This window comes from Rosa chinensis, chromosome 1 (assembly GCF_002994745.2).
Source record: "Rosa chinensis cultivar Old Blush chromosome 1, RchiOBHm-V2, whole genome shotgun sequence".
Taxonomy (NCBI): domain Eukaryota; kingdom Viridiplantae; phylum Streptophyta; class Magnoliopsida; order Rosales; family Rosaceae; genus Rosa; species Rosa chinensis.
In genome coordinates, this window is record NC_037088.1 from 53,294,281 (window position 1) to 53,355,228 (window position 60,948).

At 38.5% G+C, this 60,948-nt stretch overlaps 7 protein-coding genes, 1 long non-coding RNA gene and 1 other non-coding gene across 12 annotated transcripts; 6 read left to right on the forward strand and 3 right to left on the reverse strand.

Annotated features, from left to right (window-relative positions):
- The first annotated feature begins 7,558 nt into the window (after nt 1–7,558).
- On the forward strand, nt 7,559–8,092 carry LOC112181684 (cysteine proteinase inhibitor 5). The gene has a single exon (XM_024320075.2). The coding sequence runs from the start codon at nt 7,642–7,644 to the stop codon at nt 7,996–7,998; it is 357 nt and encodes a 118-aa protein (XP_024175843.1). The 5' UTR covers nt 7,559–7,641; the 3' UTR covers nt 7,999–8,092.
- Nucleotides 8,093–9,658: 1,566 nt separating this feature from the next.
- Nucleotides 9,659–18,322, forward strand: LOC112182180 (protein LATE ELONGATED HYPOCOTYL). Of its 3 annotated transcripts, XM_024320630.2 has the most exons (9): nt 9,659–9,955; nt 10,278–10,318; nt 10,540–10,735; nt 10,821–10,932; nt 11,140–11,201; nt 15,354–15,587; nt 15,685–16,941; nt 17,180–17,395; nt 17,483–18,322. In XM_024320630.2, exons 3-9 carry the CDS (start codon nt 10,697–10,699, stop codon nt 17,888–17,890), a joined length of 2,328 nt encoding a protein of 775 aa, XP_024176398.1. In that variant the 5' UTR covers nt 9,659–9,955; nt 10,278–10,318; nt 10,540–10,696; the 3' UTR covers nt 17,891–18,322. The 3 variants fall into 3 exon arrangements, with proteins under 3 accessions (XP_024176398.1, XP_040373725.1, XP_024176399.1); XM_040517791.1 differs by having other exon boundaries at nt 10,278–10,735; XM_024320631.2 differs by lacking the exon at nt 10,278–10,318.
- Nucleotides 18,323–18,471: 149 nt separating this feature from the next.
- On the reverse strand, nt 18,472–23,761 carry LOC112182181 (serine/threonine-protein kinase ATG1a-like). The gene is given in 14 exon segments (XM_024320632.2): nt 18,472–19,130; nt 19,133–19,229; nt 19,341–19,411; nt 19,490–19,778; nt 19,922–20,283; nt 20,357–20,589; nt 20,772–20,826; nt 21,005–21,116; nt 21,270–21,350; nt 21,443–21,536; nt 22,229–22,293; nt 22,588–22,646; nt 22,982–23,099; nt 23,198–23,761. Coding segments are annotated over 14 exon segments (2,031 nt in total). The 5' UTR covers nt 23,456–23,761; the 3' UTR covers nt 18,472–18,993.
- Nucleotides 23,762–28,447: 4,686 nt separating this feature from the next.
- On the forward strand, nt 28,448–31,353 carry LOC112182183 (probably inactive receptor-like protein kinase At2g46850). The gene is made up of 3 exons (XM_024320633.2): nt 28,448–29,256; nt 29,790–29,873; nt 30,016–31,353. The coding sequence occupies exons 1-3, from the start codon at nt 28,485–28,487 to the stop codon at nt 31,065–31,067; spliced, it is 1,908 nt and encodes a 635-aa protein (XP_024176401.1). The 5' UTR covers nt 28,448–28,484; the 3' UTR covers nt 31,068–31,353.
- A 160-nt stretch (nt 31,354–31,513) lies between these two features.
- LOC112182184 (soluble inorganic pyrophosphatase 1-like) lies at nt 31,514–33,719 on the forward strand. Of its 2 annotated transcripts, XM_040514586.1 has the most exons (9): nt 31,514–31,701; nt 32,085–32,187; nt 32,290–32,318; nt 32,465–32,530; nt 32,615–32,722; nt 32,890–32,955; nt 33,071–33,191; nt 33,311–33,392; nt 33,499–33,719. In XM_040514586.1, the coding sequence occupies exons 2-9, from the start codon at nt 32,085–32,087 to the stop codon at nt 33,539–33,541; spliced, it is 618 nt and encodes a 205-aa protein (XP_040370520.1). In that variant the 5' UTR covers nt 31,514–31,701; the 3' UTR covers nt 33,542–33,719. The 2 variants fall into 2 exon arrangements, with proteins under 2 accessions (XP_040370520.1, XP_024176402.1); XM_024320634.2 differs by having other exon boundaries at nt 33,311–33,719.
- A 2,893-nt stretch (nt 33,720–36,612) lies between these two features.
- Nucleotides 36,613–36,710, reverse strand: LOC112183184. Its single transcript, XR_002929775.1, has one exon. It is a non-coding gene; the product is annotated as a small nucleolar RNA Z279/snoR105/snoR108 (small nucleolar RNA).
- LOC121050922 lies at nt 36,635–37,388 on the forward strand. Its single transcript, XR_005804394.1, has 2 exons — nt 36,635–36,901; nt 37,021–37,388. It is a non-coding gene; the product is annotated as an uncharacterized LOC121050922 (long non-coding RNA).
- An 8,236-nt stretch (nt 37,389–45,624) lies between these two features.
- LOC112182202 (soluble inorganic pyrophosphatase 1) lies at nt 45,625–48,139 on the forward strand. Its single transcript, XM_024320657.2, has 9 exons — nt 45,625–45,779; nt 46,389–46,511; nt 46,594–46,622; nt 46,730–46,795; nt 46,911–47,018; nt 47,257–47,322; nt 47,433–47,553; nt 47,658–47,739; nt 47,843–48,139. The coding sequence occupies exons 2-9, from the start codon at nt 46,391–46,393 to the stop codon at nt 47,883–47,885; spliced, it is 636 nt and encodes a 211-aa protein (XP_024176425.1). The 5' UTR covers nt 45,625–45,779; nt 46,389–46,390; the 3' UTR covers nt 47,886–48,139.
- Nucleotides 48,140–48,643: 504 nt separating this feature from the next.
- On the reverse strand, nt 48,644–58,099 carry LOC112182187 (endoribonuclease Dicer homolog 1). The gene is made up of 19 exons (XM_024320638.2): nt 56,496–58,099; nt 56,266–56,379; nt 55,539–55,749; nt 55,019–55,413; nt 54,713–54,929; nt 54,161–54,333; nt 53,960–54,082; nt 53,691–53,851; nt 53,380–53,613; nt 52,959–53,292; nt 52,694–52,855; nt 52,511–52,606; nt 51,774–52,402; nt 51,210–51,310; nt 50,926–51,125; nt 49,937–50,848; nt 49,621–49,785; nt 49,120–49,505; nt 48,644–49,010 (listed from the first exon to the last, which is right to left on the reverse strand). Exons 1-19 carry the CDS (start codon nt 57,561–57,563, stop codon nt 48,833–48,835), a joined length of 5,859 nt encoding a protein of 1,952 aa, XP_024176406.1. The 5' UTR covers nt 57,564–58,099; the 3' UTR covers nt 48,644–48,832.
- Nucleotides 58,100–60,948: the final 2,849 nt, after the last annotated feature.

Sequence of the window (60,948 nt, forward strand, 5' to 3'; positions counted from 1 at the left end):
ATAGTTGGTATTAGTGGTTTTCTGTGTGGATGGATGACTATGTGTGTGTGTATATATATATTATGGGATGTATATATATGCATATATATTCATGTATTAGTGGCTTCGTTGTGAATCTATGTGATGATCGCTATCTATGTGATGACCAGCGAAATCGATGATCGCTATCTATGTGATGACTAGCGAAATCTATGTGATGATCGCTATCTATGTGATGACCAGCGAAATCTATGTGATGATCGCTATCTATGTGATGACCAGCGAAATCTATGTGATGATCGCTATCTATGTGATGACCAGCGAAATCTATGTGATGATCGCTATCTATGTGATGACCGACAGAATCTCTGTGATGATTGCTATCTGTGTGATGATTGGCGATATCTTTGTGAATCTATGTGATGATCCTTGAAATCTATGCGATGATTAGTAGGATGATGCAAATCTAGGTGATGATCGGTGGAAATCTGTGCGATGATCAGCGTGATGACTGCTCGGTAGCGGAGCTGAATTGTTATTAAGTTAACAAAGATCGAGAGGACTGCTGTGATGGTTGGGGCTACCTACAGACGTCAGAGTGTGGGACTTCGATGACTACTTTGTCTTGAGTTGTTTGACTTAGTGTGACCTCCTGAACTAAATTATATGCAGGGGTTACTATGAATTGTTTTGCTTGTTTTGATATGTGATTGCCTTGATTTCTCCTTGATTGTATTGATTGATGGTTTGATTTACATTAAGAGCCATAACGGTTATGAACTGTACTCTGTAGTGAGGATAGGAAGGTGATTCATTGTTCTTCACCTTTGATGTCATGTTGATGACAAAAACTCCTAGGGGGGAAATGAGAAATGAGTGTGATGTTGGAATTCACCGTAGTGCGTTAGGATGGCGTTAAACATTTCTTGAGGAAGTCTTGTTTGACCGAAATTTGTGTAATTGGATGCTAGGATTAAGGTTATGAGCAGAAGGCTTTTGTGAAATTTGTGTAATTGGTTTTGAGTTACTCATACGAGCTTCATAAGCTTACCAGGTTTGTTGTGTGGAACCCGGTGCACTATTCAATGGAATGGTGTAGGGGTTAATCCTGCAGGTCGAGGAGATCGTGGCTGAAGCTGAGGTGACGCCTGTGCAGCTTTATGGTAGGAAGCTATCTTTGTGACTTTACCGTTGATAAGGACTTCCGTTGTATAGTTACTCTGAGTTGCATTTACGTTTTATTTTGTTGTTGACAATTTATTTCGTAAGCATTGTAATATATAACTCTATGGAGCGAGTTTATATTCACTTTGAGGGTTCAGGGCATCAATATCTGTGTAAGTTAAAGGGAAAAAGATTCCAGGTATTTGTATTGATGACTGGACGTTCACGCATATATAATTATGGGGTTATATATATCGATTTTCATGTGTGTAAAATCAGGGGCGTGACAACGCAGCTGGATTAGAGGTGAGTAAACCTCACGTGGTTCATATTACGAACCGAATAAATTTAATTACTTTATTTTTGTCGCAATTGTGTGAAAATATCGCAATTATGTGAAAATATTTATGGAATAAATATTTGTTTTAAATCATATGGACTTGATCAACTACGGTCCATAGGTAAGTAAAATGATTTTATTATACAAATGAATTTCACGGTTTTTATGCTTGAACTATAGTTGGTATTAGTAGTCATTCCTAAGCGGATGATTGCGTATATATATATGGGGGTGAAATTTGCACACCCCTCTTTACATTTGGCACACCCTTCCTAATTTTTTAATATTTTCTAATCTCCTCATATATTTATTTCCCATATTACCCTTCTTCTCCCACCAACTCAAAGCTGCATCTCATCCTCTCAATCAGAGAGAGAACAGACCAGTTGCAGAGCTGAGGCGAGAGCGGCGATGCGGATGTGTGGTAGAGCATCTTGGGCTCTTGTTCCAGAACCTTCTTGACCAAATCATCATCCTTGTCCAATTCACTTGTGATGGGAGCGCCAATGCCGTTGATCTCTTCTCCTTCCTCCTCCTCCTCTTCTTCTTCTTCGTCTTCTTCGCTCTCTTCCACCACTTGCATGGACTGTGTCGAACCCATTGAAGATCCAAAGTACTGATCTGATCTCGTCAAGAGTCACAAGCAAAGCAATGACGCAATCATACCAATCTCAATTAGAAAGGTGAGATCTGTCGTATTACTGCCCAAAATATTTGAAGCTCTGATAAAAAGACAACGTCCGAGTTTGTTTTGCAGTGGGGGTATCGCAAGCGCCTCCGGTGCATGAAGATCCAGGTCAAGGACGACTCCAGTGGTGTCCTAGTGGTCGGAATTCGATGATGACCGCCAGAGCTCCAAAACCTTCTCGTCGTCGATTCTTCCTCCACAGTCAACAATTGAACGAACTACCATAATAAGTGTGACGACGACATCGAGTCGAAGAGAACGGCGCCGATGCGCCGTCGTGGGGTGGCCAGACGCCGGAGTTGCCGGAACTTGCCCAGAAACCGTCAGAGGATCATGAACTCGGGCCTTCGATTCTCTTTCTACAGCTAATGCCTGGATGATCCGAGACCACCAAGAAGTCGACGATGAAGAGACGCTTCGATTGATAGTGGTCCGCTGTCGTGTCGTGGCCGAACGGCGAAGGTGGAATCGGGTCGTCGGTAGGAGCACGAGAGCGAGAGATAAAGAGAGAGAGAGAGAGACTGAAGAAAAATGTTGGAGAAGAAGGGTAATATGGAAAATAAATATAAGAGGAGATTACAAAATATTAAAAAAATTAGGAATGGTGTGCCAAATGTAAAGAGGGGTGTGCAAATTTCACCCCCCATATATATTTACGTGGAATATATATTTTGGTTGATGTGTGATTGGTATGATGAAATGATTGAGAATGGATTGGATATTATTCAAGCTATTAATCTCCCATTTAATTGTTGAATAATGAAATGTTGATCATGTGGTGTGAAAGCTATTTTATATGCCCAATTGTGAATATGTGGAAATTATTTTAAGAAGTAAAGATTTGTCTTGAAATAATATATCTCTCTATATGGGTGTACATATACATATATACGATCTATAATTTATAAAGATTGTATGTTGTGAAATTGATTATGTCTGAAAAGTACAATTATGAAGCAAGGTGATTTCAACAACCCCGTGCTTAAGTGAATTACTGGTAAATGTGCTTCGTGGTGCTTCGTGGTTATGCTTCGTGGTTATGCTTCGTGGTTATGCTTCGTGGTTGTGCTTCGTGGTTGTGCTTCGTGGTTGTTAAGCTGTGGGCTCTAGTCCCTTCAGATAGTGCACTATTATACTCTTAGGAAGGGTGCTTACTTTGAGTATACATGCCTTGGTAGTGGCCTTGGTATGCTGCGGCTTACCCGTGCTTTGGTATTATGGACCCTAGCACGTGGATTTATGATCTGTTACCAGTTAATCTGAAAATTCACTAAAAAAGAGAAGTATACTTATGTTATTTTGATCAAATATCTATCTATGATATATTTTGAATATGTGAAGGTGTTAGTAAAAAGAAAATCAAGCATGTGTTGCTTTATTGTTATTTCACATATTAATGTTACAATATTTGTTGGTTGTGATCAGTATTCTTATGTTATTTTGATCAAATATCTATCTATGATATATTTTGAATATGTGAAGGTGTTAGTAAAAAGAAAATCAAGCATGTGTTGCTTTATTGTTATTTCACATATTAATGTTACAATATTTGTTGGTTGTGATCAGTATTCTTATGTTATTTTGATCAAATATCTATCTATGATATATTTTGAATATGTGAAGGTGTTAGTAAAATGAAAATCAAGCATGTGTTGCAATATTTGTTGGTTGTGATCAAGCATGTATTACTTTAATGTTATTTCACATATTAATGTTTGCAATATTTGTTGATTGTTTACTTGAGTTATAAGAATTGTAATTTGATCAATCAATAGTTCTTTCTTGTTTACTCACGAGCTGTCAAAAGCTTACCGGGTTTTGTGTTGTTGCAATTCCCGGTACACTATTCAAATTGTGTAGCGGGTAATCTCACAGGTCAGGAGAATCAGGGCAGTGATCGTGCGGTTTAGAGTATTAGTATTAGATTTACAGCATTTGTTTTTGTGAGGAGAATTATACTCATTTGAGCTTTACAATTTGATTTGGTGAGTGTGCGCTGTAATAAGTAGCTTGAGGATTTGGTTTATGTAATATCAAGAGGTGTAACTAGTGGTTGTTTCTGAGAGAAAAATTCAGAACGTTATTTGTATTGTTATTAGTCATGTTTCGGATTTGAATCCTTATTTCAAAATTCGGGGCGTGACAAGGTAGAGCCTAAGGGGCTCCTTTACCCGTATGATGATTTCTTCTTCCCCATATCCTATTATTACTTGACTAGCTGGGCTAGTCCGATTTCTCTTAACCAGCGGGCTGGTATGTTTTCATTAGATTTTGAGTTTAAAGAAATATGTTTTATAAACATTGCATGCATCGAGGTTTTATAAATTTAAATAAGTGGGAAAGTATTCTAGTTTACTTCATTTAAATTATCTTGATTGTTTATTTTTGTCCACTCACACTAACGTGTTTTTCAATACTTTTCCCCTGGGCCCTTTGGTTTCAAATGCCCAGTTTGCAAGCTAGATTAGTTGAGGTTGGGCGTACATAGAGTTGAGGCATAGTTGCCACTGCTTCCGCATTGTAGAATTTATCGATCATTTATCCTCTTTACTTTTTATTCTATTACACCTGTTTTAGAATTGCTCTGATAACCGTGGAATTAATGTTTTTAAGTTGAGATTTGTGTAATGTGAATTAGAAGATGTTGTGATTTGGGGAGCAGGGTGGCTCCAGGAGAATAATGATGAATGGTTTAGAAGTTTAAATATCTTTCTACAGGTTTTGGGTAGTCCATTTTTAGGGGAAGTTTCGCCAAATTTTTGGTAGAATTTCTTCTAAGGTGGGCCCTCATGGCCACTTCGGATTTCAGAGTGAAATATGGGGCGGGTCCTGTCAGTTGAACACTTGAAATCCGAGTTTGAGATGAAGAATTTTGGGAGAACACGATTATGTCTCGGTTTGGAACTTGAGCATCGTGTTGATAGATGCTTAGGCATTTTGACAGGGTCAAAGCCTTCAAGCACCCTTATGATCGTCCGAAGTCTTGATCCTGAAAAGAATCCTCTTCGTTCAAAGGTGTTGGTAGCATCGTTTACGGAAGTTATCCGATCTCCCATGACCGTTGTCATCAGAGGGAGATGCAGACATCAGGGGGAGATGTCTACACGTATGGTCTCGAAACATGAAGGGTGTGTTGTGCTCTTTTTCCCCTTCGACCGAGATTATTTTTGTCCCACAGGGTTTTTGTTACTCGGCAAAGTTTTTAACGAGGCAACAAGAGAAGCACTGCATTTGAGTGACACAAGGGGAATGTTTAAGGAAATCTGAATTGTGTCTGGGCCAAACTCTAGGTTACTTGACTTAGTGGTAATAGAGTTTTAATTAGAGATATTCTCAGAGAATCTTAGGAGATATCCAATCAATGTACGATTATGTTTCCATGTACAACTCTGTCTCTATGCTTGTAATCCTCTATATAAATAGACTCTTATTATCAATGAAACAACGACTCAATTCTCTCAAATATTGTTTCCCTAAAACATATATATATATATATATAGGCCCGTTCCAAAGCGGACGGCGACGCAGAGGAGGCGATCCAGGCGGCGACGACGGCACACGGCTTGCAGGAGGGAGGCCGGAGGCATCTCGGACGGTTCTGGGCAGCGTTCGAGGTCGGAGGAGGTCGGGGTTGCAGGTTCTGGGCAGCAACCCGACCTGCAACTGCAGGTTTTCTGGGCAGCGCTGCAACGATGTCGCCGACGACTCCACCGACTGCAGATCTCTCCACTCGACCCCTGGCGTCCTTCCGGCAACCCCCGCCGCTCCGTCGCGCCCCGAGCCGAGTTGCAGCGTAGCCGTCCGCACTTTAGCGAAAGTGCGGACGTCCTCTTTAGAACGGCTCCGTAAATCCACAGATACGAGAAAAAAAAATTGTGGGGAAAATTAGACCTTTAGAGGATTTTCTTTTGATCCGAGTGAAATGAAATATTGAGCTAGTAAAAGATAATCATAATTGGCCGTGGGCAAATTCATAACCCTTGCATTTTCTATAAACTTTATAATTTTTCAAACAAATTAACCGCATTACTTGCAAATTCTTTTCCTTTTGTGTTTTATCAAAAAATTTCACCTTTATTTTATCAGCTATCTTTCAATGAAATTTTTTATGAAACTTCGTTGCATTTCGCCATAGTTCAATTGTTATTTGGAGATTTTACTCTTAAATGTACCGACAATGACCTAATGTCATCCACATTCCACATTTTATGCCTGCCCTCATGCTCAACAAGAAAACCTATTTTTTTATGTAGATAACGTAAATAATTAGACCAACACGAAAAACATCCATACAAATCCACATTCTACATCTAATCTCTAACCTCATGTTCAACACAGTACTCTTCTTTATTGCGAATAATGTACATAAAACAACACAGAAAACATCCATACACTTGGAAAAAAACAACATCAGTGCAAGGAAAGTAGATGTCAGGTTATATGCAATAGCATAATATCATCACGAAATATATGCTTGAAACAGACAATCTAGCGTAAATAAACCAACACGAAAACATCCATATAAAGAATCATCACCATACACATACTTAGATATAAACACATGAAATATTTATAATGATGAAAATAATTTTTTTTATATTATGCAGTCACAATTCACTCTCTTAATTTTCTCTCAAAATGAGTTTAATTAATTAAAATTGTTTAAAATGACATTCCAATCAGATTTGGAAACAGGTACAAACCAAGTATGGTTTGAAATGAAGGTTAAATAAGATGGACTAGAAGGTATACTAAGCCGACAATTATCAGATTACAATAAAACACAACGCTTGAACTTGTCCAAAGCCCTTTGCTTATTAATTAATAGAAAATTTTGTTTATTTTTTGAGTCAATCAAATTTAGCATGGATTAATACATCAAAAAGATTATAAAAAAAAATATAAAAAAACATGTGTATTGAATAAAGGAAAAATAAATAAAATGTGCCGATTTCTGGCATATCGATTTACTACTGAACGACAATCGACGTCGTCTACTTTTCCTACTTTTCGGTATTCAGAGAACCTCAACACGTTTTTCTTCAGGAGCACATATCAGCTAAGCCATATATGGTTGCATTAATTGCATCAGAGTTTTACTAACAAACGAGATAGTACATACTACAACGCTAGCTATTAGCCGCTGCTCGATTCTCTTGCTCAAATGCTCAATATAAGGAGATGATCACTGATTGATCTCATCTGAGGCAGCTTAATTCGCCATATCATTTGGATCCTTGCACCGATCCACCGCGCGCCGCCTCTCGACTCTTCCTGAATGCATGCATCTTAAATATCACATTTAATTTACCGGTCGGTTTAACAGTTTTCCTGTTCTTTGTACCCAAGTAACGCCGAGGAAAGTTAGGAAATAATAAGAAGTATATTTGTACGTTATCGTCATCCAATAACTCTTGTTTTCATGATCTGAGTTGTATTTCTAAGGATATACACTAAATTAACGGCCAGGATGAGTCGGCACCACCTTGTCCTCGCTCTTTTTGCTCTCCTCCTTCCTCTGGTCAAGGCCTTCGCAGACAGCGAGGTCATTGTAGTCGGTGGTTGGAGACCCATTGAGAACATCGGTGATCCCCATGTGAAGGAGATTGCAGAGTTCGCCGTGTCGGAGTACAACCAATCCCAGAAGAAGAACTTGGTGTTTCAGAGCGTGGTCCGGGGAGAGACTCAGGTCGTAGCAGGCGTCAAGTATCGGCTCGTCATATCTGTCAAGGAAGATGATTCCTTCGAGAATTATGAGGCTGTTGTATGGGAGAAGAGATGGATGAAGTTCAGGAAATTGATCTCTTTTGATGAAGTGAATAATTAATAGTGCTGGTGTTTTTTTTCTTTTTTTTCTTTTGTTGTTGTTGTTGTTTACAAAAGGTCAAATTCTATTGCTTTCATTTCGTGTGCATCTTTTATATTCATGGCCGGAGTTGAATGGTTGATATTGAGAGACTGATTATTCATCTTCATTTTAGTTCATTTATTCTGATTATTAATAAAGATTTATACGAATTAGTCAAGCACAATCCATTTTGGACTTGTGTGAGCTACGTTCACTCAAGTCAAAGTAATCCCCTTCTAAGGAGGGAACCCCTTTGTAAAATGAGAGTGACCACCGTCTAGTTGGCCTTGGAAGAAAATGTGGTCTTCTGGTTTACAATGTTCCACTGTGGCCACTGCCCAAGTGCAAAACGAATTAAGGCCTAACCATGATCTAAATTCCAAAACTCGAGTAAGGCCAATTATGACGGCTTGGAATATAGAGCTTGATGTAGGCCTATTTTGATAAGCATAACTGGTGATGCAGATAGATGCAAATGAATAAAAATTCGAGTTATGATGTTCAATTATGATATGACTTAAAATTTATAAAAGATTCTTGTATCTTGCATTTGCATAATTGGTGATGCAGATGGAGGCCAATTATGACCGATTAAAATATGAAGTAATCATGCTCTAACACCAAATTTATAACAAATCATCTGAAAATCAACTATAACCGTTTTGTTACTCAAATAAATTAGTGTTATTAAAGAGCGCCTAAACCTTACATCTAACGTCAAATGTCTAGTTCATACATTGTCTCAAGACAAGTTTTGTTATGATTTGCTTTTGTGTTCGATCAATTCTTGGGATAATATGATCGTATCGACGGATGTAACAAAGTGAAGTGTATTTGGAACAAGCCTACAAGGCAAAAGAGAACTAGGCCAAGTACCAAACTACAGATAATGAAAAAGCCCAAAACTAAAACAATAGAGAGGCCCCAAACCCATACCCAAACGAAAATACCCAACCAAAATGGCAAAACGACATTAGAGCCACCCAGAAGCTTCTGAATCTCTCTCTCTCTTCACAAAGTAGGCGCGTCACATGATTCCCCTATAATCCGCGGCCTAACAAAACGTACGGCACAGATCGCTTCACCTCCGTGACGTGAACGCTTCTGATTTCGCCAAGAAAAGTAGTGGGTTGTTCACACCGCAACACCAACAGTACCGGATCACTGTCACCACCAGTTCGCCACCTCATGTTCCGTCACGTGCACCGCACGAGACCCCTTCGGCAAAATCTTTTGACCGGTCATGCACACCCCCCTTGTCTCTTTGCACGTAGCGGTTTCCACACTATCCACGTCGGCCCAATCCCCTGCCTTTTGTCCCCGCGTCCGTACCATCTGACCGGTAACCGCCGGTGAACTCCACCACCACGTCAGTGGAGGGCCCCACGGCGCACAGCTGGAGACGCTTTTACAGACTTAGCCTTCGAGGGGGGAAGGGAGCTTGTGGACGAGAATCGACGCTGGGAAAAAGAATTTTAAAAAAAAATTGAAAAAGAAAGGAAAAAGCGCTTGTGGGCTAGGACGAACTGAGCCGCTAAATCTGCGACACTTGGCGCGATCTTGAGGCTCTAGAGGGCTCTCAGACTACAGCAGCCATAAGGAAAAAAAAAAACAGAAAATCAAAAATCCACAAGAAAAAATAGTGGCTGAGATTGCTCCTTGCTCACAAGAACTGAGAGAGAGAGAGAGAGAGAGAGCTTCTGGTGGTGTGTGAGGGTGTTATAGTTCGCTTTCTTCTACCAGGTTCCCACTCCCTCTCTTATACTCTTTGCTTTTGCTCTGGAGATTTTCGTGTTTAGTTTCGATTGTGCCGATCAAGTTTTTCGAGGCTATTAGATCTCTCCATTGCCGGAAACTATGCCGTCACCGGCGAGTGTGCGGTGACAATTCCGGCTGGTGTCTCAGTCGCGGAGAGAGCTCTCATCCGCCATGGAAGGTACTCTTTCTCTCTCGTTTCCTTAGGAATTGAGCTTGTCTCTTACTCTCTTTGGTTGCTGATGCGAAATTAAGTTGAAAATATTGATGATGAATTTGAGCTTTGAGCTTTGAGCTATTGAGTTTTGAATTCAATGAGTGAGGCTCAGCTCAGTAAGTGATGAACAAAGCTCAGATTTGAGCAATGAAACTTTGATATTTCGATTTGGTCGGCAACCAAACAGAGGTTAAGATTTTGCAGAGGATATATGGAAATGGTTGCAGGTTTACTGATCGAAATTTCTTTTTCTCTGCGTGTTGCCCTTGTTTTTTTTTTTTCGTAGTTAAAGGTTTTGGCGTCTTCTTCTTCTTCGGGTTCATTTTGGTGAGGATCATGAATAAGGAAATTTATTTTAGTTCATTCGGTGAAGCAACTCTCTGATCCTCTCTCTATGTGGTTTCGGTGGATTCTGAAATTGTTATTGATCAATTTTTGTTATATATGAGTATCTAAATAGCTTCGGTTTCCGTGAGAAATTCGAATGCTCAATTGTGCTGCTATAAATCAGAGACGGATCTCTACCCATTCCTGTGTTTCTTTTGCAGTAGTAGTAGCCCCTTGTAAGCTAAGTTTGAGTAGTAAAACCACGACGGCTTTACTAGTAATAGCGCTCGGTGCTTTCACTAATGAAAGAAGGTTCTTGTTATATACTTTGCTGGTTAGAGAGGATTTGAAGCAGCGCTCAGCTGCCCGGGTCCAGTAATGGACAATTTCTCATCTGGGGAAGATTTGATCGTTAAGGTAACAAAACTGGAACTCTTTTTGGTTTAAAATTTTAATTTTGTAGTAAATGGTAAGTAGCTGAATTGTGGAATCCTAATGGTAGGCAAGAAAGCCATATACTATTACCAAGCAGCGAGAGCGGTGGACTGAGGAGGAGCATAATAGGTTTCTTGAAGCCTTGAAGCTCTACGGGCGAGCATGGCAGCGCATTGAAGGTTAAAATTCGAATGACCTTTAACTTTAGGCTCTTCCTCCTGTTTATTTTCGTACTGAATATCTTGTTAGCATCTACTGCTTCAAGCTGAATCCCTAAATAGCTCATGTTAACAGTTTTGACATGATATATTGCTGTATTGTTTTTCCTAAGTTGGGGTCATCGTCTCAATCTTTTTCCTCATCTGTTGTTACGTTGTGGTTTGCAGAACATATAGGAACAAAGACTGCTGTGCAGATCCGAAGTCATGCACAGAAGTTCTTTTCAAAGGTCCATCCATACCTTTTCATCTTCTTCTTTTGCAAGATGTGTGCTTTGCTTCTTATGGTTTGGTTATACACAACATTGATCCTTTGAATTGCACGTTTAGGATTTTATGAAACATAGTTGATAATTTTGCTCTCCATAGCAGGTTGCATATAATTTCATTGCCATGACTAATAACTACATAACCATGTCATCTTGTCATTTGTCTGTGAGATACTCTGAGGGCCGTTAGAGGTTCTTGTAAATGCTAGTCTGGTAGAAGGTACTTGTTCTCTCATATGCTTGTTAGCTGTATATTGTCTAGTTATTATATATAAAAGACGGCCCAGTACTTGAGGCTCTTGTGAATGTGAGCTGAATCCGCTACTCAAACTGCAACTGGATGGTTGATTGGGGCAAGCAATACATGGAACTGACTGAAACTATTTTGTGCTTAAAATGTTTATTAATGCTTGCACATGCCATATCAGAACCTACATGAATTGACTGAATCATAGAATTCATACTTGGAACAAACACAGTTCCATTCTTTTTATATTGTCAAGTAAACTGTAGCAGTATATGATATGTAGTATAGTCCTTCCAGCCTTAGCGCTCTCCCTTTGGATCCTTTTCGAAGGAAAAAAAAAAGAATGATGCTTATGCCTTTGGGGTTTAGGAATATATCAAATGAAGGGTTTTTTTTTTCCTAGCCCATTATATGAGAGAGATCCAGATCCAGATCCAGATCCAAGATGCTGACTTTGATATATATGCTGATTTAGTCTCTCTGCATATTGGAAATGATGTTTGCAGACTTCTAGTAATTTACTTGTTAGATGATTTAGCTATTGGGTTGTCCACTAGAACTTTAATTTGTGCATGCAAGCTGCTATGGTGTATAAATCAGTATTTGCCTGGTGAGCATCCAAACAAGTTTTTGGTCTAGTGTTTCACGAGTTTCAGGGTCATGGGATCAGATTTCCTTGATTATCCTTCAAAAGAACCTGAAGTTGACTGTAGCCTGTAACAAGTCTCAAGTTTTTTCCCTCAAGTGTATGTGACCTGTATATAGTTTTGCTTATATGGTGAGTAAGGTTAATTAATTCTAAACAGAAGGGAAAGTTAACTGAAATCTACTAGCTTTGGATAAGTTTAACCTGAAAGACATGAAGTGACTCACTTACAGCGGACAACCTTAGGCTTCAAAGATAGAAACTTTACTACAGGTTTAAAGGTGAAATGGAGGCTACAGGTTTGGAAGTGTGCATGGTTTTTGAAATTCTTTCGGAATAACTGTACAGGAAAATAGAAATTTAGGTAGGTGCTATTAAAGTTTGGAACTTGGTGCTATCCTAGGATTTTGATGACCCGATAGCAGTCGAACTTGGTGTCATGCCCAAATAGGTTCTTGAGATTTATTTCATAGATTCTTTTAATTGGCTGATTACTTTTAAAAAAACGATATGAAATATGCTCTGTTCTAATCTTGCTTTTTTAGAACTCACAAGGGTTCAACAGTGGAGACCCACAGATATAAGATTCATTTCAAACATTGTTTCTTTTGTTTATTTTTCGTTCAATGACAAATGCAAGTTATCTCCTTACATTTACTGAACACATACCTCTCTCTCTCTCTCTCTCTCTCTCTCTCTCTCCATGATTACATGCGATAACTTGTTTGTTTTCACCTTTTAATATTCTGTTGCCGATGCATTTTCTTTTGCTTTGGGAAAATAAGAGATCATTGATTTCTGTACACAAACTTTCCGACTTCTGTTTTCTTTTTCAAAATTTGGCATGCATTCAATGAAGGATCAGCTAACATTTCAATAAAACCAGAATCAAGTATTGATTTTTCTTAAACAAATTTTGCATACAAATTTTTTTCTCTCTTGATGAAGGTGCATATCATCCCAAGATGACACTACCTCTCCCTGACATATTGATCCAGAATCCAACATCTGTTGCCCTTTGACCAGCTGACCAACTAATGCGGCTTCAAACTCTACCAAACACATTTGTCCATACTTGAAAGACTTCCCAAGAAGGCTTATAGATCTGAACAGTAATTTTCCTGTTCTTAGTAGACAAAATAATGAAAAGGGCAGTTGAGGTTATCTCAATCTACAGTGCTACTTAATTCAGAAACAGATATCACAAGATCAATCTAGTATTCACAACCCAATATCGACCTAGTAATAATACCACCTGCACCTGGATTAAAGTCATTTGACTCTCCTCACTTAGATTATTACTATTGAAATGTTTTGAAATTTGCAAAAAGAATTGGCTGCCAGTCAGTAAATCCTGGACAACAAGTATGATATAAGTTTTGTGCTGACTTTGTTTAATATTAAGACATGAAATTTCTGAGTTTCCTCTGTTTAGTCTCTGTAAACATCTACTTATAGGATCTTGTTCCCTCACTCTTCCCTCCGATCATCATACCCGGACACACGATTTTTCCTATTCTAGAAGAAAAAGGGGTTTGGTTTGGCCAAATACCCCTCTTCTCATGTAATTATGTCATTGCGATTCAAGTGACCACTGATTCAGTTAAGATTGCATAGAAAATGTTTGATGGGTCACCACTCTAGCTATCTTTTAGGTGAGAGTTTGAGTATTTTTGGTATCTCAGGTATTCATTTGCTTCAAATGCTCCAGATTATGGCAATGCTGAAGTCTTGAGTGTTCAATAATGTTTGATTGCTAAAATTTAATATTTTATATACCATGAGAAGGATAATCAGATTTCTTGTGCATTGAGGCCTTTGTATAGTATCATTATAATTTTTTTAAATTTCTGTTTCCTCGTATCGAACCGTACCCTACCCGTACCTGTACCCGTTTCCATGCTTCTTAGATTATACTGTTCTTTCTGAATAGTATTGTTCTACTGCTTAGTGTGTTTCCTGAGTAACCAAAGTGGTATGGATGTGGCAGACAATTGAGTGATATGGCTTTGAGTCTGAGTGCTAGGCTATCCGGCACTATAATTCCATAATTAAGTTTTGCTAAGGTGAAGATGGTAGTACATTACTAATACCTATATTGGAAACTGGAAGAATTAAGTTGTGAGGAAGTATGATGATCCTAAGAGTTGCAACTAAAGAAAGATATAGGTCCTGTACATTATGTTGATTTTCTGGTAAAAAATTGGTTCAAAATTTGTTGGATAAAATTTATACTAATTGTAGGATAGATCATTAAACCAATGTTTCTTGGTGACCTTGTTACTTAATAGCTAGATTTATAGTGAACTTGGCATTCTAGAAGACTTGGCATTGAATCTTGTCTCCACAAGTAGGTAATGGCTTTCACTCGTTAATTAGCCCAGGTGTCTTATAAAAACACACCTAAGAATGAGATAAATTAATTAATTTAGAAAAAAAAATAGCTCTTGGATCTGGGTGCGAGGCTTCCCCTCCCATCAGGGCATTTGGAGGTCAATGCAGCATGTCTAAATAGCAAAACCTTTACTCTGGTACACCTCCACCCCATGCTGGATTTCAAAGCAAACCCTAATCTGGTTGAAAGATTATAAATAATAAATTAGAATACAAAGAAGGAAACAATTCGTAAACAAAGTTTGTTGGTCAGTCAATTTGAATAGGTTAGTATGTCATCAAGCTCTGCTGGTCATGGATGCAATTGGAAACATCTCTCACTGCCGATATATAGTGAGGCCAACTGTCCGCTGTTCCCTGGGGTTATCAGTAGGCATCCTTGTTTTGACTCATGGTTCCAGAATGGCTCTTCCTCTGAACTTCATACAGAAAGCTTCTGCACTCATCAGGAGTCGTGTATTTTAATGGCATACTCCTGGAAACCAGTACCAGTTTCCAGCCATCATCTTTTCATATCAATACTCTAGACCATATACCAAGGGTTTTTATTATTCTTGTTGTTCTCGTCTCCCTCCGGGATTGCAGATAACATAACCATGGTTACACACTACACTGATATGAACTAGTCTCCCATCTCTAGACATTTGCCGCACTATTTATTAGGTACATGTTTCCAAAAATGTAGGTTAAATTATTGATACTTGAGCTATTTCATTTTCAACAGAGTATTTGAGACATTGAACTCCATTAGACCACTGCTTTTGGTGCCCAGTAAATTTTCTATTTAAATTCATTATCACTGACGAAAAGAATGTTTAACTTCCAGCTGGAGAAGGAGGCAGGCAGTAAAGGTGTTCCTGTAGGACAATCAATTGACATAGATATTCCGCCTCCACGCCCTAAAAGGAAACCAAGCAATCCTTATCCTCGGAAGTCTAGTGAAGCTGCTCCAACATGGTCCACGTCGCATGTCGGAGCAAAGGATGGAAAACTTGTGTCATCAGCTTCTTCTTCACATTGTAAACAAGCAGTGGACTTGGAGAAAGGACCACTCGATGAGGTTATTATTTTTATTCTTTAAGGATAAGGACTTTTAATAGTTCTCATTTTACTCTTTCTTTATGTAACTTTTACTTGACCTGCGACTTGATTAGCAGAGATCCAGTGGAGAAGAAAAGCTAAGTTATGGAAAAGAAAACAAAGATGAAAGTTGCTCAGAAGTCTTCACCTTACTCTCAGAGTCTCACTGCTCCTCTGTGTCTTCTGCAAACAAAAGTTCCAAACCTGCACAGGCGGTACTCAGAAATGCTTGCACTTTTAGAGAGTATGTGCCTTCAGTGAAAAAGGTAATCCCTCGAGATGGCAATGAATCTTATGTCACTATTGAACTTAAAGGAAATGAGAATTTGAAGAAAACTGATGCCAAAAAGATAGTTCAAGATAATGCCACAAGTGAAGCCTCAAAGTTGGAGAACACTAATGCTTTTAAGTTGGTTCAAGGTGAGAAAGCAGATGATTTGAATTGTTCATTGCCAACAGATGGGATGCGAAGTACTCCGACCTGCCCGAGGAACGTTCCTATACACATACTGGATGGGAGCGTAGGAGAATGTAATCAAACTACAACCCCAGATTTGTCATTTTCATTCCAGGATTCTGTATTTCATCCTATGGGAAAGATTCGTGTACAGCCTAACCTGTTTACAAATCCAGCTGCATCTACTACTACTACTGAACATGAAAGTAATGTATCAAGATCTTGTATTGACCAATCATTTCCAGCTATTCCACCTCCATTTACCCCATTCCACCACAATCAAGAGGACTACCACTCATCTCTTTCCTCCACATTTTCAAGTCTTATTGTGTCTTCTCTGCTACAAAACCCTGCAGCCCATGCTGCGGCTAGCTTTGCAGCGACATTCTGGCCTTACACGAATGCAGAGAACAAGGAATGTTCTCCAGCATGCTCTGCCGGAGGTTTTCCATCTAGCCAAATGAACTCCCCTCCAAATATGGCAGCAATTGCTGCTGCGACTGTAGCTGCAGCAACTGCATGGTGGGCAGCCCATGGATTGCTCCCCTTGTGCGCTCCTCTTCAAACTAGCTTTAGCTGTCCTGTGCCCGTGCCCATGACTGGAGTTTCATCAATGGACAATGATCAAGCTCCTGCAGCCGAGACAAAGAAAGGACAGGATTCTCTTCAAGTTCCTTGCTTGCAGGATCAACTGCAGGACCCAGAACAGTCAGAAGCTGTGCAAGAACAACATTCACCTCCAAAATCACCAACCACAACCTCATCAGACTCTGAAAATGGAGGTGCAAAGCCTGATATTGGATCAAAAGCTGATGATAATGAGGACCTAGCAACAACTGAAGTTCAAGATTTGAACAAAGCAAAGAGCAAAAAACAGGTTTTCCTTTAATATTGTCAGAGTGGACTACTAGTCCTGTTTCAGTTATTTTGTACTTTTCCCTAATTTCAATAATAAATTTTTTTTTTCCTGAAAACAAAGCCAAGAGCAGAAAAAAGGTTTTCCATAAAAATTGATCAGCTAACATAACTCACTACTAGTCCTCCTTTCAATACTTTGTACTTTTCCTCTAGTTTCAATAAACCAGTATTTCTTATCTTGCAAAAAAAATACATAGGTGGACCGTTCTTCATGTGGTTCAAACACAACTTCCTGCAGCGAAGTAGAGACGGATGCATTAGAGAAGCAAGAAAAAGGTGAGGAAGAACTAAAAGAACCTGACATAAACCCAGCTTCTGAGTCTAGTTATCGCCGCACTAGAAGTATAAGCAACATGAGTGATTCTTGGAAAGAGAGACACATGAATGATTCATGGAAAGAAGTCTCTGAAGAGGTATTTAAACACATTTGTTTAGTGTATCTATTTGGACAACTGTTTATGATTTAATTGTTCTCTCATCAATTATACTATCTTTTTTAGGGGCGAATGGCTTTTCAAGCATTATTCTCAAGAGAGGTATTGCCCCAGAGTTTTTCACCTCCACCTGACCTGAATGATAAGGGGCATCAGGACACTATAGAAGGACAGCAAAATAGTGGTGAGAAAGACGGAAGATCTCTAATGTTAGACCTGAACAGCAAGGCCTGGGCACCATTTTGTCACCCAGAAGTGGAGAAAATTGCATCACCACCAGGAGGGCTCAACGGTGCAGGGGGGCTGTTGACATTAGGCCTGGGATATGGAAAGCTAAAGGCTCGTCGAACAGGATTCAAGCCTTACAAAAGGTGCTCTGTAGAGGCCAATGAGAACAGGGTGGCAAATGCCAGCAGCCATTGTGAAGAGAAAGGTCCCAAGAGGCTTCGCTTGGAAGGGGAAGCTTCAACTTGACATTCGATATTGCATGCAAAATCAGAGGAAACCTTGCTTTTGCAAGTAATGTTATTGTTTCCCCCTTCAGTATATTATATTCCTTTGCGTTTCATTTGAATTTTCAAGTTAGGGAGATCAGGAACTTGTCTGGGTGTGTGTACCGTATATATGTCTTGCATTTACTCATTCACTACCTTGGACCTTTGCAAATGCACTTGAAGACTTTCTTCATTAGATCGGCCATGATATGGCACTTTTAAAGCTGCTTATCAGATAGAAATTTCGAAGTCTACCCATACTTCTGCTGCTTATAGATTTCCGTCTCATGCAATTGGTTACAGGCCACTTGATTGTGCTTGTAGTTCTTGCAGCTGAACTGTAGACATATTTTCAGATGTGATGAGAAGCTTTTGCATTTACACTGAAAATAAAGAGTGATGCTTTCTTATTGTTCTGGCTGTTGTGAGAATGGTCCTCGTACACCGGAATGCAAGCATCATTATACACTGAAATAGTTCAATGGTGGAATATACCTTGGAAGAGTCGGATGTCTTGGTTTTTTGGTCAAATATGGGGATGATAAGATCCAGTTTCACTAGTGAGAAAAAATGTGTTATTCTTTCCTACGACCAGTTGTGTACAATCATTGTGTCACCTTATGCACAGATGAAAAGAGAGATGACTAAGAGGGATACATACATGAATATACAAAGGCCAATGGGGAAGAAAGATCAGAGTTTTTGCACACCAAGAGCCAATTAGTGAGAACTGATTGCCATAAGTGTAGTTTGGCACTTGCTATAGCCAAGCTTGAGTACAGCCACTACCCATATTTACAATTGTGACCATAGAAAGAATAGAAAAGTTATTTACACAAAACTCGTGCAATGAAGGTAATCTCGCTCGATATTGCCTGTGGTCTACTACACACTTCCCTATAGTAAATATTTGTCACTGTTAATAATCATCATCACCATCAGTCACGTAATAAAGTCGTGTCCATCCCCATCATTCCCCAAAGTTCCAAAAACTGCCTGCTGATCTGACCACAATTTACACCAAACGGGTAATATGCACAAAAAAAAGGTAGTTCGTTGAGAATGGCTGTACACCAGTAATATTTACTTAGTAATGGAGTCTTTAACTTGAACAGGAGTGGGATCTGGTTTGAGAAACTTGATCCGATGGGACTCCAAGTTTACCATGTATTGTTGGACTCGCTTCTTATTAGCCGGAGCCAAGTAAAATGGAGGGCTTAGGGCAGAGAGGTTGCTTCTCCTGCAATAAAAGAGAGCAGAAGCATAGCTTTGGTGTACAATGCTGCTGCACTACCCTTGTTCTCCATATACTCGTCAACCTAGAACATAGACAAAGTCTACACAGTCAAAAGATAGTGTCATCTGCAAACAAGAATGCAAATTTATATGAATAAATAAATAAATAAAATGGCAGCATAAAAGGAACTCACAGCGGCTTTTGTCCCAACGTCTAGAGCTTTTTGGAATATAATTTCCATCGCATCTGGTACTTCAGCAGCACCTACAATATAAATGACACAATGAGCAATATATACATGGTAAAACCAGCAAAATCATTTTTACATATTGAACGTCTAACCATCCATATCTTGGACATGATAGGATAACTTCTCTGCGCGATCAAATGCAACTAGGAAACCTTGCTCGGCCCAAACTGAAACAGATGACGGCCTAGTAAAGTCTACATTTTCTGAATTGTTTAGCGACAAGCCACCCTGAACAACTGAGGATGCATTTGCTGAACTGCTTTCGGGTTCATCCTTTTCAATTGATGCCAGCCAACTGCTGCAAATTTGAAGAGCTTTCTTCCATATGGCCAAAACAACTAGTTCAACTGAAAATGACTCTAGATACAGTCCTGCATTGTACTGCAACCAAAAGTAACCATTACTTCTATACAAGAGAGAGATAGAGAGACTTCTCTGTAAAAAATTGAATTACACCTACTGTAAAAAATATCAATCTCTGCCTATATGTACATGTTCCAAATGAAAACTTGCAAGTGACGTACCTTTTCCTGAGAAAGATCAGCAAGGACCTGAGCATGCTGATGTAACAGATGGAGCCTGGTCGAAGGATGCAATATAGACAGTCCTTGCACTTCCAGTAACAGAGTCGATGCACAAGATGCTGGTTCTATAACTGATCCTTGAGTTTGTGAACTTCCCCCACCAAGAGAACCAGCTGCCAGCTCCTCTGTTTTGATGACACGTGGTATACCATGATCTTTCTGCTTTGAAGCACAGATAGAAGCTCTAGTTGTGGAATCAAGTTGCAGGGAGTGTTCAAGGTAATATGAGAAACTCTCCATCGATGCAAAATGAGAATTAACCATTACGTAATCTTTTTCAATGGACTCCATTGAATCCGAAACTGTAAAAACCAAATTAAAGTAATTAAAATAAAGCACCGGCATACAGAGGGAACTACAAACAGAAATACAAACCTCGGAGCTGATCCTGTAAGTTTGGATCTTGATTAACAGATTTCCTCGGCTTATCACATGAAAAATCTGGCACAAGACCTTTAATATGTGCAGCTGAATCTAAACTCAGATTTCCAATAGAGGAGTTGATGGGATGCCTGGCATGCAATTGCAACATCGTATTGGAGCCAGAAGAACTAGGCTGTTCACCCGTTGATTTAAGTGGTGGAGTGTGTTCAACTTCCACCATCACCCTGCAGATTACGAAAAAAGAAATTATTGCTCCTTCAATTTCAGCTTCACTACGAATATATGTGGACATAATAAACTGCTATTATATGTACATATAAAATTGATACTCAATTTGTACTAATTGCCAAATGCATCCATAACCAATATATAATACAATTATAAGCTATGAAATGAAATGCTTTACCTCACTTCTCTGAGAAACTTGTGATTGAAGAACTCCTGAAACGACAGTCGCTCAACTGCATAGAAGGTTTGATTTTTACACTGTTAGCTATTTTGAAGAGTTTAGTAACTTTGGATATTCATATGACAGTTGGAGTATCTTCTCCCATCCTTGAATTTCTAAATTGATTAATTACACACAACTTGTGTGACACAAGCACAATATCAGAGATGCCTTAAAATAGCAATCATTACCTGGATTTAGACGCAAAAGGCTTCTGCAGAGATCTACACAATCTGGATGCAATTCTTCCAAAGCACCTTGTGGAAACCGCAGCTCAGTAGATGTCAGAACATTATGAAAAAGCTGTATATAGCAGAAAAATGATTAAAAAACAATATAGCTCCTTCAAATATATAACTTTCTTACTAGCCCTTCCAGTGGCTTATTTCTTAAGGATGTGCATGGCAAATCTTAAAATTTTCCTACAAAAGGAAATCTAAGGATTCTTCCAAAAACCTGTAATTGACTATTCCCATCAAACGGTAGCTTCCCAGTCACCAGCTGATATAAAATTGCTCCAACACTCCATAAATCAGCCTGCAAAGACCATAACAATAAGTCAAATATGACATAAGACTGGCAAAGATGCTTAAAATCATGTCAATAATGTCACTTTCACAATCTATCACCTTTGCATCATATTTTTGATTCAGAATAATCTCTGGAGCCATGTATAATGGTGAACCACAAAGTGTGTCAGCCAAGTCTTGGGGTGTGACAGATCTGCAAGACAGGTGAATCAAATATTTAATGACTCCAGAAGGAAAAGGGGGAAGAGAGAAAAAAAAAGACCAAGTACCAGTTACATGTTGAAATATGTGTCAGTGTGTCACCAATATTTACAATTTTATATTGCCAAAAGAATTTACTAAGGTTTTTGAATTATTCTTGACAAAAGAGGCTGCTTCAGAAATACTTTTAGAAAAACGATCTTCTGCATATAGAAGGACTGATCATTTTAATAAACTTCTCCAAGTAACTTCTCTGCTTCAGTTCATGCTGTTTCATTCTCACTAGTATAGTACTTCCATAAGCCACAGATTAAGAACAATAAATTTGGATGACAGAAAGGGAAGAAGCTGAAGTTCAAAAAAGCAGAACTCTTTTTACCACATGGTTATGTTGAAGGCGCAAAATTGTATGAGCTTAAGACTAACCTGACAACTAATAATGTAAATGGACATGAAGTTTATTGGGTCCTCGTCCTTCTAAGCAGGCCAAAATTGGGATAGTGCTAAACCGGTGTTGGTGGAATATATTAGCTATGAACCTTTCTACTGGGAAAATGTTATCATGGCAGGACCAAATACAAGCACCACAAAGCTATATAAGTACCATTTACTGGACAGATAGCGGAGATTTTACTTAGGTTGCAGCAGTAAACTTCACAATAAATAGATTATTTAGGATCCTACCTTGCAAAACCAAAGTCCCCTATCTTCAATAGTGGGGTTTCCTCATTGGCTGACAAGAGCAAGTTCTACAAATTCAACGAGAAACCAAGTAAGTAACAAACAAACCTAAATTTAAGCCAAAATTGTCAACGTCATAGAAGTTTATACAATGACGTGTGGGTGCTACATAGTTATACATTGATTGAGAATATGTCAAAAAAGTTCTCATGAGCCACAAGCACGACCAATCAAAAAAAAAGCAGAATACCCGACAAATTTGGCAATTTGCAATTTTTGGCTGACTGATGTGCTTATTAGAATGACGGTCAGAGTTAAATCACCTAAAATATAACATAATAACCCAACAAGGTACACCTTACCTGTGGTTTTAAATCCCGGTGGATGAGGTGCTTTTCCTGAAGCACTTGCAATCCTGCAGCTGCTCAGGACAACCAAATTAAACATGTCAAAATCCACATAACCACTCACCAGAATAGGTATAAAAATAGCTAATGTGGAAGAGAATCAAAGCCTTATGATCACTAACAAGAGCATTCCCACTCATCCTAATCATAACTCAGAACCTAACCATCCAGAAATCAATTCTCCCCATAAAAGCACACACACCAAACTCCCCAATCATTAAAGAAAGCTTTTAACTTTTATCCAATTCTAGAGCTACAATTCAACTTCGGGCACAAACCCAAATAAGTAAACACCATAAAGATGAACTACACTACCAAAAACAATCAAACCGAGCATAGAACACAATACCCAATTGCCTCATGAAGTGCCTGGCCACAGTTTCCGAAACTTTCCCATGGCGCTGTATATAAGCCGCCAAGTCACCACCATCACAGTACTCCAGCACAAGGTAAATTCTTTCCTTGGTCTACAAAACCCAAAAGAACCCACATTTAAAACCCAAAACAGTTCAATACCCAGAATTCAAACGCTCTCAAAACCCAGAAAGAAAAAGAAAAAAGCTACCTGGATGGCCTCAAAAAGGTGAATAATATTGGGATGGTTTATGGTGCTAAGAATCGAAATTTCCTTAAGTAAACTCTCGCTGACTTTTGGGCTCAAGTGTTTCTTGTCAATCTCCTTCACCGCAACTTCAATACCCAGTTGGCGATGGGTCGAGCGCCACACGACGGCGAACGAGCCCGACCCGACTTTCGGGCCCAGTATGTAGTCTCCGATCAACCGGGACTTGTTGGTGTTCGATGGGCCGCCGAGACTATCCATGACTGTGTGGTATTGGGTTTCAGTAGAAGAAGAAGATCATTGTGGAGGAGTGGAGAAGAGGAAGGGCGGCGACGGAGGTTGCAGGCAGTGCTAATGGTGGCTCCGTGTTTGAGAGGATAAAAGGAGAATTGGTCATATTTGGGAATTGGGAACCAAAAAAAACACAAACCGTCTGGTTTTATTACTTTTTGCGAGGAAACGACGCCGATGTTGCCAATGAGAATTTGCAGAGAGAGAGAGAGGGAGAGGGAGGGAGAGAGAGGAGTCCTAAAGTGACACTTTTTTGCTTTCGGAGAGTGAGGGAAGCTTTATCCTAGAGCCAAAGGATGAGTAGACTATGGGTAAACCTGTTTTTAAACCGTGATAAAAAAACTCCAATCATCTTCTTTTTAAGTGCTGACAAATGGGGTTTTAACTTTTAGAAATGATTTGATGGTCATGATCTTTTAAGGATTAGGCATTAGATTTGCTGGTTGAGATTCATTTATGCCTTGGAATTGATCTGTTAAAATAAAAATAAAATTATAAAATTATGAATTTAAGTTTTATTTTTATAATTTTATTCACTAATTTCTATATGAATCTCAATCATTTAATACTCGATAAATTAATAACCTCAATAAAATAATATTTTTAGCCGGTCCTAATATGGGGATAACATGTTAAATTAATAATTTGATAAATTTATAAGATATTACATTTTAAAAAAAAAAAATTCATATAGACTTCATGCAATATATAAATTAATAATTTCTTGATACTTAGTGTTTATGATTCGACTATGAGGCCTTCATAAAGAATGACTCAATCGTTGTTTATTTCTTCTTGAAATTGATGTTACCTTGAATCTCATCTCTGACTTTTATTCTTTTTTTAAACAGGCCGGTGTAGTTTTCTCAGGCTGCAACAAAAAAATTATTCAATGACTCAATGTCACACTACTTTGAGAGCTTCTTTTCGCGAAACGGGCTTCATAATAGAACTATCGTCTTCAACTTCATCATCTTGATCATTTTCCAATAGTCCATGACACTTTCAATTATCTGCTGGTCAATCAACATAGCATATCAAACAAAATACAACAATATCTAAGAAAATAAAGAATAATTTGATAAATTTATAAGTTATTAATTTATCGATTATTTAGAATTCGCTAAATTAATAGAATTTTCTTGACTGAAGACTATTAATTTACAGAATTTTAACTGTATTAAGTCTTCCCTTTAGTAGACTATCAATAGTTTGTTAAGATTTCTAACTATATAGAATGCAAACAAAAAAATTTAAAAAAAAAAAAACATTTCACATCACTTTGCAACCATTATGATGATTTTTAACTTTTGATGCGCCTTTACTCTTTCTGTCACATACATCAAAATTATGGGCCCTATTTAATTACTGTCCCATAGACTCGGCACGTGCATTATAGTCTCTAACCCTTCTGCATACGGGCTTGAGATCCTAGTCCATATTGCAAGTCCCTTCGCTAATATGGACACCAGATTTCTGGACTTAGTGAAGTCTAGGCAACCCATCAAGTGATTGAGGGTGTTCAAACCCAGCTCAAGATCTCATCAGAAACCATGTACTGATGATGAACCTTTAACATTTTATTTTTTTGTTTTTTTAGAAGAACATGAACCTTTTAACATTGGTTTCCTAATTCCTAGTACAATCTATTGTATAAAATTTAACCCCAACTTTGAAAGTCCAATGTATCTGGACAACAAATGAGTCTCTTACATAATGTTACTTTTAGTCAAATGGAAGGGTATAAGCAGCGTGACTGGTAGGCTATAAGTGAAAATTTTACAATGACGTTGATGTATTAATGAATTGAAGTTCACCACATTATCTTTTTTTGATCAAGATCACACGGTTTCTCAAAGGCTTTTTAGGCCCAGAAACTAATCCGTACCGGTGATCATGTCAGAACGCTTCCTCCCCCTTAATCACTAAAAATATATTGAGATTTAACTCCAATCAACATTGACGGAATTAGAACTCGGGTGTGGGGGTTCCACACCTGGAGGTTCTTACCAACTCGTGGGTATGGTGGTTACATGACATTATCTTAATTATTGATGTCATCGTAAGATTTTAATTCTTTAACTGTTTTTTCTTATCACAATGAATGACTTTTTTTTTAAATTCTTTAACTTGTCACTTGGGTTATGATTAATAATATATAATATTGAATACAAAATAGTTTATTTATTATAAAAATAAGAAAGAGAAAATAAAAAGTTAAAAATCATAAACTAACTACTATTGTCCCAACTCTGTGAAAACTGTACCCTATAACTTTCTTTAAAAAAAAATAAAAAATAAAAAAGAGTTTAGGTTTAGGGTGTTATCGTTGTTTTGTTTTGTGTAATTCTTTTTCTTTCATAGAAAAAAAAAACTTTCTTAAATAAAAAACCGTTATTTATCTAAAATTATAGACTATAGCACATGATTTTTTGTCAAAATTGCATGTTCATATTCTCTCACCAAAATTTTTTCATTCACAAAAAATAATTTTTAAACACTTCCCGAACTAACAAAACTAAAAAATTATAATGCAAATTTTCTTTATGGTTTTTCAACGCAAAAAATAATAAAATTCTTTCGCAGTTTCGGTGTTCCTCAATTGGAACATGTTCTAAAAACCATGTTGTACAAATTGTGAGCTTATGGTACAGAAGTTTCAATAAAAATATTGTTAGCAATAAGGTTTAGCAAATTCCTACATGTCATTGCACTTCACATGTGCCCCCATGGCACCTCCCAGCGTGCCAAATCATGCAAAGTCTCAATCTATCCGATTTGTCATGTTTGTTAATCTCACCATTGGAAAAACATGATATTTATAATGTGGTTTCAATTGATGGTGTTAAAAAGCAACAAACGTGACATGTGGCTCATTATTGTATCGATATTGCCGTGACTTAACCACTCATTAGGTGTTGAGTTTTAACACAAAAAGCTTTGGTAAAGTTAAGTGCGAGCCACCTAATTATAAGTTATATTTTTGTTTGTCACTTTTTTAATGTGAGACTTTTCTTCTCTAACATACATAATATTGGAATTCTTTAATGAATTTTTTTGTTACAATTTTTCAAAACTGAAAAGCAAGAAAAATTCGTAAAAATTATAAATACAATATGCAAGACACCTTAACATTTGATGTATGGATACACCTGGAGCACTTAAGCTGTTCTAAGTTAAAAGGAGCCTTGTATTTTCTCTTATTAAAATGATATTACTAAAGGGTCTATTCCCTCCAAGGGGTTAGTGAGTTAGTAACTGAGTCAAGACTATAATTGTGGTCACCTAAGTTTAACTCTCACTAGCTCTAGAAGAGCTCGCCCTGTGGCGTTAATAGAGTTTAGTTGGTTACTCTTTGATACAGTTCTTAGATATTTTCGTAAAAATAATTGAATATTTAATTTGCATGTAGATATATCACATCACTGCCTAATGGTGTATCCACAAATTGTTACTCGGCAATGACCAAAAAAATAAAGACATATAGCTAGTGTTCTAAGTTTGATCCAGCAATTACACCCTAAATAGTTGATCTACATAATAGTATCCATATACTTGACATGCAAGTTAAGGACTCTCTCTCTGAAATGTATCAGACCAGATCATTCATTATTCCCAAGTCTTAAAACTCTATCTGCTTAAACCCAAATGCCAACAGTTAGGACTTAGGAGATGAAACTAGGGCATAAATAAATCTCCATCAATTCCTCTATACCTAAAAGCATACCAGCTGATCGATTGATCGACACGTAACCCTGGCCGAACTTTGGCATCTCCAAGTTCCCAATACACACAGAGAGGAGGTCACAACAATTACCAAGAAGAATGCTAACCCCAAAACTTATTGTTTCTCATTTCTCCCAAATTCTATTTCATAATTTAGGCAGCCAGTGAAGCAAGCAAACTCAAATCCTGTGAGCTAACACATGTCAAAGCCTTGTTACAACAAACGCGGCTCTACATGAAAACCCACCATGCATGCCTGGCATTGGGGCTAGAGAGATTTACAATTCACAATTCATAGGGGTTTCATATATACTTGGTTTATAGTAGGATTAGTAGCAAAGATTATATATAAGTTCCATAATATATAGTATATTACAGATCTGACATTCCGTAATTATCAAACTACATAGTTTACGTTGATGTTTTAAAATACCAAATCTCGAAGGCCATGCAAAATATATATCAGGTTTTATATATGAGAGAGCCTTTGAACTTGAATCGAAAACCTCCCACATTGGCCACGCTCACAAAATGCACAGCATTCCATATGAATATATGGTGATATTGTACTGACTGTAGCCCATTCCCCAGACAAATCGTCTCCTCTTTCTCAAACTCCTAAGCTTGCTAGCTATAGCAATTTACCTATCTCATTACATTCCGGTAGCTATATACTATACATATACAGTTTCTTATACCCAAGTACGGACTCGAAGCCTATCATTTATTGGACCATTCTTAGATACGTGTGGAGACTTGTACTTCAAAAGGATAGTTACGAACTTTGTTTGATATACATCATATTGTTGATTAATTGTTTCAGCGTTTAAACTTTTAGATGAAGGGACTTTAGTTTGTGAAAATATATGGCTTGAAGTTCTGCCCCCATTGCTTCTCCAGTTGCAGTTGCATGATGAGTTATAATGAGAGAGCGTCATACATTGTTAACTTACTTCTTGGTGATAGATCAAATCATAGATTATTGACAACCAAATTTAATGATATTGATATAGGGCTCTCTTTAACATGTCAAAAACATAATTAAGCTTCACTATATGTGTACGTGTATAATGTATGTACAGAGTCGTATTATAAACTACAACCTCTCTCTCTCTCTCTCTCTCTCTCTCTCTCTCTCAAGCATTGATACAGAAAAGGCCATATATTTACACATACAGTCCCATATCAAACTGAAGTACTCCTCTTTTCTTCTTCTTTTAGTACCTTAAAGTTTCCTTGCAAATATTCTCTCAAGTCAGCACTTTCACTGACAATGTTACCTCTATCATCTCTAGCTTCCTTTCTTCTCCTTACCTTCTTTAAGTTCTTAGCCATTTCTCACTCTCTCCAGGAACAACACCAGCTACCACGACCAAATTTGTGCCATGAAAAATGTGGAGACCTTCAAATCTCCTTCCCATTTCACTTAAACAAATCCTGTTCTTCACTCTCTGATGCTTTCCATCTCTCTTGCGTCAACTCAACTAACATTTTCCTTAACATTGGTTCCGAAAGCTACCGCGTCCTCGAATTCTTCTCTGATGGTTTGCTAGTGGATTTTCCAGGCTCCTCTTCCTACTGCCGCCAGTACAATGACTTGAACTCCTTTGATTTCTTAGGAAATGACCACTTTGGCCTCTCTGCTGACAATGTCATAGGCCTCTATGATTGTGAGGACTCTTCTCTGTGCAAAACAGAATGTGAAACCATTGACTTGCCTGGCTGTGATGGCAATGAAAGCCAAGGCTCTCCTGCTTGCTGCTACCCTCTTTCTGATTACAGCCTGTGGCATCTTGGTGACAAGTTCTCAGTGTTTTCCAAATTTGGGTGCAGGGGCTTCTCAAGTTGGGTTGTTCAGAGAGGCTCCAACTTGGGAAAGAGAGGGGTAAAGTTGGAATGGGCAGTGCCAAGAAACTCATCCAAGGGGGTTTGTGCTACCAATGGTTACATTATCAATGCCACATCAATTCAAGCAGGGGTTAGGTGTGCTTGTCAAGATGGGTTCATTGGTGATGGATTTGCAACTGGAGAAGGATGCATCATGTGTAAGTATTTATCCATAAATCATTTTAAGCATATTCACTCTGTTATGTGGGTCTTGAATGCCCATTTCTGATTTGAGCATCTAGTATTGAACTGCAGAAAATATATTTTAACTTATTATCAAAGACTGTCACTACCAACATCATGATGGAGGCAACTTTATGTGATTTGGAATTATTAGAAATTAGGTTCACTCCCTCTTTCTGCAGAATTATTATGGTGCAATGATAAGAAATGATTGATATGGCAATGAGTAGAACCAGGAATATTTGATACCTGGCCCATGCCTAAAGCAGTTTGATATGCTTTAATCACTTTTCAATTAGATTTTAGTCTCGAATTTCAAGTATATACACCACAGCAGAAAATAGTTGCATCCAGTGATAAAGAAACGGTTGAGATACAATGTAATACGCATCAGAATTGTTAAACAGGTATTATGCATGTTCATCCAGTGCTAAGGGGACAGTCACACATACATACAATAAAAAGTTGTACGCTTTGACCTACAAATTTACTGACATGCCTTTTACAGCCTGCATCAAAGAGAGGAGGGAAGCATATGGGGCAGATTGCTTCAAAAAAAGGCATGGTAGCAAGAAACTTTTAATTATAGTAGGTAAGTCTAAAAAATCTTCATATGCATTGTGTTTTGACAACCTGATCACATAGTAAAAGAAGTTTTGGCAGAGACTAATTGAAGCTGAAAAGTCATATCAGCTTCAATTGCTATAAATGAATTGTGACATCTTGAATTGCAGGAGTTCTTGCTCCCCTCTTCATCATAGCCTCATTGATTGCACTTCTGTATCTACTCAAAAGGCCTGTTAAACCGGGAACGTTTGATCCAGCTCAGAAGGTTCACTTCCACAGCACCATATCATTCCGAAAAGCTAGCAGGACTCGGCTATTCACTTACCATGAGCTAGAGGAAGCTACCAAAGCATTTGAAGAGGATCAGAAGCTTGTAAGTGGAAATAATGGCACAATATTTTCTGGGGTTCTCGGGGATGGATCCCACATTGCTGTGCACAAGATAGATTGTGAGAATGAAAAAGACTTGATTCAAGTCCTATCACAGATTGAGGCTTTGTCTGCTATTCTACACCGGAGTATAACCCGATTTCTTGGATGCTGTATTGACTTGGCCTACACTCCACTACTGGTGCATGAATATCCAGCAAACGGTACCCTCGAGGATCATTTACACCAAACAGGAGGACAACATGTTGCTCTTGACTGGTACAAGAGGTTGAACATTGCTGCTGAAACAGCAAGTGTTCTTGCCTTTTTGCAGTATGAAATTTCTCCTCCCATTTTCCACTGTGATCTCAAGTCCGGTTATATCTTTATTGATAATGACTTTTGTAGTAAACTCTGTGGTTTTGGACTACTGGTTTCGAGGCATGAAGAAGGATCGCGTTTTCAAAGAACAGATGTTTATGCTTTAGGTGTGGTGCTTCTTGAGATGATTGCAGGCTCAAACTGCTTGGACTTGCAAATATCCCTGCAAAAGATAAGAGGTGGGAAGCTAGAAGAGATTGTGGATCCACTTCTTTACTATCATGAACAACCTTCCTATCACCGCGAGCAAATAGAGACAGTTGCAGATCTTGCAATGAGGTGTTTGTTGTTTGGTGGAGATGGAAAGCTAGGAATGTATGATGTAGCCAAGGAATTAGTACATATCAGAAGAGAGAGCAGTGATGGGGGTAGCAAGAGAGGGCCTGCACTTGAGGAAACGTTTTCGAACTCCAGCCTCCTTCAGATGATATCAATGTCTCCTGATTCAGCATGTATGCCTAAGCATTGATGTGTTCTAATTGGTAATACATGCACCAGCTCTCTGTGTGTGTTGATGTTGGATGCACATTCTTGAATCTTGCTACTTCCCTTCGATGTATAATAGCTGAAGTGAATTCAAACAGACCAAATCTTCAAACCTTTCATTGATCCTCTATGCCTCATTGATGGTCAGCTAATGTGATCTGAAAATGTGTTCCGTTTTTACATTATGCACTTTAAGTTCCTATATAATTGGCTCGAATCACTTAAATTTGTCTAAATGAAAAGAAAAAAGCATACAACCGGTTCCAGAAATCAAAAGATTTCTTTTACGTACATATAGCAAGACTCGATCAATTTTACTTATTTAAGATTAAAAAAGGTTATTCATTTCCAAAAGAATGCATATATATTCCTATCAACATGAAACAAATAACCAACCTCAAAGGTTCAACGTAACAGGTGGGTTCTGAAGCTACCTTCTCTCCAAAGCAGACAGATGGGAATGCCTCAGAATTTTTGACCAACTTCCTCTTTTCTCTCAACCTCTTTCCTTTTTTACATACTATAAATATTTTGATCCAAATAGTGCAAGCCTTGGCACTTATTCGTCCTCTCTTTCAAGTTTCTGTCTCTACTCCCAAATAGCACTAGCCATCAAGGTGCGTATGATGCAATCATCTCTTTTATGTTTTGTTTGCAAGTTTTTGGTGTCTAGTGGTTGTCTAACAAGTTTTCGACCTTTGTTTGTCCGAACTTTGAACCACATTTGTGACTTGCGTTAATTTGTGAGGTGTAATGTGGGTTGTTTTTAAAATAAGAGGAAGAATGCATGTTCAACATCACTAGCTATGTAACTGATTAGCAGAATGGAGTGTTGCACCAGATTGTATGATCGAATTACTATTTTTCATCACCTTCTTGCACATTTTTTTTTCTAATGATGGAGTCCTCAAGTATTCTATTTCTTGTTTGAATGTTTTACTATGATGCATCTGGTATTTGCTTTTTCACTTTTAACTAATACCTCCCTACATTTATATAGATGACTGATGAAAAAAAACCAACTCCGAAATTAAATGAGAGGATTCTTTCATCTTTGTCAAGGAAATCAGTTGCTGCACATCCTTGGCATGATCTTGAAATTGGTACCTAGCCTATTCTTTGATCTCATAATTTAGCTTTTGTATTTCTACCATGGTCCATGTAAACAACAAGAAACTAATCATTTTGTAAAATCTTGTGTGCAGGACCATCAGCTCCCCAAATTTTCAATGTTGTATGTATTATTCACACCAACTTCATCAAGTAGCCTGTAGCCAGCACAATATTGAGCCAAAACTTGTCACTAGATGAAACTGATAAAATGTGGCCAACACATTATTAGCATAAGTTTCTGATGATTTACTTGTTGGAATGGTTCAGGTTGTTGAGATATCACAGGGAAGCAAAGTCAAATATGAACTTGACAAGAAAACAGGATTAATCAAGGTGACAAACAAAAATCACAGCTTTCTGAGATCAAAGCTCATAGTCAAAGGCTGCAATCTTACAATTCTTTGAATAAATTCTCAGGTTGATCGGATTTTGTACTCGTCAGTGGTCTATCCTCATAACTATGGTTTCATCCCTCGCACCTTGTGTGAAGACAATGATCCACTGGATGTCTTAGTTCTCATGCAGGTGATTCCTTCGATTTTCATATCACCATGCTGGGTGTTAATTCTTAGTTTAAGTATAACATTTGTAGTTTCAAATGCTACATTTTCCAAAGCAACAGTTGACATTCCAAATCTACATGACTCATAAGTCCTAAGTATAGTACTGATTTGGATAAGTGGATTAAACAGGAACCTGTTATTCCGGGTGCATTTCTGCGTGCCAAAGCCATTGGACTAATGCCCATGATTGACCAGGTACTACTCTTCCTAGAGCATATGAAGTGAAGTTTGATCTTTCTATGACTACTGTATGTATTTGAATCTTTTAACCTTGGCTTGTGTAACTATGGATTTGTGATTTGTAATTCAGGGAGAGAAAGATGATAAGATCATTGCAGTATGTGCTGATGATCCAGCCTATAATCATTACAGTGATATCGGAGAGCTTCCTCCTCATCGCCTCACTGAGATTCGTCGCTTCTTTGAAGACTGTATCCCTTACAATATTACTTTTAAAACTCAATTCACTACTTCTATGTTGTTGAACACTTTTTGGGGCTCAGTTATAATATGAGGAACAATGCATGGTTTTGCTTAACATATTGCACAGACAAGAAGAATGAACACAAAGAGGTTGCAGTGGACGAGTTTTTGCCTTGCTCAACTGCCGCGGAAGCTATTCAGTACTCGATGCAAGTCTATATTACAGCACAACAAGCTCTTGACTCACCAGCAACTTAACTGATTGCTAGAACACCATATTACACTCTTCTGATCAACTTGTATTTTCCGGTGCAGGGATCTTTATGCCGAGTACATAATGCTCACCTTAAGGCGGTAAACTTATATATAGGCTACAATACTCCACTCATTACAATAAGTCATTTCATTGATGATGATTGCGGAAGAGTCCCCACAGAACTTCAAGTTTTGCTAGCTTATTTGTATTTCGGACTCTGGTTGATGCTTGCTTGGTTGATAAGTGATGACATGATCAGTACTAGAAAATGTTGGTAACATCAGATGTTTAAACTATGTTGTGTTATTAATTATTCAGTATTCACAATCTTGCTATTTGTAGCAATACAGAATTTTTTTTAGAACAATTAAACCACTTTTAATTAATGTTTCTTATTTGTTTTCATACATTAGAGTTTAGAGATGGAAAATGTCCAGTTCCAGTTGAACTTGCTTCACAAAGATAGAAACTTCCAATTCCTAGAAATACAATGACAGATTTTGATAATAAACCAACACAAAAAAGCAAAGTAAGTCCAATAATTGAATATATGTGAACAATGCGAGTCAGAAGTGAAAGTATCTGGTTTAAAATAAGTCAGAAGTCCAATAATTTTGTTCTAGTGTTCTAAAGTTTTATGAGCTTATCATATTTAGAATGGCCAAGTCATGTTTAACAGCCTAGTTAAACATATAATGTTGATGTACTAAAAACTGCTTGCATTTTCTACTATTGTTGAATTGAACAACATTGTAAGCATTTCAGCAGAAGTGCAAAATCAGCATCAGAAGCTAAAATATGTCCAGAACTTACTAACCGGGATTCAACTTGTTGGAAGTCAATAAAACGAAGGCATGGATTGTGGTCAATGTTGCCCGCTCACTACAACATTTACACTAACATGTTTTTCTTGTTTTACCATTTAGTATTGTGAGCTATACATATAGCTGTATATATCTAGGCAGATTTCTTTGAGTGCCTAGCTCTTTAATACATTCACATATGCATAAGTGGGTATAAGATTTACCATAGGCAAAGTTGTAATGTTTTCTCTGGTGTTTGGTCGTAAGGTGCTTATATAAAGCCACCATATGTTGTATGTTTCAATAATCTCAATATCAAGAAATAAGATCAAGAGAAATGATGGCTGTTATTATTGGAGTTGGATTCGATTTTTATTATGCTTGACGTCACCTCTGGTTAGAGGGTAATTCTACATCTGCACTCGAATGTCTCTCTTATTCTTCTTTTATTCCTCTTTGGCCATTTGCGGGTTGCTTGGTACAATTGTTTGACTCATATTCGACACATCTCTTTCACCTGCTCGCATGTTCCTCGCGAAGGAAACTCAGTTACTGATAGATTTGCTAATTTGGGGCTGGTTTCTTCCTCACTGATTTCAACTTGAGGTTTGTCCTTACTCGCGTATAGATGCTTTGGGTTTTCCTCTTTTTTTTTTGGTTAAAACAGGAGTCGGGAAGAGCAAAGTGCTCTCCCACCCCAAATTTATTGAAATAAAGATAATGTACAATCTAATAGGGTGGCACAACAGCCAAACTCCTGGAGAACAATGTGAATGACAGTAAATTTAAACAATATAACTAACACAAAGAGAAATAACAAATTAATGAAAACGAAAGTTAGGGAGACCAAGTTTATCTCGTCGACATTGGTCCTGAATGAAATGAGGAGGCTCGTCCCACCAAAACAATGCAGACAACGATAAACCAATATTAGCAAGAGCACATCTGCCACTTGATTACCTTCCCTGAAAATATGAGAAGATCGGAAGTTCATCTGAGATATGCGATGCAAACAATTACCCCATGCCACTCATAAACGTCATGGAACAAGATGAGGATCTCGAAGAAAATTAAGCACAAGTGTTGAATCCACCTCAAGCCAAATATGCTTCCATTCCCTAATCCAAGCCAGCTCAATAGCTTGAATAACTGCCATGACCTCCGCATCAACAAAGCTAGGAATATCAAGGTTAGAAGCAAAAGCACTAAGGAATGAACCATGAAAATCTCTAAAAACTCCACCAAAACCCTCTCTCCTTGAAACACTTTGCCATGCACCATCAGTATTAGTCTTAATCCAACCCAATCTTTTTATAGGCAGTCTTAATTTGTTACAATTAAATTCTAAGCTTTCTAATAAGCAATTCTCTTATTGAGTTTATTTTTCTTTTGACTCTAGGTGCTTTGTAAAGCCTTCTTTTCTTTTCCACAAACCCGAAAATTAAAGGAATACTAAAGTAATAAAAACTATTATTCCCCTTTTGTACAACCCACACAGTTTTTGTATTTTTCTTTTCTTTCTTTTTCACTTACACTAGTTTTTTTTTTTTTTTTGCACAACACTTTTCTATTTTTTTTTATATTTTCTTTTTTTGGTGACCCTAGTTCATATTGACTTTGAATAATTCTTTTGCTATCTTTGAACATGTTTCTAGGGTCACCCATTTTTTCTTGGCTACAAACACACAAATATCCATTTTTTAGTTTCTAGGGTCACCCATTATTAGCTTTGCATTTGGAAAATTTGGTTTCTAAACCTGCTCAATTGAAAGTCATTCTAATAAGTCATGGTTCTCTAAGGGAAAATGGTTAAACTCATCAAGGATGCAAGTGTGCCTTTTTGTTTATTTGTGCTAGTTTAGTTTATGTTTTTGCTTGAGGACAAGCAAAGTGTAAGTGTGAGGTATTTTGTTAGGTCTATAATTACCTAATAACTATTCCTTTACTCTTGCATTTTTGCTTAACATTTGTGTGTATTTATATATATTTATTGTGTTTTCTTTATCATGCTAGGAAATTAGGGCTGGGCATTTTAGCCCGTAAGCCCATAAATCCGAACCGGCCTGTCAAGAACAGGCCCGAACAGTCCGAGCCTTTTTCTTTTTTTTTTGGTGGAACAGTCCAGGTTCAGGCCTAAGTATTGAAAAAATGGTCCGAGCCCGGGCCCAGACATTTCTAAAGCAAAAAGCCAGTTAGGCCCGGATTAGTTAATTTTGATTGAACCTTAAGATGAAAAAGTAAAAACATTGGTGCACCTCACCACACCATATCACTCTGTCTATTATCTACTATATAATTTCTAACCTCCACTCTGCCGCACAATCTTTTAAATCTCTCTTTTCTTTTCTTCTTTTTTATTTTTTTATTTTTGGGATCAGATGGTTAAGATGAGGATGCCCAATTGTCATAACCAGGCAGGGGCGGACACCCATCTCGCATAATGCGATATTGACCACTCATCATATCCCGTTTCTGCCTAAATGATCATAATCTCTCTTCTCTCTTCTCCCTTTCCTCTCTTCACTCCGTCGCACAAGTCTGAGTAGTGAAGGACCTCCCAATATCAATTTTCTCAGCCATTCCGTATATGTTTCAAGTATAACCAAGATCAATATTTTCCTCACAACCGCTGTCTTCTCCTCCATGTTCTTATTAATTAGTTTGTATCTTTTTCCCTTGTTTTGATTTCTCTTTTTAATTTATGATTTGGATGTAAATTCATTTTACTGGATCTGAATCTTGCATCTATCAAAATATTGTATCATTTGATTTTTGCAGATCCAAATGATGGAGAAGCTTAAGTTGAGAGAAAAGTGAAATCATTTGATCCTCTTTTGTAAAGAAAAAAAAAAGCTGAAGTTGAGAGAGGAGAACTACAAATGACGAGCATGAAACTGTCAAAACATATTGGGGAATTTCTAGATTTTAATTAAACGCTCAGATTTGGAATTATTGTTTATTGATTATTAAGATATGTTGTTTGTATAATTGTATTAGATTTTTCTTTTTATGGAAAAATAAATGAGAGGTCCTGACCCAGAAAGAGAAATTTTTCCAATTAGTTCAATGAGGATTTCTCAGCTTTGTTGTATCAAAGAGAAACAACTCAATATAGAGGATTGAATGAGCATAGCTCATTGTTTTTATTTTTTTAGTTCGTTTTTTTACTAATTTTCATAAATTTGTAAAATGGGCTGCAATATGGAAATAAACAAAAAACATGAATTTTGGGCCCGCAAGCCCGGCCCGAAATGAAACGGGCATGTCCTATGCTGGTCCTTGTTGGGTGTAAAACGGGTTTTGGCCCTGAACCATAAAAAACAGGTCGGTTTCAAGCCCAACAAAATTATATTTGGACCCAGCCCGTGCCCAGCCCTATAGGAAATGACAGAGAAGCTTGGAAATTCCTTAAAAAGTCAACTTTAGCACATTTTCCTTCTCCATCTAGGAGAATCAAAGCTAAGCAAGGAGGGAGGAGTGGCAGCCTAATCAAATGAACTTCAAATGAGCTGAAATTTTACATACACATTATAGATATCCTAAGGATAATTTCGTATGAAGAGTTTAAGAGCTAGTTATGAGTGGAAGAACTTTAAAAGATCAGTGCAAGTTTCTGCACTAGAAGACAAAATTTTTAAAACAAGACCAGTAAGTATTCCGGCAGCATTTTCGGCCACACCACGGTGAACTAAGATCTGAAATTTTATCAAGATGATCTACACTCATAGAGGAACATTTGGTATAAAGAAGTCGAATGCCAATTCCGAAGTCTTGGTGGAGATTCAATTGAAGAAAGAAAGGAGACGAAAGTGCCCAAAAGAACAAAAAATGGATCAAAGGAGGTCAACGCAGGATTCCAACCATTTCCAGCCACATTGGCTGGCCAAGAACATATGTGGAGGACAAGGAAGAGCTGTTGACTAGGGTTAGAGACTTTAAGTGGGAAGACTTTAGGTCTAGGTTATTTTGAAATTTAAAATTTGAAAGATGACAAGTGGTCCCCCTCTTACATCTTATGCATTTGTCTCCTATTTATTGCTTTGTTCCCTTGCTCAATTACCCTCCTACCTTACTTTATCACCTCTACCAAAATATTTATGGGCTTTCTAAGTCATTTTCATGTGGAGTTAAAGACTAGATCCATATTTTGTGTTTACACATTTGTCTACCACATCTAATGAAAGGACCCGCCCCGGATTTTACCCCAAAATCCGAAGTGGCCCTGCGGGGCCCACATTAGAATAAATTCGGCCAAAAATTTTGGCAGAACTTCCCCTAAAAGTAGGCTACCCAAAACCTGTAGGAAAACATTTACACTTCTAATTCATCCATCCTTATTCTCCTGGAGCCACCCCGCTCCCCAAATCAACATCAACCAAAAAATCACAATCCACAAACTCATCTTAAGACATGAATTTCACGGTCATCAGAGCAATTCTAAAATAGAAGGTGTAATGGAATAAAGAGTAAGGAGGATAAAGGATCGATAAATCCTACAATGCGGAAGCGGTGATAACTTTGCCCTAACTCCATGTACGCCCGACCTCAACTGATCTAGCCTGCAAATTGGGCATTTTAAACCGAAGGGCCCAGGGGAAAAGTATATGAAAACGTTAGCGTGAGTGGACAAAAATAAACAATTTTAAACCAAATGGATTTTATACTTTCCCACATTTATTTCCTTAAAACTCTCGATGCATGCAACGATTTAGAAAACAAATCAGGAGAAGCCCCTCACAAGAAATGGGCTAGTCACAAATAACCACAAAGAAGAATTTAAATTCCGATGCTCGAGAAATAGGACCAGCCCCACTGGTTAACGTAAAACGGACTAGCCCCGCTAGTCAAAAACAACAACAAAAAGGGATACGGGGAAGAGAGTTCACCATACGGGAATGGAGCCCCTCAGACTCTACCTACCCTCGACTGCCACTCACACATAGATTGTGCGAGGAGGAGAACTAATAACCTCAACTACCACTCACACATAGATTGTGCGAGGAGGAGAATATGACCTCGACTATCACCCACGTGAGGAGGAGAATACGTCACCTCTACTGCCACTCACCAACACAAAGTAGGTGAGGAGGAGAATAAGCTACCTCAACTGCCACTCACCAACACAAAGTCGGTGAGGAGGAGACCTAATCACATGACCCGCGTATGGTGAGGAAGAAGATCGTCGAAAGCCAATAAATCTGTATAGTTTCCCCACATATCTCACGAAATAAGAATCCAAGTGTATAAAGACGTGACCCCGCACGCCAAGATCATCTCAAGTTCCAATATAAATAGGGTATAAATAAGTATAAGGTTTTGCTTCCCCGAATTCTTATTTCGTAAATCTCATAATAAGCTCAATTAGCTGAATATAAATATAAAATAAATAGTATAAATTCTGAATCCGCATAAATCAAAATCCTCAAATTGAGCATAATGAAACTTAATTCAAAAGTTCAAACCAATAAATCAATCAATAATCCAAACCAAAATAAAATGCTCGATAATTAAGTTGATAAATCAATAAACCCAAAACTTGCGGAATTTAATTTGCATGCATCAAATAAAATCAAAAGTCCACTCACAGTGAATTGGCTAAGCCGCCGTCTAGTGGAATCCTCGTATTTTGGGATCTAATCATCTTACAGCTCCGAGTACTCCAGTTAGTTCCTTTAATGAGCATTAAAACCGATAAGAAATCGATTAATAATTCCAATGCTCAAATTCTTTAAAAGTCCTTCATTTAATCTTAAGTCGATAATTAATGAAAGCTATTCTCAAATAATTCGACTAGCGTAGTATAAGATCTTCGAGAAAACAAAGATCGCACTACTTCCCATATTCTAATTTGGGTCAACCAACTCGACCTTTTATTTAGCATTTCTTCTTTAAGTAATTAATCTACTTTTACCATCTTTGGATAATTCCGCTCGCTCAGTAAATCTGGAATATGGTAGCACAAAACTACCCAGTTATAATTTCTCCTTTGACCTTCATTGAAAATTTTACTTAAGTTTGACTAATAAAAATATACCACTTTCATTACCGAGTCCTTTAAATCGTTCCAAATGCAAATTCCATACAAATTCCTTATTAATTAAATCTGATTACATTTCCCTTAACAGAAACCAAAAGATAAATAGCGGGCGATTTCCTTAGGACTATATCACCATTATTAAACCAAACCACCAGTTGGTTAACCATGGCACCATATCACCATCACTACTCTTTTCCCTTCTTTTAACCATTAACAATCCCCTTTCCACTACCATGCCAAAGTTCCAATATAATTCAAGCAACACAACTAATTCCAATTCAATAATTCCCAAAATTATATCTTCACTAGTACACTAACACAAAGAAAACATATCCAACCCCGAGATTTTTACCATTCTTCTTTTCCAAATCAAGACTCGATTCGCCAAAACAGCATTCCTCCACCATCGGTCACCCAATGTCCTGTGAAGTATGACAAGTTCAATAATCCAACTCTTAATAATATTTGAAGTCAAAACAGAATCTAAGCAACTCCTTACCATGGTCAGTTTCTGTCAAAACTGACCCAATCATCCTCTCCTTGTCCGAAACTCCCAACTCTCAAAATTCCACAAACCTCAAAAGCCAATTTAAACAACAATAGGTTAGGGTCCCTGGTCCAAAACGAGTTGGAGACTTCACCAAGGAATTGGTACGAAATTACCTACTTGAGCAGCGTAGAAATCCGGCGGCGGAGCTGCGGTGATCCAGGCGCCAGCGGCGGCGCATGAGGCGCAAAGGGTGGTTTTGGCCAGAACCGAAGGTTGAAACCATGGGGTTTTGGTGGACAAGAACGAGCTAATTCCATCCTTGGAGGTGGTCTTGCGCAATTTAAACTAGAACTTGGAGATTGAATAAACCCAGAGCCGACGACTCCGGTGAGGGTGCATCTGGGGTATTCCGGTATCGGTGGGTGACGGGCTTGCAGTGTTGATACCAGCTTGCTCTGAGTTCGTGTGAGGCGGCAGCGAGCTGAAGAAATGGCCGGAACTCAAGAGGAAATGATGAACAGAGGTTCAAAATTTTAGAAATCAGATGTGAAGGTTGGGGTTGATACTTGGCTATAATTTCTCTTGGGTTTCGGTCGGGCTTGGGTCTAGAGTCGATTGGTGGTGGTGGTGTAGCCAAAAGGTGGCCGGACGCCATGAATTTCGGCGTTGCAGAGAGCGACAAGAGAGAGAAAGTGACAAGGTCGTGCGGCCGAGGAGAAAGAGAGAGAAGGAGGAGGAAAATAAATAAATAAATAAATAAATAAGCAAGTGGCTAGGGTTTTTCCTCATATATAGTTGACTTTGTGAAAAGTCGATTTTACCCTTCGCTGATTCTCAAAAAGCTCCGGCCTATAACTAAACTTCCATAGACCGTAACTCTTTCATACCAAATTCGAATTAGGCATGCCACGTGTCCACAAACTCGGAGTAACGTGCTCTACGACTTTGTCAAGGGAGTTTCCTCGAAAACTGAATTAATTAAAAAGTCAACTTTTAGTCCTCTTAAATGATCGAAATAAAGATAAAAGTACAATTCTTAAACATTTACCGTCAAAATGACTGGTAAATAGGTAAGTTTCGGTACGGGGCATGACATCTAACCCTTTATTTTCTTTGATCTCCACCCTCCATTCATCACTTTTGGTAAGAGGGGAGAAGCCCCAAGGCGCGCAGTCCCAAGTCAAGAGCCTCTCTCTCTAAGTTTAGATAGAAAAAACAGATCTAGAAACCACTGCTCTCTCCCCCTTCTTTCTTCCCCAAATTGTGATCCCTCCAGATCTCGATCGGTGGCTTAGAGTTGGGAGGAGGGACTCTCCTTGCTCTGTCTTGCTCTCACTTCATCTCCCTTGATTCTCTCACACCCTCTATGGTGACCTTACATCCTCTTTGTGGTGATTTCCTTACTTATGTTTAGATTTAGAGGACTTTGTTCCTTCTTTCTTTGTCAACCATCCCAAAAAAATTTCAAATCCAGAAACCTCCATGATTCCCCTCACCCATTACCTCACATCAACTCCTCTCGAACTACCAAAGACTTATTCCTTGAAGATTCTTATGGCTACCTCTTAAAAGTGAGAAACACTTACCTAGAGGAGTATGGATGATCACGCATGGGTGTTTCACGCCCCATTCACCATTGGATTTTTTCTTTGCTATTGGCTTCTATCCCATTTCAATGACTTTGGTTCCTTCCCAGATCGAGTCTCTCTGGTGGAGAAGAGAAAGTTAGTGTATGGCTTTGGCTCCAATTAGTCATCTCATTACATTGGTTTCAAATGGATTCGTATTTTGGGATTGTATTGGTAGCAGTTATACGGATTTTATCTCCTCGATATGGCACTTTTCCCGACCTTTTGGCTCCAGGAAGAGGTGGCGGTGGCGGTGGCGGCGGCAGCACGGATGGCTTGGGCGGCGGCTGTTGTATTGTAGGAGATGATGTTTTTCGTAATTTTTAGGGTTACACTCTTTTGCCCTATCTATGCGGATTTGGGTTGAGTAGTAATTTTCCTTGTTAGGTTTACTTGTAATTGGGCCTTGTTTTGGGCTCTTTCCATTGAGTTCACCCCTTTTGTTTATTATTAATGAATGATGTCATTAATTCCAAAAAAAAAAAAAATTCACTTTTAGCTTATATATAGACCCTCCTCTCACTTTGGACGATTTACATACTTTCCTTCATCCATTTCATCTTCTTTGTCTCTCCATTTCCTCTCCATTTTCCTTAGTTCTTCATCTTTTAGGTAGTTTTGTTTAGCCTTTGGGTAGAGAGAGAGCTATAGCATCTTTGGTTGATAATCAAAACCAGAGATTCTATACATTTTGATCAATCACACTTTAGTTTTCATAGATTCAAGCCTTGTTCTTCATAGTTTCTAAGAGTTTTGTGGATTTGTATGGTGATTTGGGTTTGTAGAAACTGAAATCACCATACTTTGAAGCATTTCTCACTTTGTGTTGCATCTATGAGGCTAGATTGATCTTTTGTGCTTTTGGTTTGATACCAAAAACACCAAAACCCCTGGGTAACATCCAATTTCTTTACTGTACCTCTTATTAATTTAGATGTTTCACATGTTTGTGGCTTAGATTTGTGTAATAGAATAAATTTGGGGCTAGGGTTTAGCCCTAGTGGAATTTGTGTACAAACTATGTAGTTAAATTTAATATGGATCATGCCATGAATTTCTACTTTGCTAGTTTAATTGTTCATCATTTATGCATCTTAGATTTGTCACCTAAGGTCTTGATAATTTCATGGAAGTATGCTAGGCTAACAAATTTAGTAAACTAAAGCATGTTGCAAATGTAGAAATGGCAATCTTGTGATAATCAAATAAGGTTGCTTGGGTTCTTACAATTTGGCTTATCATGTGGGTATGGGTTAGGTTTCTGATAATCAAGGGACTTAGCTTGCATCTACATAGGTCTACTTGTATCCAATAATCAAGGAATGGGTAAAAACTAAAAGGTTTGTAGGAGAGTTATTTCCGATAATCAAGGGATAGCTAAAATACATTCTCTAGTATAATTGTTTATTGGTTACTCAATAATCAAGAGAACCCAGGGGGAGTCCATCTTGGCATGAGCATGTTAGGTTTGGTTACTTAGACTTTGCACAAAGGAGGTTAGGTGTGATGCCTTACAACCCCTTTTTCATTTCATTTGATCAAATCTCTTACACTTTGTTAGTTTAGTTTGTTTTACTTGCACTTTAATTTTAATATAGTTAAAATCAATTCAAAAGCCGATTCACCACTTTACCATTGTCAATATCATTATTAATAGTTTTGACTTCCAAAGGGCCGAGACTATTAATTTGTAAAAAGATAGACTCAGATTTTATTTTCGTGGTAATCTAACTTAAGGTAGAGTTACTCAATCTCTTGAGTACAATACTCTTACTTTTCTCCTTTACTAAAACTTGACCTCCTATACTTGGGAGTAGAGCACATCATCCATAAATTGCAGACACTTTCATACTCAAGGATGTCCCCAAATTTTGTTGGATATTAACGTTGTGCACCATTGCTGCGCTACTTTGGTTAGTTGGCAAGGGTGGCAGTTTGGGAGGCATAATTAACAAACCTTCTTTTTGCAACCACAAGATGAGAGACCAACGTCAAGGCTGGACTTGCCTTCATTTATCAAGGTTGTTGTTGCATGTTTTTGAAAATCCGCAGCTTAGCAAGGGTTTTACTATTAAGATGACGAGAATTCTGTGGGCTACTGATCCTTTTCTTTTTAAGTTTGGGTTTTCTTTAGATTCTCTTTGTTTTGGGAGAATTTCTAGAAATTACTTTTTTTTGGGAAGTTTTTGGTTATTTTTGTATTTTTTTTTTAATAATAAATTTAAATGGAGAGACTGGGGGTGGATTTCCGGTTGTAATGGCCCCCTTTCGTTTGGGATTGTGGGTGGGCGCTTTACGACCCAAATTGGCTATTACAAAAGAGCTAATATCGCCTAATCCTCTCTCTATTGAAAAATAAATAAACAAAAATAAAAAAGATCAAGAGGGATGACATTCTTCCTCTCATATTTTATCACAACTAGAGTTGGAAGTTAAAATTATATCGAAGTCGAAAGTTCCAAGAGAAGAACCACTAGTTGTTGAGTCCCTCGGACGCTTAATCTCAGGATCTGCTACAACCAAAGACTCAATGCAGACACATCAAAAACGGAAGTTGTTAAGGAATGAGTCAATAATGCCAACACTTAAAAATGCACATATGTCAATAACTTATGAAAAGACCGGTGAACCAACTAATTAAAATCAAAGCATCACTAATTTTGGATTGCTTTCAACATTGCAATTGATTTTTAGCGATAGATAGTGTTAAACATTTACATTAACTAACAATACTTTTTGCAAGACAAATTACTCTAGAAAGCAGTTACGGCGCGCATTAATAGTGACATATTCATTAAATTAGGTAGACTGGTTTCATTTATTGGCAAACTAACTTAGCTTAATTTTGAATTAGTGATCTCGATTTAGTGAATGACTGTATGAAACAAATGTACTGCTATAAAGAACTAATTTACATGTGATTTGCCTATACATTAATGTATTGACACCTGCATCTACCACACACCCAATTATGAAATCTTAAAGGCAACGGGATTTAGACATGTTAGGCTAATCCATATGAACCAGACGCAAATGGTGCAAAAGTAATGGTTTGATAATGATATTGATGGGGACTTTTTTGTACAATGATTCAATCTGAATTGTCAATCCACGTGAGATCCACCTCTACACACTGGTTTTTCCTTTTCCTATAAAAGATCCCAACTTTCAGGGCTCAACGTAACGGGTGGTTTCTATGCAGCTACCTTCTCTCCCAGGCGGACACGTGGCAATGCCTCCCACGTTTTGACCAAACCCAGCCCCCTCTCTCCCCCCACCCTTTCACTACTCACCTACTATATATGTTATATACTCTCCATTTTCCTTTCTTGGTTTCTAGCTCCAAGTTCTCAGCAACCCAGCAGCCCCAAACAACACCAAGGTTCGTGTGCTTTTAACTTTTTCTTTGTCAAAGTTCCAATCTTTTTTTTGTTCATTTTCAAAAGTTTGAGTCTTTTAGTTTTTGGGTACATGTTTTAATTCACGTTGTCCGTATGTGAATCACTGAATCTTGTTAATGACGATCTTGTCTTTTCTGGGTTGTTGGCATATTGATTTACAAAGGCTTGTTTGGATTTATATTTAGGAAGATCTGAATACCAACCATGAATGGAGTGTCTTCAACATCTCACTAGCTTATTTGCTATACCTTCATACCTTGTAAATTGGTATTAGAAGATTCAAATTTGGGCATATTCATCTGTCATCATTGTCTTCCTTATCAACCATTTACATCTACCAGCTCAAATCTTGATCTCTCCTTTTGAATTACAATAATTAGATTGATAAATTTACCATCATATGTTTGCTAATTGAACTATATGACTGTACATTGTTTGCTAATTGTTCATAACTGTTATTAATGGCAGCCTATGATATTTAATCTACTATTCAAGAAAAAAAAACACAGATCTATATCATCTTTGCATGTTTGATTTTTCCTGCATCTGATTTTCTTTACTTTGAACTATTATTACCTGCCTATGGTTAGGGATGACTTCTGAGGAGAATGATGAAAAACCACATAAACCAACTCCCAAGTTAAATGAGAGGATTCTTTCATCTTTGTCAAGGAGATCAGTTGCTGCACACCCTTGGCACGATCTTGAAATTGGTACCTACAATATTTCGATCTCTTTTCATTGATGAGAAACTATAGAATGGAAGAAAGTATCTAATCAAACTCTTGTCTGCAGGTCCTACAGCTCCACATATTTTCAATGTGGTATGTATCTCACGGTAACTTTTTTGTCAAGTAACCAGCATAAACTGAGGCTTCTGTTCTCCAGGAATAGGTACTCATTGATCTTTTTGTTGGAATTAACGGTTCAGGTTGTTGAGATTACAAAGGGAAGCAAAGTCAAATACGAACTTGACAAGAAGACAGGATTAATTAAGGTATGAAAAAATAGTTACTTGTTTGACACCAAAGGGGAAGCTACATATTCTAAGATCCACGTTTCTGTTTTCATAAGTATCTAAGTTAAGATTGTCCTTTATGTTGAATTCTCAGGTTGATCGGATTTTGTACTCGTCTGTGGTCTATCCTCATAACTATGGCTTCATCCCTCGCACCTTGTGTGAAGACAATGATCCACTTGATGTTCTAGTCCTCATGCAGGTGCTTTCTTCGATATAATTTTCATGTTAATTTATTCTACAGATTCTTGTTAACTAAATTCTTTGAGTGGTTATGGAAGTTGGAACTCATATAATGCCAAAGGGACAAAATACATTACCAAATGCTACATTTTCCAATAAGCTACATGTGTCCCTACATATATAACCCAACCTACTGCATCGCATACTTTCATATTAGCTGATACATGAGTATTCATCAAATTCAATGAATTTAACAGGAACCTGTCCTTCCTGGTTGCTTTCTGCGAGCAAGAGCCATTGGAGTGATGCCTATGATTGACCAGGTACCATCCCTTAGCTCTCTAGAAAAGGGAGTAATGAACCCCTACCACATATTTCTATTATATTTTGTGCATCAACTTTCACAAATTGAGGAGTTCTCCTTTTAATTTAGGGAGAGAAAGATGATAAGATCATTGCAGTCTGTGCTGACGATCCAGAGTATACGCATTATACTGAACTCAATGACCTACCCCCTCACCGCCTTTCTGAAATCCGTCGCTTCTTTGAAGACTGTATCCTTCACAATCTTATGCTTAAACATGACGCCCATTATACTAATGTTTTTTGAACTTTACTTGAACATCATTCCCCAATGGGTTTCTTAACATATTTCTAGACAAGAAAAATGAGAACAAAGAGGTTGCGGTTAACGCCTTTTTGCCTGCCACATCCGCTCTTGAAGCTATCCAGTACTCCATGTAAATCTCTCTTGTAAAACTACAAGCTGTTTAACCATGGTGTCCTAAAGTTCTAGCATTCCTTACCATATTCCACTCTCCTGACATGTATGTTCTGGTGCAGGGATCTTTATGCTGAGTACATACTGCACACCTTAAGGCGGTAAACATTCCTATACAGGCTATATTCCACCAATTACAATAAGTCATTTTGTCGATGGCAGAGGAAGATCTCAAGCAGAATTTCCCTAATTTTACATTTTGTACTTTGGATTATTATTGGTTCTTGTTTGGTTGATCAATTAAGCGAAAGGAAATTATAGAAACTGTTCGTTTACATCATTTTTTTTTAGGAAGACAATATATGCTTAAATTGGGTATTCCATTTTCAGTATGTCTGGTTTAAGCACTATTCAAGGAAGTATCATGTTCAGAGCTTATAGCTTCAATGTTATTGATGAGGTCAAAGGAGAAGGGGAAGGTTCAAACTCTGACCTTGGTTTGGAGGGAAAAATCCTCCCTACCACTTCAGCTACCCACTTCAAAGTAGCTTACCACAAGAAGAGTTCAACTTTCAATCTCATCAATGTAGCACCAAAATGCTTTCTGCCGAAGTCATTTCCTGTAACGCATAGTTTTCCATCAAAAATTCACTGTTCTCTACTTTTGAGATTTTATTTATAATTTTATACATACCAAGGATGAACTTATGGTAGAGACCAATTTCATGATTTTTTAAGCACCAGAATTATATTTTTGTTTTCTCATTACCTTCATAAAGTCGTATTTTGAGAAACTTTACTTCAATTGCAGTGAATATAAGTGTTCTTATTCCGTCACCTAAAACATGCGAACAATCTTTTTTTTTCTTCCTTCTTTGTTTCTACTATTTTCAGGAAGATCTGAATTTCGTAACAGAATCTGATGACAACGTTTCATGAAAATTCATAGCAATTTGCTATTTCGTGACAGAATCTGATGATAACGTTTCATGAAAATTCATCTGGATTTGTTACATCAATTTAATGAACACATTCAGCAGTCTAGCAGATCTAGGTGAAATATTGAGGCTGAAGACGGAAGCATTTAACTGTAAAAAATAGTTGCATCACCATCACTTGTATAACTTATTCAATAATTCCAATAGAAGAACTGCTGCCGAGTCTTTGGCTTTCTTGACACTCGGCATAGGCTCTCCTACGCATTCATCTATCCATCCCCTGTCAGTGGTATTCACGCGTACAGCAAACGTAAACTTCTTTGCATGTGCAGGGCCACCCTCATTGACACACCTAAAGATGAAAACATACCACATTCGTAAACAAATATAACCTTCAAATAATATGGAGGACTCTAGAGGTGGAAGTGACCCCATAACTAGAAGTCTTCAGAATTTCTCACCTGTAGAATGGCATAGGCCAGTTTTTACGCAAGCATATGTCATTCAAGGTTTGCCTGGTAAATGTTTGGCTACCATTCTTCTTCTTCTTCCCGTTATCTTCCTCCTCCCTCTCCAGCCTCTCCTTTGCTTCAGCTGTGTCCTTATCTTTTAAAGCAGCAAGAGCATTCCTGGCAGCCAGTTTCTGTGCCATCTTCTTTTGTGGATTCTGAGCAATTCCCACCTTGACACCATCGATCAAGACTTCAACAGTAGCCAAATTGCCACTTCGACTGGCTTTGTATTCCAAGCCTTCAGCCTGTTGCTGGCATCTTTCTTGCAGCTCACGGACCGGATGCATTGGTAGTGTCTCTGGGGTCACCATTGGTTGAAGCAGAGGTTGAAACACCTAATAACATAAGAGATTGAAAGGGCAGCCATTCATGTATCAGTTCAACCCAATTCGTTACAAAAAGAAATGGAAAAAAAAAGAGGTTGAGTAAGCTATGTTGACTGGGATTTACCTTCCAAACAACTGCAGTATCACGTCCACCATCGAGAAAAATGGCACCGGCAATAGATTCAATAATGTCACCAAGAACTTTGGGAGCTTTACAATCTCCCAAACCAAATGAGTTGAACCCAGGCTTTGTTAATTCATTTGCAGCTTCCTTCACAAAGTCATGAATCTGTAAACAGAAAAAAAAAAAAAAAAAAAAAAAAAACAACGCAGTAAGGAAGGCCCGTCCATCGAAGTATTAAAAAAATAGTAATAATAAATTATTCTAAATTAAAAAATTAAAAAAATTAAAAAAAAAGCCAAGGAAGAAACTGGCGAACCTGTCTTTCAAGAGCACTGGATCCATGTCGAAGGTGTAGATGGAGATTATGTTTTACAGCAACACGTGCAAAATTTTCATTGTTAACAGCAGCAGCTCTAAGATCGGTCAACCTGCCTGGAGGCAGATTTGTGTATGTGAAGAACAAGTGCTTTGTGATGAGATGATCTAAGACAGCATCACCCACAAACTCCAACCGCTGATAGCAGGCTACTCCAGAAGATGGTCGGGAAGCATGACTAATGGCTTCCACCAAGAGGCCCTTGTCTCTAAATTTAATATTCAAAGCACCCTCTAACGCATCAAAGTCGATGCTCCTAAGAATGCTATCTGGAACATTAGATGGCCTTGTTGTGCTCTCTATCTCATCAGCATTAAACTCTACATCAATTCCAACCCATTTCATGAGATGGTTAGCAGCATTTTTCCCACCTTCTACATAATAAACCCCAATAAGCGCTTCAACAACATCTGCAAGTGTCTTGCTTGACAGGACCCTATAAGAACTCAAGTCACTCTCCAGCTCGCCATCCTCCAATTCATCATCCTCATATTCATCAACCGGGTCATCTGTTTTCCGTCGAGTCACATCCTCTTGGTCAAACAAAGATGATTCTTCATCCTTTGTATACTCATCAAAGACAGGCAATACCCCAGGAGCCGCCCATCGAGACGGAGCAAAGCGATCTGCTTGGATATATGATTGAAGTCCTCTTTTCAATGCATAATGATACAAAACCATGTTACTGACCATTTGTTGTCTCATCCTAGTAAGCTGACCTTCGTGTTTCTGAGGGTATTTAAGAAAAAGATATCGACTAACAACCCATTTGAGGTAGGCATCACCCAGAAGCTCAGCTCTTTCATAGCAAAATGTCTCCTGGCATGAAGCAGCAGTCAATGCTTCCAAAATCTGCAGGCGAACGGCACAAGTCAATCAAAAAGCACTTAAAAGACCCTTTAAAATCAAAACTTGAGATGATCAAATACCTTAAAAGCAGGGACAGGATAATTTATTATCTCCTTAAGTTCAACCGCTAGCAGCATGCTTTCTACCCTTCTCATTATTGAGGGTAATCTTTGGGCTCCACGGACAAGTGATCCAGACAGTGGGTGTACTAAACAAAGCTCAGGAGGGAGAAATACATAGTATGTTTTGTCCAGAGACTCTTCTGATTCACCTTCAAGTTCTACATGAAAAGCTACATTAGCTAAAAGAAAAGGGGAAAATCAATCTAATTCTTTTAAGGACGGATATAAGGGGAGATGCATACCTTCCATGTGGTCAAACCGGGGGGACAGGAGATTCTTACAATATGAGACACCACGTCCTTTTATTAGAGGTTGTTTCTTATACATCAACTCAACTCCATACCTATAACAAAAAAAGGTCAAGCAGCCAAATGCACCCATTATCGTGCAAGAAGAAAGAAGAAAGCTTCTCATCTGTAAGGATATACAGCTATTGTCACTGGAAAATTACTGGAACATTCATTAATGAATCCAGATATTTTCCACCTGACAATAACAAATTATTTCCTTTCACAGATAAAGATTAGGCAGTGTTTGGTTCGTGAAAATGAAAACAAAAATCATTACCCGACAAGGGAATATGAAAGATGTTTTCATTCACAATATTTTCTAAAAGCTGTTTTTGTTGGTTAAACAGAAAACAGTTTCAGAAAATCTAGAAACTAAACACAAGCCTTGGCTTTCCTCTTCCTTCAAGCACGTTTGCTGGGGTGCATTTGTAGCTATCCATTAGAACCAAGCTATTTCTAATTAGATCTAAAAAGGAATGATTAACTAGAAGAAAAGGATGGGAATGTGTATCATACTTTTGCTTGTAATAATCAGCATATGAGCTGTACTCCAGAGGGCCAAGATAACCTTCTTTCCTCGGGAAAGAGTTTTCTGCAGTCATATCATAGCATATTGAATCAACATAAAATCTCTTCCCCGAGTGAGCAGCTGTCACAATTTTCCCTACCAAATCTTCAACATTGGTACAACTATCTGCCATCATCAACTTGCGTTGCTGCAGATCCACATCCTTTCGCATTTCAAAGGCACCCCGATCAGGGATCACTCCAGCAGCTTTAACAACATCAAACTGTGCCACAGCTCCTCTGATACCATAGGTTGGATGGAATTTTTGCCCAAAAGCCATGCCATGACGCAGTTTACCAAAACCATACTCCCTTCTGTCACCTCCTAGGGTTCGCTCATTTGTGCCAAGGTAAACATCGGGCCTAGCTCTTTGAAGGGGATTGTTCCACGCATCTGCACCAAGTATATTTTCAACCAGATTCCAATTTATTTCTTTCATAGGATCTCCACATTTATCGCTAACCACGGGGACAAATAAATAAGCCTTTGCAGGATCCCAAGGAGTGGTGGAAGGTTCAACATCCACATCCAGTACAATACTCATCAATCTTACATGGAAACTTTTAAGGGATGCCAACTGTACACAACCAGAAATTGAAGATTTGCCAATTGATTAGCAGCTGAAATCTAAGCACTAAATCATTTTGAAATCAATAAAACCGAAGTAGAGTACTCAACTACCAACCTGACTTTCAGTAATACGAATTGAACCCCTAAAGACAAGGGAAGCCTTTGTAGTCATGGTCCGAGCAACAAATAGATCCATCGACATCGATAACACCTATTAACAGCAAATGGAGTTTTAAAAAGCAGGCAGGCGAAAAGATATCTATATTTTCACCTTGATGGTACAAATGAAAATAAGTACCTCTGCATCCAGCTCATTGCCTAACAGAATTGCAAAATCTGAAACTTGAGTCAAGAAAGGATCTTTTGAAGAGCCAATGTCTACACATTTCACAGAATACATGTAAACATGAATCAATTTGGCCTCATTGCCAAGATCTCTTCCAGCTAAGATCCATTCTCCCTGAAATGCCACAAAGCAGAAAAGCATGAATTCTGTAACACCTGACTAAAAACAAGGAACCTTCAACGTGGATAAAAGCATATGGTATGGAAGTTGAACTTACCTGGAGAATATTAGCTACTCCTTCGGGATAGAACTCTCTGTGCCTAGCAGTTCCAGGAAGTGGATCTCCTTCGTCATTCTTGTCAACCTTTTCTTTTTCTTCCCCAACTCCCCTGTCGGGCAATAGCATGTCGGTAAATGCTCCCATCTCATGGAGTTTCTTACAAGCAGCCAAACAAACAGCCTGTTGCGCAAGGTGCATTGAACTGCACACAGGGCCTTCAAGTGTCTCAAATGGTGCATTACAAGGGAGTTGAAGCTTGCATGAATATTCAGTCGGGCCTTCTTGCTTCTCATGCCTCACCATAACAAATTCAGGATGAAGTATTGAGTACCTGATCAATGAATTTATGGCAAAATCAAGATTATGGACCTATCATTCTTAAATGTTGTAGCAAAGAATAATCTGATAGAAGAACTACCTGTCACTCGGAAGCTGAGAGCAGTAGAAATGGATTAGTCCAACAGCAGAATTTAAGCTCACCAAAGCACCAGTTGATTCCACCTGATACACTGTACCTGGTGCTGTTTCCACTGAAATTAACCTTGAAGTATCCTTCAAATCACTCAGGTCAGTCCTCTCTATTGCTTCTTTCCGTAAAGTCTCCTCGCTATTTCTTGCATTCCGTAAGAATGCTTCATGTGACAGATTTGCCCTAAGAACAGTAAGCAAAAATTGAGTTACTTCATCCATTTTGTCTGAAAAATTATAGATAGGGCCCAATGCAAGTACCTTTCCACCATCAAGATATAATCTGAGCCAGGTTTTCTAGCACGGCCCCTAGACTGAATATAAGCCAAAACAGTTTTGGCAAGGTCGAAGCGAATAACTACATTGCACTGTCGAATATCAAGTCCTTCCTCAGCAACACTAGTTGCAACTAACAATGTCACCTACAAAGATAATCAAGAACCTTTTAGATAACAGAACAACTTTTTCTGAAAAAAATTGCCTTTTGTTTAATTAATTCAAAATTCATGAAAAATGGAGTTTCAACTTACACGACCATCCTTGAATTTGGCAATTGTGTCCTGCATTTGGCTACTTCGCATTTCCTGACTATTATTGTGGCCAATCAAGCTTGCACACTCGATAAAACCTAGAGATGGAAGCTCAGCAAAGACCTACATGCTTGGAAGAACAATACAATAAGGAACTTGAACGATATCATTAAGAAAAACAATATCAAATAGCAATACAACCTTAGGAAGAACTAAAGCGGAGACAACTCGCTCCACAAAGATGATTGCACGGAAATCTTCTGTATGCTGATACTTGAGAAGAACTTTAATTAGTGACTGCACTTTTGGCGTCACCTTCCCATCAGCTACAGCAGCTCCGATTATCACATCTACATGCTCCCCACCAGAAACAACTGCACCGCAGAAGTAGATAAAATGCTGGTTAGTTCAAGGAATAAATTATGAAGAGCATGCTTGACACATATAGGCAACCCCAATGCATGACATGTTACCTGTAACCCTAGACCCTAGAAGACATAGGATTTCATTGATAGTCAATGATAAGGATACTTCATGAGCAATAAAATGGACAACAGATGACACTAAATTAGTCAGGGACATATCTAAATTTCATGCATACTATTCTCATCATTTCCCAAGTCAATTTTTACCAATGACTATTTTCCTTCCTTTAACTAATGGTAAACAATTTTCTTAAATCATCATGATTGTTTGGGAGCTATCAGGATCTAATTTTGTAAACAGATAACATAACTGAACAACCAGACTAACCATGACTATCAGGTAGCTCTCCTTCCTCAATTTCGTCATGAGAAACGCCACTCTCTGAATCTGGTAGTTTTGTTTCCTTGTCAGAAGCAGCGCCCTCTGACAGATGACATTGTAAAAGAGATACAACTCTGATCAGGTAAGTTTCTTGAAACTTGACATCAAGCTGGTAGTTTGCCCTCTCATCATTTTGTAAAGCTGTCAAGAATGATTGTGCCACCTGTGAAGAAATGAGTTAGCACTTCTTTCACAGATTTTTGATAGCTGACCAAGAAACATACAGTTGAGAACAATTCTAATAACCAGTACCTTGTAGGCGCACCACTGACCCAGTTCACCAAGTGCATAATTGATAGCCCTCAGCTTCTGAATTAGGTTAACAGCCCCATCACTTTCTGTTCTTTCTGAAACACCATACACTTGGCGTAGCTCTTCCTTGGCCCCAGCATCTCTAGCTCCCATAAACTGCCATTTACTTCTTCTAGAGCTAGACTTTGCAGCTTCTTCAACTTCCACTTCCATTTGTTTTAGCTGTTCATGAAAGGACCATAAGCTGGCTGCTTTGTCATACTCAACAACAATTTCTGAGGGCATTGGAACATGCTTTTCCAGGTCCTTCCGGTCCTTTATGGTGCAAACAACGGAATCCAGTTTACTTTCAAGATTACGAATCTTTATTGCACAATCTAGTTGATTGGAAACACCTGAATAGAACACAAGCAGAAGAAACGACAATTTACTGTCACTTAAAACCATTTCCATGTGAAAACAAGAGTTGAATCTAAGATACAAATATTGAGCAATTAAAGCGACTGACAAAAAGAATTACCTTTTAAGTTAACAGGAGAAGCAGTCATTCCAAATACAGATGGTCTCTTCTCTTTTGGGGTTGTATGATAGAACTCGGACATCACTAAAGAGTATGGATGTTTCTTCACAGCGTGATGGCACTCATCCAGAATCAATAGATTAATCGATTCCATCTTTATAATGCTGTGTCTTAGAATGTTCAATAGAATTTGAGCTGTCATTACTAGAACCTGCAAAGAAAAATATCAGGCAGTAATCAAGGACTGAGCAGTAACCATCCTAAGTTACAGGATCAAGTGGAAGTGGATATCGACCTATGCAGAATTCACCTTTCCATCAGAGCCAAAATACTATACTCTAAAAACCTATAGAATACTTTAATTTGTGGATTAAGTTTTACAGATCAAGGCTACATTTCAGGGATTTTTAGTCTTATGGACACTTCAAAATTTTTGCTTTTCCTTTATATATGTAATTTGTACACTCCCACTCTACTATTTAAAGTCATTCCAGTTTATTTCCCTCCCAAAAGTACTATAACCCAGCCAACGTGAACTGAGTCTAGAATAAACTAATATAAGCAAGGAAAAAAAAAACATAAGAACTTCAGGTAATGATTACAATTTACAAACCTCTTTTATAACATATATTCAAAAGACAAAAGTTTATCACTAGAAAATGAGAAAAGTAGCAAACATAAGGGTGAACATATGTTCTAACTTCGAAGAGCAAAAGCTGGAATGTACCTGTTTAGTATCAAACTCACGCTGCCATCTTCGTGTATCCCAAAAATCTTGACCCATCTCACCACAATAATGGCCCACTTGGAAACCAGTTCGCTCGCGAATAACTTCTGCTTGCTGAAATTCGACAAGCAAGATAGTTATCATTAACCCAAAAACTGATATTGCAATGGATGAACATGAACTACAACAACAACAACAATAATGAGTCTCCAAATTCACACATGTATTACCTGATAAACAAGCGGAACTTTAGGAACTAGAAACACAGAAAGCATCTTTTTATTCTTCTTTTGCAAATCATTGCAGACACTTTGCATGAGGAGAATGGCAATGAGTGTCTTCCCAGCCCCAGTTTCAAGAAAAGCTATCGTATTGCTCTTCTTTGCCTGTTCAAGAACATCCAATTGATACTGTCTGGCTCGTTCCTCAGGAATCTTTTCTTTCTTCAGCTCTTCAGATTTCTTCACATCCTTTTCATTGATTTTGTCATTAGCGACTTTCTCCTCTTTCTTCTGATGAGGTTCATAAGCTCCTAATCTAAAAACAAGCTCATTTGACCCCAATTTATCCCTCTCCCAATAGCCCTTTGCTTCCCAATCTCTACTATCCCTCCTATTACTACCATAACTCTCTCTTCTCCTAGTCCGATCTCTATCTCTGTCCCTATCCCTGTCCCTCCTATCAATGTCATCCCAAGGATCACGAGTCCTCTTCCGACCAGAATTCCTCTCCCTCAGCTGATATTGCACTCTGCCTGAACTATACCTCTCATTCCTACCATTATCTACCGCAACCCTCTTGGGGCACCGCTCTTCACCACTCACATCTCTTTCCCTCACACCCCGATTCCACCTCCCATTACTCTCATACTTGCTCAAACCATTGTGATTACGCTTAGCAGCAGAAGCCACCACCACCGCCACTCTCCCATCTCCATTAGCACCTTCAGAATTTCGACCCCCACTCTGACCATTCTCACCACTCAGTCCATTGGAAATGCCAGTCGCCCCAACCTCCTCCGCATTGCCACTGCTCACTACCCCATCCCCCTTCCCATCCGGCAATCCAGCTCCACTTTTGATACTGTCAAGAATGTGATCAATCCCGCCGAAAAAATCACCCACCTCCTCCTGATTGCAACCGTTCCCACTCGCCACCACTACCGTAGCACCCGAATTTTCGGAAAAGTCCACAAAATCCCCAATGTCCTCACAAGCATCCAGCCAGTAAGAAGCCCGAACCGCCTCTCCCCCATTGCCACCACTGTCCCCTGTAACCCTAGCCGGCTCTGTATCCATTCTAACCTCACAGTCACAACAAAGCTCTGCAAATTTCAGCAATTTCTATACCTATATAACCCTATCTATCACAAACCTCACTAAATTTGTATTCCTTTTCTCCAATACTCATTCAAGAACAACAGAACAAAATACAAAACTGCGGCGAAAACACAACAATCAAGAACAGCAATCGAAATCAATAGGAAGAAGCAGAGTCATAAAAGAGAGAGAGGGAGAGTGAGAGAGGAGTGGATAGACCGTACAGAGACGCAGAAGCCGATCAAAAACGAAACCCTAAATTCAAAGAAATTTTTTTTTTTATGGGAGAAATTTTTTTTTTTTCCTTTCTGAGATTCCACGGTCTATCTACGCCTGTTCTGCTCTCTATCTCTCTTCTATTCTTCTTCTTCTTCTTCTGTGAGACTCGTTTGACCAGAGTCAAAACCGAACCCTCAACCCCCACCACCTCACGCTTCCACCGTGCTCTCTCTCTCTCTAATCCCTAAAATCCTCGATTACTTTCTGCTACTACTTTCAGAGCTCAGAAACACAGAAATAAAAAAGAAAAATAGTGAAGAAAATATAAATATTGAAAGTCGAGACTTTAAAAAAATAATATAAATATTAAGTAAATATCCTTTCTTTCTTTTTTTGAGTAAATGTGGATTTCATTAAACACATGTCAAGATGGTTATTACGTATCATTCTGCCGCCTTCAACTAGACAGATCAAGAAGTTGTAGTAAGAGAACTACTGCGATACATAGAGATAGACCACTTATAGTTGAACTAACCGCTCACTTATTAAAGCGAGCCTATGACTATGGAGACACTATGACATAGTACATAGGCCTAGCACCACACAAAACTAGATTTTTCCTTTGCCTTGCAAGCTAGGGCTAGGAGATTTTCCCGAGCACATAGAGAAAGTGAAGTGGGCCCCACAGCTGCCCCAACTCCTGATGACCCGCATTATTGCTTCACTAATGAAGGGCCCAAGCTCATCTCTTCTTTCAATTGTAATTTCTGGCCCACAGCAGCAAAGTCCAAGCCATAGAGATATTTGACCCAATCCCCATAACTCTGAACCAACGGTAGTAACACCACCGCTGTCATATCCCAGGCCACCGGCTTCGTGCGCAAACCCATAGCCAGCCAAGTAACCGCCGTCAGGGAGAACATTAAGGGTCTTCTCTAATGCTACATCCTCCATGGAAGTCATTGAGAACTCGGTTCGGATTGGAGGCCAAAATCGGTCCAGCCATATTGATCTGGACACCAAGATCCAGCTACGCTCCCCCTAATTTGGCAGCAATTGCAATTCCAGCCAAAACCAACCCACCGTCGATGAAGCATGGTGACGATTTGCAAACTCTGGACTACACCTATGTGCAGTTATGATTCTGGACGAAGCCAACCCAATTGTAAGAAACTCGCCGCCATAGTACAAACCACCACTATCATTATCATATGCAGGGATCTGAAAATGGAGCCCCCACGGATCAGGCCACCACCACTAGAAACTGCTATCCCAAGAGGATAGTTCTATTCTTGACAAATCGAAGACCATCGATGGGAGAAAGAGGATTGTACCCAAATGTGTTGGGTTTGGAGGCTGGTCGGAGGCGCTGTAAGCGTCACCTCCATGCTTTGGGGTTGGAAGTCGGCCGGAGCCCCCGTGTTCGTCGTTGCCGCACGAAGGCAGCGTTAGTGTTAGCGCTGCTGGGAAGGCTAGGGTTCTCATTTGATTTGTAGTAAATATCTTTCATTATTATTTATATAAATTATATAATCAACTAAAAATATATGAAAACTAAAATATCAAACCACCTCATGTGGTAAGGTTGGTTGAGCGGCCTAACATAGAACTCTCATGTCTAGCGTTCGAGTCTCAACCCTCACCAGTTTGTGGTCAGCAGGTTTTAGGCTTCTTTGAAGTCGTACGCCTACGCGGGAAATTAGTCTAACTTTGGTGGGATACTTTCGTGGACACTGGTACAAATACTGACTGTGTGAGTTTTTACTAACTCGCTAACACCTCACCCCGATAAAAGAAAACATTATATATATAGAGGCCTGATCACAGGCGGACTTCCGCACTATCACTAAAGTGTGGACGTCGACGCTGTAGCAGCTTCCAGTCGGTGTTGGGCTTGTCGGACGGAAGTCGGAGGCATCCCAGACCGCTTGTGGGCAACGATCGAGGTCAGAGGAGATCGAGGTTGAAGGATGGTCACCGGCGACCTCATCTGCAACTGCAACGTTCTGGGTAGCACTGCAACCATGTCGTTGGTGGCTCCACCCCATTGCACATTGGTCCGTTTGACCCTTAACCTCCGTCCGGCAAGCTGTACTGCGCTGTCGACGCTTGATCTAGGCCGGAGGAGCGACGTTGACACTTTTTCTGAGTTGCGAACATCCGCTCTCTTTCTAGGTTACAGACGTCCGCTCTCGAACCACTATTTATATATATATATATATATATGAAAATTAATATTGGTGTCTTTGTAAAAAAATGAAATTCCAGAGAAATTTTAAATTTACGTTTCTACCCCTTGTCCTGATTGGGAGAGGCCCCAGTGGAAGTGTGTGGGACTGTGGAATCCCACCCGGAAAATTAGGGGTCGGACCCTGACCGGGAAAAGGCAAAAGTAGTGCTCTCTCTATCTCTCTCCTAAAGTCAATGGACGGGGGATTGGATTTTATTCGGCAGGAGGAGGAGAATGGTGGGAGGAAAAGAGGGAATAATTTCCTGAGATCGAGCTGAATATTTTTATCCTATCAGATCTTTTCGCTGGGACCCAAAACTGTGACCGGTCTCTGTTTTGGAGTTTAGATTTATGCCTCTCCATGTCCTATATTCCCATTTTTGCTCTTGCATAGTGCGTGATAGAAGATCCTGGCTTAGTGGCTTTCAAAATTTTTGCTCTTGTATCATAATCATGATCATGAGGAAAGTGTGAGAGTACCAAATTTTTTTCTGAGATTAATAATTAAAGTGAAAGATTTTTTTGCCATAGATAACGGCTAGGCGCGTAAATACTATTTCCTTCAATATTTTTTTTTTAATGATTAAAATGTAAAGTGTATTAATTAAAGGGAACAAGTCCGGTGTAATACATATGGTCCGAATGGAACACTATTCCGCACTAGATTGAAGTCCCAAATGAAAAGGAAAAACCAAAGCTTTAGCTCGATATATCTCTACTAGCTTGAAGAGATGTTTGGGTTCCCGCAAAGGGTATTCTAGTCTCTTGCCTGTCAGGAGATTTTAACCTTATGTATGTCGTGACAACTATCAAAGAATTCGAGAACAGATATAGCCACTCAAGACATGGGAGAGGAATACTTGCAAGTGGCCATCCATGAGAGATATTCGGCTGTAGATGAGAGTGGTTTTCAGA

Bases quoted from the DNA above. Each gene is read 5' to 3' on its own strand.
- LOC112182202 (XM_024320657.2), top strand. From the start codon at position 46,391: ATGACTTCTGAGGAGAATGATGAAAAACCACATAAACCAACTCCCAAG. The intron at 47,019-47,256 runs GTGCTTTCTTCG...TGAATTTAACAG, and splicing joins ATGTTCTAGTCCTCATGCAG to GAACCTGTCCTTCCTGGTTG. The intron at 47,554-47,657 runs GTATCCTTCACA...ACATATTTCTAG, and splicing joins CCGTCGCTTCTTTGAAGACT to ACAAGAAAAATGAGAACAAA.
- LOC112182184 (XM_024320634.2), top strand. From the start codon at position 32,085: ATGACTGATGAAAAAAAACCAACTCCGAAATTAAATGAGAGGATTCTT. The intron at 32,723-32,889 runs GTGATTCCTTCG...TGGATTAAACAG, and splicing joins ATGTCTTAGTTCTCATGCAG to GAACCTGTTATTCCGGGTGC. The intron at 33,192-33,310 runs GTATCCCTTACA...CATATTGCACAG, and splicing joins TCGTCGCTTCTTTGAAGACT to ACAAGAAGAATGAACACAAA.
- LOC112182187 (XM_024320638.2), bottom strand. From the start codon at position 57,563: ATGGATACAGAGCCGGCTAGGGTTACAGGGGACAGTGGTGGCAATGGG. The intron at 55,414-55,538 runs GTAATTCTTTTT...TGTTCTATTCAG, and splicing joins TTCTCCTGTTAACTTAAAAG to GTGTTTCCAATCAACTAGAT. The intron at 49,506-49,620 runs GTAAATCCCAGT...TTATGTTATTAG, and splicing joins ATACTGCAGTTGTTTGGAAG to GTGTTTCAACCTCTGCTTCA.
- LOC112182183 (XM_024320633.2), top strand. From the start codon at position 28,485: ATGTTACCTCTATCATCTCTAGCTTCCTTTCTTCTCCTTACCTTCTTT. The intron at 29,257-29,789 runs GTAAGTATTTAT...TGCCTTTTACAG, and splicing joins TGGAGAAGGATGCATCATGT to CCTGCATCAAAGAGAGGAGG. The intron at 29,874-30,015 runs GTAAGTCTAAAA...CTTGAATTGCAG, and splicing joins GAAACTTTTAATTATAGTAG to GAGTTCTTGCTCCCCTCTTC.
- LOC112181684 (XM_024320075.2), top strand. From the start codon at position 7,642: ATGAGTCGGCACCACCTTGTCCTCGCTCTTTTTGCTCTCCTCCTTCCT.
- LOC112182180 (XM_040517791.1), top strand. From the start codon at position 10,697: ATGGACAATTTCTCATCTGGGGAAGATTTGATCGTTAAG. The intron at 10,736-10,820 runs GTAACAAAACTG...TCCTAATGGTAG, and splicing joins GGGAAGATTTGATCGTTAAG to GCAAGAAAGCCATATACTAT. The intron at 11,202-15,353 runs GTCCATCCATAC...TTTAACTTCCAG, and splicing joins CACAGAAGTTCTTTTCAAAG to CTGGAGAAGGAGGCAGGCAG.